The 68,486-nt window shown below is 40.7% G+C and overlaps 5 protein-coding genes across 5 annotated transcripts in view; 1 reads left to right on the top strand and 4 right to left on the bottom strand.

Moving 5' to 3' along the window:
- Window positions 1-8,262: 8,262 nt before the first annotated feature.
- On the bottom strand, window positions 8,263-26,793 carry n4bp1 (nedd4 binding protein 1). The gene is made up of 12 exons (XM_087797426.1): window positions 26,281-26,793; window positions 23,489-23,716; window positions 23,215-23,388; window positions 22,080-22,762; window positions 21,301-21,664; window positions 19,042-19,371; window positions 18,729-18,964; window positions 15,967-16,097; window positions 13,263-13,359; window positions 12,757-12,864; window positions 10,248-10,349; window positions 8,263-9,622 (listed from the first exon to the last, which is right to left on the bottom strand). The coding sequence occupies exons 1-12, from the start codon at window positions 26,590-26,592 to the stop codon at window positions 9,247-9,249; spliced, it is 3,141 nt and encodes a 1,046-aa protein (XP_087653552.1). The 5' UTR covers window positions 26,593-26,793; the 3' UTR covers window positions 8,263-9,246.
- Window positions 26,794-29,488: 2,695 nt separating this feature from the next.
- Window positions 29,489-38,264, bottom strand: LOC148074475 (protein FAM3C-like). The gene is made up of 8 exons (XM_087797952.1): window positions 38,007-38,264; window positions 34,599-34,679; window positions 33,188-33,368; window positions 32,464-32,522; window positions 32,353-32,403; window positions 32,198-32,282; window positions 31,160-31,286; window positions 29,489-31,089 (listed from the first exon to the last, which is right to left on the bottom strand). The coding sequence occupies exons 1-8, from the start codon at window positions 38,026-38,028 to the stop codon at window positions 31,003-31,005; spliced, it is 693 nt and encodes a 230-aa protein (XP_087654078.1). The 5' UTR covers window positions 38,029-38,264; the 3' UTR covers window positions 29,489-31,002.
- Window positions 38,265-41,632: 3,368 nt separating this feature from the next.
- Window positions 41,633-50,074, top strand: prr5l (proline rich 5 like). The gene is made up of 9 exons (XM_087798286.1): window positions 41,633-41,721; window positions 43,548-43,676; window positions 45,533-45,613; window positions 45,707-45,755; window positions 46,368-46,425; window positions 46,569-46,660; window positions 46,727-46,864; window positions 48,732-48,840; window positions 49,854-50,074. Exons 2-9 carry the CDS (start codon window positions 43,558-43,560, stop codon window positions 50,072-50,074), a joined length of 867 nt encoding a protein of 288 aa, XP_087654412.1. The 5' UTR covers window positions 41,633-41,721; window positions 43,548-43,557.
- Window positions 50,075-51,470: 1,396 nt separating this feature from the next.
- Window positions 51,471-64,724, bottom strand: nup160 (nucleoporin 160). The gene is made up of 34 exons (XM_087797861.1): window positions 64,612-64,724; window positions 63,707-63,812; window positions 63,343-63,553; window positions 62,978-63,200; window positions 62,723-62,913; window positions 62,426-62,662; window positions 62,232-62,329; window positions 62,072-62,156; window positions 61,666-61,734; window positions 61,455-61,535; window positions 61,204-61,374; window positions 61,036-61,135; window positions 59,776-59,941; window positions 59,429-59,562; window positions 58,358-58,500; window positions 58,166-58,293; window positions 57,989-58,059; window positions 57,753-57,906; window positions 56,955-57,024; window positions 56,783-56,881; window positions 56,199-56,318; window positions 56,014-56,106; window positions 55,830-55,924; window positions 55,650-55,746; window positions 55,475-55,580; window positions 54,611-54,771; window positions 54,477-54,537; window positions 53,959-54,069; window positions 53,762-53,885; window positions 53,582-53,683; window positions 53,352-53,493; window positions 51,886-52,011; window positions 51,719-51,820; window positions 51,471-51,644 (listed from the first exon to the last, which is right to left on the bottom strand). Exons 1-34 carry the CDS (start codon window positions 64,706-64,708, stop codon window positions 51,561-51,563), a joined length of 4,158 nt encoding a protein of 1,385 aa, XP_087653987.1. The 5' UTR covers window positions 64,709-64,724; the 3' UTR covers window positions 51,471-51,560.
- A 1,943-nt stretch (window positions 64,725-66,667) lies between these two features.
- The window catches only part of lamb1a (laminin, beta 1a), a 21,652-nt gene continuing 19,833 nt past the window's right edge, over window positions 66,668-68,486 (bottom strand). The window contains exons 29-33 of the mRNA XM_087796768.1: window positions 68,476-68,486; window positions 68,271-68,412; window positions 68,023-68,199; window positions 66,924-67,083; window positions 66,668-66,846 (exon numbers count right to left, since the gene is read on the bottom strand). The exon at window positions 68,476-68,486 is cut by the window's right edge and continues 197 nt beyond it. Of these exons, the coding sequence (XP_087652894.1) occupies window positions 66,707-66,846; window positions 66,924-67,083; window positions 68,023-68,199; window positions 68,271-68,412; window positions 68,476-68,486 (630 nt within the window). The 3' untranslated portion in view covers window positions 66,668-66,706. The remainder of the gene's footprint in view (window positions 66,847-66,923; window positions 67,084-68,022; window positions 68,200-68,270; window positions 68,413-68,475) is intronic.

Raw genomic sequence — 68,486 nt, 5'->3', positions numbered from 1 at the left:
CACAAACACCCCCCCACCAACCCCCCCCCCCCCCACACAACACCCACACCCCCCACAACAAACAACAAAAACAACACAAAATCTTTCCTCACAAAATACTCTTCTTTCTTCACAAAATACTCTTCTTTCCTCACAAAATAATCTTTCCTCACAAAATACTCTTCTTTTTTTCTCAAAATACTCTTCTTTCCTCACAAAATAATCTTCTTTCTTCACAAAATAATCTTCTTTCCTCACAAAATACTCTTCTTTCCTCACAAAATACTCTTCTTTCTTCACAAAATACTCTTCTTTCCTCACAAAATACTCTTCTTTCCTCACAAAATAATACTCTTCTTTCTCACAAAATATCTTCTTCTCACAAAATAATCTTCTTTCTCACAAAATAATCTTCTTTCTTCACAAAATAATCTTCTTTCTTCACAAAATACTCTTCTTTCTTCACAAAATAATCTTCTTTTCTTCACAAAATACTCTTCTTTCTTCACAAAATACTCTTCTTTCCTCACAAAATAATCTTCTTTCCTCACAAAATAATCTTCTTTCTTCACAAAATAATCTTCTTTCTTCACAAAATAATCTTCTTTCCTCACAAAATAATCTTCTTTCTTCACAAAATAATCTTCTTTCTTCACAAAATAATCTTCTTTCTTCACAAAATAATATTCTTTCTTCACAAAATAATCTTCTTTTCTCACAAAATAATCTTCTTTCTTCAAAAATAATCTTCTTTCTTCACAAAATACTCTTCTTTCCTCACAAAATACTCTTCTTTCTTCACAAAATACTCTTCTTTCTTCACAAAATAATCTTCTTTCCTCACAAAATAATCTTCTTTCCTCACAAAATACTCTTCTTTCCTCACAAAATAATCTTCTTTCTTCACAAAATAATCTTCTTTCTTCACAAAATAATCTTCTTTCCTCACAAAATAATCTTCTTTCCTCACAAAATACTCTTCTTTTTTTCTCAAAATACTCTTCTTTCCTCACAAAATAATCTTCTTTCTTCACAAAATAATCTTCTTTCCTCACAAAATACTCTTCTTTCCTCACAAAATACTCTTCTTTCTTCACAAAATACTCTTCTTTCCTAACAAAATACTCTTCTTCCTTCAGGTCGGTGAAGCTGCTCGTCCTGCAGTGTGTTGTGAACTCACTCGCCGTCACTGCTTTGCAAGTCTGTCATTTGAAACCCAAACATTATCATCACAGTCAGGTGTGAGGAGCACGTGGCTTATGTAACCTCCTCACCTGGCAGGTGAGTCCAGGCGTGTGGAGACTCCAGGGAAGATGATGTAATGATAAGACTTCACTGTCACTGAGCCACTGACAAACACTGAAATAAACTCGACACAAAATGGTTCATCGACTGCAGGAGGAGCCAGAAGTCCAGGTGAGTCTCTGAAGGACGATCACGTCTGTTGATCATATCAACCTCAGGCGACGTTTGTTGTGTTGCTTGTCAAGGAACAGAACATTTTTGAGACGCAGAGAAACAAACGACAAGACTGTAAACGAGATTAAAATGTATTGATCCTCCTGTGAGGATGTTTATCATTAAGGAACTTTAAGTAAGTGGGAAGAATGTAAGTGTCTCTTGAATGTTCAGTTCATGGACTCATGACATGTACGACGACAGCTTCATACTATCATCACAATAGTACACAATAAGATACTACATTAAAGAAACTATATGGTTCCGTGTCTTGAGTTCTTTTGGTTCTGATTGACTCGACTGAGTCGACCCATTAGTTAGAAGTTAAATCTAAGTGATTGTTCAGTGATGTGAACTCACCACAGTCTTAACAAATATAAAGCTGTGAGGAACATGATTGAAATATTTACATATTAATATAATGAATATAAGACATTAGAAGCAGAATTTAATGATCAACTTTTGACAGAAGTTAATAAAGTTTGTGTGATTGATGATCATAAAGTTTCATGCAGTTCATAAAAGCTGCTACTTTCCTCTGCAGCAGAGTTCATTCATTCATTAATTAATCGATCTATCCATTCATTCATTTATCCATCCATCCATCCATCCATTCATTCATTCATTTATCCATCCATCCATCCATCCATCCATCCATTCATTCATTTATCCATCCATCCATCCATCCATCCATCCATCCATCCATCCATCCATCCATCCATCCATCCATTCATTCATTTATCCATTCATCCATCCATCCATCCATCCATCCATCCATCCATCCATCCATCCATCCATCCATCCATCCATCCATCCATCCATTCATTCATTTATCCATTTATCCATCCATCCATCCATCCATCCATCCATCCATCCATCCATCCATCCATCTATCCATCCATCCATCCATCCATCCATTCTTTCATTCATTTTTTCATTCATTCATTCATTTTCTATCGCTTTATCCCTTATGGGGGGTCGCGGGGAGACTGGAGTCTATCCCAGTATCATAGGGCGAGAGGCAGGGGACACCCTGGACAGGACGCCAGTCTGTCTCAGGACACACAAAGACACACAACCATTCACACACACACTCATACTTACAGACAATTTCCTCAAGTTCTCGATCAACCTCTGTATGTTTTTGGACTGTGGGAGGAAACCGGAGTGTCCGGAGTAAACCCACACAACACGGGGAGAACATACCAACTACACACAGAAAGAGTTGTGGTTCTGAATTAGTTTTTTTGATCAGACGAACTCGTCCATAGAACATCTCCACCAGGTCGACACAAATCCTAGTATTCCAGCGTGGAATCTGGCGCAGACGAGGCTGTGTCTTCACAGTGAGCTCGACCACAGCGACACGAACAGAAGAAAATAAAACCACAAAACACCGAATGAAGACTTTTTCCAGCTGCTGTCGGTGAATCGTTCACTCGCTGCATCTTATTCAAGTATTTATCCAACTTGTTTATCATCTTTTGTTTTTAATTGACACACGTCACCTTGTAACTTCTAAATGAAGAACCTGTTTGACAATTAAATCCATCTACTCATGGTCAGACCTTCATGATCTGATCCAGACTTACACCCCAGCTCGGGCTCTGAGGTCTGTGGATCAGAATCTACTGATGGTTCCTGAACTTCAGGACCAGAGGAGAGAAATCCTTCCAGACTGTTGCTCCTAAGCTTTGGAACCATCTCTGTGTTTGATGATCTACTGACTCCTTCAAGAAACATGTGTGTTTGATGATCTACTGACTCCTTCAAGAAACATCTGTGTTTGATGATCTACTGACTCCTTCAAGAAACATCTGTGTTTGATGATCTACTGACTCCTTCAAGAAACATCTCTGTGTTTGATGATCTACTGACTCCTTCAAGAAACATCTGTGTTTGATGATCTACTGACTCCTTCAAGAAACATCTGTGTTTGATGATCTACTGACTCCTTCAAGAAACATCTGTGTTTGATGATCTACTGACTCCTTCAAGAAACATCTGTGTTTGATGATCTACTGACTCCTTCAAGAAAAATCTGTGTTTGATGATCTACTGACTCCTTCAAGAAACATCTGTGTTTGATGATCTACTGACTCCTTCAAGAAACATCTGTGTTTGATGATCTACTGACTCCTTCAAGAAACATCTGTGTTTGATGATCTACTGACTCCTTCAAGAAACATCTCTGTGTTTGATGATCTACTGACTCCTTCAAGAAACATCTGTGTTTGATGATCTACTGACTCCTTCAAGAAACATCTGTGTTTGACGATCTACTGACTCCTTCAAGAAACATCTGTGTTTGATGATCTACTGACTCCTTCAAGAAACATGTGTGTTTGATGATCTACTGACTCCTTCAAGAAACATCTGTGTTTGATGATCTACTGACTCCTTCAAGAAACATGTGTGTTTGATGATCTACTGACTCCTTCAAGAAACATCTGTGTTTGATGATCTACTGACTCCTTCAAGAAAAATCTGTGTTTGATGATCTACTGACTCCTTCAAGAAACATCTGTGTTTGATGATCTACTGACTCCTTCAAGAAACATCTGTGTTTGATGATCTACTGACTCCTTCTAGAAACATCTGTGTTTGATGATCTACTGACTCCTTCAAGAAACATCTGTGTTTGATGATCTACTGACTCCTTCAAGAAACATGTGTGTTTGATGATCTACTGACTCCTTCAAGAAACATCTCAAAACACTTTTATTTTAGCTTTTCCTTGATTCTCTGAGACTCTTGTGTTATCAGTGTTATCTTGATCTTTTATATATATATTTTATTGAATATTGTCTTGTTTGTTAAAGTTCTTTGTGACCCTGGTCTAGAAAAGCTCTACAAACATTACTTACTTACTTAATGTCCTAAAAGAGAAGCTGAAAAAGAATCTTATTTAAACCTACATCTTCTCGACAACACGATAACATTAAACTGTTGTACGTTCCCTTGTGATGTTTTAAATTAAACTCCGCCCTTAAAATATAAACCATCTCTGTTTAAAAAAACAATCTCTGAATGTTTTCAGGCAGTAGATTGTTTGTTACTTTTTACATGGTTTGTGCTATTTTTTAGTGAACCAGGTCCATGAATCTGAAGGTTTGATTTTAAGAATAATGAATGTGTTTACATCCATATTTACATATCTCTAGAACCAGAATGATGTTGTTTTCGTACGGCTCTGTACTGCAGTATTGATAGTGATTGTGTTGTACATTTGTAACTATTTCCCAGACATTAAACTACGTTATTAAAGACTATTTGTGTTGTTTTATACAGTTAATATCTAATGTAGTAACTAACTTGACAACATTCTGGTGACTTCTTTACTGACATATCGGTTCTGGAATTAACCAGATTCAAGACAAATAAAGAAATATTGATATAAACGCAAGTTCTGCGCAGATGTTTGTTAGACTATAGCGCCCTCTAGCGTTCGTCTCTTCTTTCATTTAAACTTTTTTTTTTTACATATCATAAACAGTTTATAAAATGACACAAGAACAAAAAATGTTATTTCCGTACACAGTACATTCCTCTGGTGCAGAGACAGACTGTGACCACTAAGACAATCAGAAAGTGGACAGCAGCTGTGGAGGACGCCATCAGAGACTGCTTTGAAACAACAGACTGGGATGTGCTGCTGAGGTCTCATGGTGAGGACATCGAGGGTCAGACACACTGTCTAACAGATTATTTAAATTTCTGCTTGGACGTTGTCGCCTCTACTAAGACTGTCCGCTGTTACCCTAATAATAAACCATGGGTAACCAAGGAGGTCAAGGATGTCCTTAACAGGAAGAAAGTGTCTTTCAGGAGCAGAGACAGGGACGCCATGAGGTCAGCTCAGCAGGAGGTGAAGCGATGCTTGAAGGAGGCAAAGGACACCTACAGGAGGAGGTTGGAGGAGAAGCTGAGCCGAGAAGAAATAAGAGAGTCTGGGATGGTGTTAAAACCATCACTGGACTCAAGACCAAGGCCTCTCTGACTGCAGTGGACACGCTGGAGGAGGCAAATGGACTGAACAACTTTTTCAACAGGTTTGAGCAGGTCACCTCACCCTCACTGCTGCCCGCCTCAGGACCTGCCCCACCTTCTTGTGCCCCCTCAGCTCCACACAACCTCTTCCCAGCTTCACCTCACTCCAGGTACAGGATGTACTTCGGAGGATTCGTCCAGGGAAGGCTGCTGGTCCTGATAAGGTGTCTGCTCGACTGCTAAAGACCTGCGCTGCTGAACTAGCTGAGCCACTCCAGCATGTCTTCAACCTCAGTCTACGGCTGGGGAAAGTACCAACTCTGTGGAAGACTTCCTGTATCGTTCCAGTCCCTAAAAAGATCCGACCAAGTGTGCTGAATGATTACAGACCGGTGGCACTGACTTCGCAGCTGATGAAGACACTGGAGCGGCTGGTCCTCAAACATCTCAGGCCACAAGTCCAGCACGCGCAAGACCCCCTGCAGTTTGCCTACCAGCGAGCAGTTGGTGTGGAAGATGCCATCCTTCACCTCCTGCATCGGACCTACTCCCACTTGGATAAAGGAAGCGGTTCAGTGAGAATCCTGTTCCTGGACTTTTCTAGTGCCTTCAACACTATCCAACCCACTCTGCTGCAGGACAAACTGACTAAGATGCATGTGGACCCTGGTCTGGTCTCCTGGATTACGGACTATCTTACTGATCGACCACAGTATGTCAGGCTGAAGGATATCAAGTCTGCCACTGTGGTGTGCAGTACAGGAGCACCTCAGGGGACAGTACTGGCCCCTCTCCTCTTCACCATCTACACTACAGACTTCTGCTACAACTCAGAGCTGAGTCTGGTCCAGAAGTTGCTGACGACACTGACATTGTTGGATGCATCAGGGACAACAGCGAAGACGAGTACAGAGTCTGATACGTGACTTTGTGGACTGGAGTGAGAGGAACCACTTGCAGCTGAACACCTCAAAGACCAAGGAGCTGGTCTTGGATTTCGGGAGGTCCAGGACAAAACCACGTCCAGTGTCCATCAGAGGCGACGAGGTGGAGATAGTGGACAACTATAAGTACCTCGGTGTGTGGAGGGACAGTAAACTGGTCCTGAAACACAGACCATGTATATAAAAAGGTTCAGAGTAGAAGTACTTTCTGAGGAGGCTTCGATCATTTAACATCTGCAAGAAGCTCCTCTGCATGTTCTACCAGTCTGTGGTGGCCAGTGTTCTATGCTGTGGTGTGTTGGGGTGGAAATGTGTCCAAGAGGAGGTCAACAGGTCAACAGGTCAACAGGTCAACAGGTTGATCAGGAGGTCTGGTTCTGTGGTTGGAATGAAGCTGGACTCACTGGTGACAGTTGCTGAGATCATTGAACAAACTACTGTCCATCATGATGACATCATCCTCTGAACACTGTCATCAGTGAGCAGAGAAGCAGATGAAGCACAAATGCTCCTACCAGGTGCAACACTAATAGACTCAGGGACTCATTCATTCCTCGGGCTATTAAATTGTACAATTCTGAGTTCGGGGGCAGGAGTGGAGTGAGAGTATCTGGATGTTCTATGTTAGTCTTTGTATCCTTTGTCTTTGTTGTTTTTCTTTGATCTATGTTCTTTATCTTTATCTTTAGACTTAGATTGTGTCATCTTGTTCTTCCTCTTTATGTTCTTCTTCTTATTTTATTTTTTATGTATTATTTTTTATTGTTTATGAAAAATTGCTGGCTATTGGTAAAAAACAATTTCCCAAAGGAGACCTCCTGAGGGATCAATAAAGTTTTACCTTACCTTACCTTACAGTTTGTGGAATAAAAATATGAAAACTATTAACCTGGAAATTAAAGTATTACACGTATTAATAGCTTCCGTTTACGAAATAAGTTTAAATTTATCAATACATACTTTTGTAAAATTAAAATAATTGGGGAAGTAATAAGAATGTTGCTTGTTATTTATATCTTAAATACATACTATAAAACTACGTCCAAATATTCTTCTTCAGTGATTTTTCAACCATTTACATATATACATAGACATATATAAAAAGACATATATACATAGACATATATAAAAAGACATATATATACATAGACATATAAACATCGACTGCTGCCACTAGAGGTGTGTATACAGGGCGGCCATCTTGGTACAGTGTCACTCGCTCCTACAGTGAATTTTGTCTATAGATGAATGATGTGTTTACATTATAAAAGTCATAAATCGCACATTTGTTAAGCTTTTTTCACGGGGGTTTTATTTTCAAACCAGACCAGATAGACAGACATTATAAGTTAAATTAAATATTCTATTGATAAAACATAATAAAATTAGGATTAGTATCAATGTAATAAGATGAACGTTCACATGACAGTTGATTGTTGATATTACCTCAGTCATAGATTTTTAAATAAAACCCTCTTAGAAATTAAACTAATTTGACAGAAGTTACTTCTGATACAACTGGACTTGAATAGATTTGCAAAATCAATTTATTACAGAAGAGATAAACATTAGTTCAAAGATTAATGTCAAGGATTCAACAATAACTATTTACAACCTTACAAAACGTACTAAACTAAAACCCCTTCAAGCTGACCACCTGTTGTGTCGTCCTATAGAGAAGAACCTCTTTCCCTGTAGTTAATGCTGCCTCTGATGACACTGTACCAAGATGGCGGCGCTTTTCTACAGTCGATGCGGCTCCTGTATATATATGTGTGTCTATGGTTCCACCAGCACCGCCTCCCAGGTCTCTACTGCCCACTGCTGGTACAAATCGTCTGGTGTACTACAACAAAAAAAAGTCGGACGAAAAGTGTATAAACTGCGGGAAGAATTTCAATGTATTTATTTAGTCTTCACACCCATGTGTATGTGCAATGTAGCCAAAAAACGCAGTGCTACTTACAAAAGAGTCACCCATATACACACAAGTTTCTTGTTTTTTTTACAACAAAACCTCCTTCAGTAACCTTTACAAGGCCAAGAGTTCAGACCAAACAACTCTCTGACACTTTTTTAAACTTCTTGACAAGCAACCCTGATTATATCTGCGTAAAAAACGATGGAACTGGTCGTTGACCTCGAGAGGATAATAATCACACGCCGCTCGTGATGCTGAAAAGGATTAAATACACACATATATATACGTATCGATGTATACATATACACATATAAATGTACACATCGATACATATATACACATGTATACATACATATATATACACATGTAAATGTATCACATATATATATAAATACATGTTTTCACACATTTTATTTTCCAAAGTAGCCAAAAATAATGCTGTAATCTTACACAGTATCTTAACAGTAAACGCCACAGAAAAGAAAAACCAATTGCGATCTTCAACCAAATGTCTTCAGGGTATACTTGGAGTGGTTCTGGCACGAGTAGAATGTTGTGCAAAGCATCACTGTAGCCATATATTCACACTAAATAAATATGTGAAGTATGAAAATAAAGTACTGCCATTTCAAAATATTCGCAGTCCCATTACATTTATTTGTCAGCATTTAAATATTTCACTCTGATTTATAGCAACAAAATCAAAGTTTAAATTGAACTCAAGGCGTGTGTAGAAACCCAATGAAAATGTTGCGTCGCAGATTGTGTTGGATTTGTGTACATTTAGTTTTTTTGGTTCTGATGCTCAAAGTAATTTAAATAAAAATTGGAAATACACCATTTCAAATAGCAGCTTCTTTTGACTTCACTTTGCAGGATGATTCAAACATGGCGATGCGAGTCGTGTCTGTGAGGAGGGGGGGACGGGGGGGACGGGGGGGACGGGGGGTCGCTTCAAGACCCCAGCAGTAGCCCCGAGAGAGCGTTCAGGTCCCTCATGTAGGGATTATCTTTGAGGATGCAGTCGATGCGCTGCTTCTGGTCCGGGAAGATGTCGTAGAGTTTTCTCTTCAGCTCGGTGGTCTCCAGCGGCGAGCGCTGGGGGGGCGGCGAGGGCGACGGGGACGGCGACCTGCGGGGCGGGTGCCACTCGGGGGGTCCGGGGTGGGACGGCCAGTGTGCGGAGGTGTGAGGCAGCATGGGTGCGGGGGGCTGTGGTGGCGTGGACGCCGGGGTGCGAGGAGCAGAATAAAGGGCCTTGACGTAGAGCGGCTGCGAGGTGGGCCGCAAGTCTGGAGGTCTGGGCGGAGGCGGGTTCAGAGGAGGCGGCCTGAGGAACACAAACGAGTCATTAGCGTATTTTCCGGACTATAAGTGTCTCCGGAGCACAAGTCGCTCCAGACATAAAATGCATAATAAAGAAGGAACAAACATATATAAGTCGCACTGGAGTATAAGTCGCATTTTTGGGGGAAATTGATTTGATAAAATCCAAGAACAGACATGTGATCTTGAAAGACAAGTTAAAATAAAACTAGAGGCAACAACAGAATAATGTTACGTTACATGAAGTGAGAACCTGGTATGTTAACATAACATATGAAGAGTTATTCAGAGAACTATAGCATCAATAACTAACTAGTTTACCAAACCATCCGTGTAACTCCAAATAACTCTTCATCCTCGTGTCACTTTTAAACAACTAACTAACTCCGGAGGTAGAAGATGCTTCCTCTTCTACGTGGAAATGATCAACACAGGCCTAGAGCGCCCTCTGGTGGTTTAGTGTGAGAATAACATGTGAAATGATATACCGCTAATAATGTGGTAATAATTTCACACATAAATCGCTCCAGAGTATAATCTCACCCCCGGACAAACTATGAAGAAAACTGCGACTTATAGTCCGGAAAATACGGTAACTTTATTTTAACACAACAACAGGGCTGACGTACATGCTTCTTTTCCTCAGAAAAGTCTCCAGATGAGGACCTTTCTTCCCCAGAGGATCGTCAGGAATCATGAACAGGTCTGCCACGAACGTAAACTGCAGTAGCCTGTGAAAGGTCAAGAGGTCATGCATGTTAATTGTCAAATTATAAGACATGGCAACGTATCTTCAAAGTGAACAAACAAACCGAGCAACACCTCAAGTACATTAATGTCAAGTAGGGCTGCACGATACTGGAAATATGTACAATATTTGATATTGGTGTCTTGAAGTGCGATATCGATATTAATGCGATATTTTTTTCTGTCACCTAAAAATGTATCCATGTGCAGGGAGATAAACTGTAGTGTAGGTCCGGGGTTTATAGAAGGAAAACGATGAGATATTTCCCTTTCATTTATTTCTGCGCTTTGGTGTCGACATGATGGTAGAAAAATATCTCTTCTAACGCTCAGTCTCGCGGGACTTGCATCGGTTTCCTGCCAAAACTGAGCGACATCAGAGAGGAGCCGCCGGCGCGTCGTGATATCACCAAATCAATAATAAATCCTTGTACACGCACACATAACACTTTATAAATGACGCTAACAACTTAGCTCGTTAGCATACGGTGAAGACGCACACATAACACTTTATAAATGACGCCAACAACTTAGCTCGTTAGCATACGGTGAAGACGCACACATAACACTTTATAAATGACGCTAACAACTTAGCTCGTTAGCATACGGTGAAGACGCACACATAACACTTTATAAATGACGCTAACAACTTAGCTCGTTAGCATACGGTGAAGACGCACACATAACACTTTATAAATGATGCTAACAACTTAGCTCGTTAGCATACGGTGAAGACGCACACATAACACTTTATAAATGACGCTAACAACTTAGCTCGTTAGCATACGGTGAAGACGCACACATAACACTTTATAAATGATGCTAACAACTTAGCTCGTTAGCATACGGTGAAGACGGACAGGTTTGTTTGGAAGTTCATGATCTTATAAGAAAACAACTGAGACGAGATGAAAAGTTCTTACAATATGTTGTTTTAACAAAGGAGGTTGAAAGAGACGAGTGACTGGATCACTAGTGTTTGACTAGATCATAAGTTAGTATTACTTCACTGGATCACTAGTGTTTGACTAGATCATAAGTTAGTATTACTTCACTGGATCACTAGTGTTTGACTAGATCATAAGTTAGTATTACTTCACTGGATCACTAGTGTTTGACTAGATCATAAGTTAGTATTACTTCACTGGATCACTAGTGTTTGACTAGATCATAAGTTAGTATTACTTCACTGGATCACTAGTGTTTGACTAGATCATAAGTTAGTATTACTTCACTGGATCACTAGTGTTTGACTAGATCATAAGTTAGTATTACTTCACTGGATCACTAGTGTTTGACTAGATCATAAGTTAGTATTACTTCACTGGATCACTAGTGTTTGACTAGATCATAAGCTAGTATTACTTCACTGGATCACTAGTGTTTGACTAGATCATAAGCTAGTATTACTTCACTGGATCACTAGTGTTTGACTAGATCATAAGTTAGTATTACTTCACTGGATCACTAGTGTTTGACTAGATCATAAGTTAGTATTACTTCACTGGATCACTAGTGTTTGACTAGATCACAAGTTAGTATTACTTCACTGGATCACTAGTGTTTGACTAGATCATAAGTTAGTATTACTTCACTGGATCACTAGTGTTTGACTAGATCATAAGTTAGTATTACTTCACTGGATCACTAGTGTTTGACTAGATCATAAGTTAGTATTACTTCACTGGATCACTAGTGTTTGACTAGATCATAAGTTAGTATTACTTCACTGGATCACTAGTGTTTGACTAGATCACAAGTTAGTATTACTTCACTGGATCACTAGTGTTTGACTAGATCACAAGTTAGTATTACTTCACTGGATCACTAGTGTTTGACTAGATCATAAGTTAGTATTACTTCCGTGAATATACTGAGCCAAGATGCGTCGTCATAGCAACCGAGCCTAACAAGCTGCGCCGCACAGTTCACAGACAGACGGAGACGTAAACAACAACGAGACATAGAAGTACAAATTGACAACTTTACAGAACGTGACACTGATTGGTCGAAGCGCACATTTAAGAAATGCTTGTTTTATACAATAAAAAATCACATGTTTTCGATGCATATCCCAGGTGCCAATATCTCGATATTGATATATCGTGCAGCCCTAATGTCAATGTATTCTCATAGTTTATAACAATCATAAAAGGAGTGAAATAAAATAACCGTGTTGTCTGACATGACAGATTCTACAGTTGCAGGATCACAATAACAGCAGTGTCCACTAGGAGGCGTCGTTACACATCAATTCAAGATAGTTTCTGATGCATCATTGAGGAAATATATTTGACTAAACAAACAGAGGATCATTCATTGAGAACATGAGGAAATGCGTCTGGTGACGTTTCATAAGTGGGTCACAGAAGCCATTTACACACGACTCACCTTTCCTGGATGATCCTGAGCCAGGTGTCCGAGGTGTGGACAAAGTCTTTCAGGTTGTCGTTGGTCACGATGACGCCGTCGGTCTTTTCGGCGAGATGGAGCAGGAACCTGGAGGCGACAGACGTAAGAGACGGGTTTTCCAAAGGGCAGGAGTTACAGGAGAAGGAGGGAAAACACAGAGGTTCCCGTAAATCAAGTGAAATAAAGTCATCGGATCGTATCAATGATCATGACGCACAAGGAAAGAGTTGAGAAGATGGTGATGTTCAGCAGAAGAGAAGCATCAGCCTGTGAGAAGGTCTCAGGATATCGAACTGATACATTATTCAACGTTTCCTCTCAAGAGCCTAAACACTCCAGATGTTGAAGGGAACTTTGGATCGGATCACAACAGCTGGTGGGTCGGCAGAGAACACGCTCATGACGGTGGTTGAAGAACAGAGTAAACATCTGAAGAGGAAGTCGTAACAAACGGGTTCATTCAAATGAAAGTCCACGAATCGCACCTGTCGTCATGCGACGCGATCCTCTGTCCACAGACTTCTCGAGAAGGTGTGAAGGACAGGAGGCGCAGGTCCTCCAGCTGGTTGAGGAAATGTTGTTCTGTGGGAAACAGAAGAAACTTGTTGATGTTGTGTATAAAGATGTTACAGTTACACAACAGACAATCTTCCTAAACTGAGACGACCTGACCTTGATTTGAGGTCATAATTATAGCTCAACCGTTATTGAAACAAATATAATTGCGATTATTTTCCGAAATATTGTGATAGCAATTATTTGTTCAATGTCCTTTTTTATGCATTTTTTAAAATCTAATACAATAAATGATTAACTTTACATTCAAATGTTTTTCTCTTTGATTCTCAAGATAAAGTTATGAAGTATTTTTTAAGATAAAGTCAAATGAAGCAAATCTTAAAATAAAGGTTTATTTAGTTCCTCTAATGACACTTGTAAACAAACATATTCACTGCAAACACTAAAAACTAGTGTAAAAACTAAAAGTGTGACGTAAACATATTTATGAGTCAATAATAAATCATACAAACTTCAGAGTAAAGAAAAGTGAAAACACTAGTCAGTCATTCTTTTTCTTACTGAAGATTTTTGTTTCTCCTGTGTTTGAGTTCCTGTCGTACACAATAATATCATTTACACAATTTGAATTGTGTGATTGCATAACTTTTATGTCTTTTACGTCTGCAGACACACAGATTCCAATGAACGATGTCAGGATGTAAAGTTGAAAACACTGTAGTTTGTTTCTTCTGCTGCTCTTTAGCTTCTCTAGACGCCACTGATCAACAGGTTCAAGCTTCTCTCTCCTCTTGCTCTCAGCGCCGCTCGCAACTCATTCTGACGACTCGACAATTAAATCAACATTCAATAAAATCAACCTCTGCGATATAATAATTGAATTTTTGAATATCACGATTATATCACAAATGCCATTCATCGTTCAGCTCTAGTCCTAACGGTGTCTGTAGTAGGAAGAACTAACAATATAACCATGTAAGGCAAAGATACTTCAACATCTTTTCATGGTTTGAATTATACACAGTGGTCTTACTCTCTGGAGCGGGATTGTGCAAATATTTGTAATAGTGGTGCAATTTATCTGGGCAACACCCAGATTGGCTGTTAAATAGTTGAATGTTTATAATATTACATGTTTATTTTGTATATAATTGACCAGCTAGTTTTAGAATAGTAAGTAAGTAAGTAATTTTTATTTATAGAGCGCTTTTCCAGACCAGGGTCACAAAGTGCTTAAACAATCAAAACAATATTCAATAAAGTATATACTTTAAAGATCAAGATAAAACTGATAACACAACAGGAGTTCCAGAAAATCAAGGAAAAGCCTGAACAAATAAAAACGTCTTTAGATGTTTCTTCAGTAGATATGGACTCAATATCAAGCTTCAGGAGTAACTTTTAGGCTGTTGTCACGAGTTTGACGTCCGTTGGAAATTTTTTTAGTCGGTAATCTTGTTGTTTTTTTCTTCTTATGTTTTACTACTGTATTTAATATTGAACTTGTCATTGTTTTAATGTCTAATTGTGTTTTACTTACGAGGTCTTCTTTTGTAAAACAGATTTTAATCTCAATGAGACTAACATGGGTAAATAAAGCATAACTAAAAATGTAAATAGATATGACGGGGAGTTAAAAGATAAAATAAAGAGCGTGTGAACCAGCACATCTTAAGTTAAACATATAAGTAAATAAGTCATTTATATTTGTAGAGCTTTTCCAGAGCAGGGTCACAAAGAACTTAAACAACTAAAATGATCCTGAAAGAAACTGTCAGCCAGTGAAGAGTTTGAAGGAGAAATGTGAGTTCTTCTACTAGAGCAGCCAGTGAAGAGTTTGAAGGAGAAATGTGAGTTCTTCTACTAGAGCAGCTCAGAATTCTGGCTGCAGAGTTTAGTATGAACTGCAGGTGAGACACATCCTTCTGGTTTAGACACTAAATAAACTGTTACAATAGTGTAAACGACACAAACACATGGATTATAAGATCCAGATCATGTTGTGACATCATTTAAGTTATAGATTTTTCTCACTTGAAACAGTTTGTATCAGTTTAGTTCAGTGTTGAACTCGAGACATTTATCAAACACCAGGTTTCTCAGTTTGACAGACTGACATAAGTCACTCAAGTACTGACTCAACCCTGGAACCTTATCATCAACAATAACCAAATTTGATACGGATGATCAAGATGCGGTTTGGAAACACAACGGCCGACCTGTACTGAGGAAACAAGGAAGTGGTTTATGTATCGTGACACTTTCGGGAAACACCAGGATGAACGTGGCAGCGGGACAACGATAACAAACACAGACGCTCCACGGACCTCAATCCAACAGAGACTCTGTCGAGGGAGTTGAAAGTCTGTGTTGCCGAGAGACGGAACCAAAACATCGCAGTCTCTTGAGAAGATCTGGAAAAATACCTGCTACAGTGTATACAGCAGACCTGGTGAGAACTGGTTCAGTTCAACCAGGGTTAGAATATCTAGGTGAGCTTTTGTTGTTGATCAAATACAACTATATCTGTCATATCAGACCTCGCTCTTCCATTTTAAAGTATCTGAAACTATCTGAAAAATGTTTTTTTGCCCCGGGGTAACAGAGAAATCCTTCCCTGCTCGACTTGTTGGACGCAGCTGAACAAATAGTCACGAGTGGCTCTGATACCTGTTGTGAATCTGTCCCTCTTCTGCCGCCACTGTGGGACAAACACTGTGATTTCTCGATGGCCTCGCCTCCAGAACATCTCCACTGCCAGAGCGATGCCTCGACAGGAGAAGAAGCGGTGCAGCCCGTGACTGAAAAGTAAAAGCAACATTAGTGTTAAACAAACGGATGTAAAAAAAAAAAAAAAGCACATTTGGAAAGTTCAAGAACACATTGTTTACTCTATGTTTGTACATCTAGTTGCCAGTCACGTGACGCACACGCACGTAATCACAGGTACACTTACAAACCAAAACTCCCCCAAAACAAAACAGGTGGTTGGTTGTGAAACTCCGTGAGAGCAGCAGAGCAGGAAGCTGCCGCTGATAAAAGCCACAAACCCAAACCATTGATAGAAACAACCCAAAGTTCATCGTTGGTTTTAGGGTTAGAACGTGCGCATCAATTTCCTTCTATACGTAATAAAACCCCAGTGTTTTCATTTGCCAGCCACATTGTTATTGACACTGCAGTCGCTCCTCCTCGACCCGATTAAATCACGACGAGCGGAGCTTGTGTTGCTCGGATCAGACGTTTACGTTGAAATATCTGTGTTATTGTGAAAGTGAAGCAAGAGATACGACTTGTGTGTTGTGGGAGGAAACTTGTGAAACGCAAGCTTTTCCAAAACTGCCTCAGAGCTCAATGATTAAAAAAAACAAACAGTCGTCATTTCTGGTCAGAGACGCACAAAAGAAAGTCGTCTACGGTCACACAGTCAAGTGTGAATTTCCAACAACTATATTTAGTTTGATACCAGCTTCGACAAACTCATGACACGAGGACCTTAAAGACCACATTTATCATTTCCAGTTTTCTATTACAAATAGTGATTACCATTCTGAACGGACACACCCAACAGTTTCCTCAAACTACTCTTCTGACGGGAAGTTCGGTTCGAAGTGATCAATCAAGAGACGGCACTTCCTGATGAGCAAAACTACCGGAGCAGAAACACTATTCACTTTTAACAATGACTTGAGTCTTACCGGCCAACAAAATGATTGACATAACAAATGAAAGAAAAGTCATGTGTGAAGAGCTTTAAACGACACATTAGTGAACTTGAAAGTGTTGAAAAATGACCAAACACACTGTTAAGAGTCAACAGTAAGTTATGAATGAATGAACTCAGAAGAAGGTCCAGATGATACAACAGGAAGATACTGGAAAACATGATCGAAACTTCGAGTGAGACACTCGCCTACAGTAAAGGGGTCTCGTGCACGGCTTCTCTGCTTCAGTGATCCGGCACAGCGTGGGTTTGACTGATGTCACTCACACAACTGTGTTGACAGACATTTTCTCAGCATCATGAAGCAAACTGCTCAAAGTTCGGGGATCGACGCCACCCTTAGTGCCTGCAACCATCAGTTTCATGTAAGGTCTACGGAAGTATCCTAAGTTGAACCTCAAGATGGTGTAATGTCATTAAAAAATGAGGAATTAAATATATATCTTTTTAAAGGGATGGACATTTTTCTCTGATATCTGGGTCTAAACTGTACTTTTCAAAACATGCCAGTGTTTCATTGGTGCCTGAAATAGTTCTGAAGGAATGAAAAACTAAAATCTTTTTAGCCATTTTTTCCCCTTTTTTAAAATAAAAGTGATTCTATTCTGAGGCTACATCGTGTGTGTGAGATGTTGAGAAAGAGGAGCTTTGTGAGGCATGTTCATATAGAGAGGGGCGACTGCTGAGAGTCTGAAATTAACTTTTAAAATAAAAGATAATGTTGAAATGTCTCCATTTTTTAAACTTTAGAGACTTTTTTTTTTTTAATCGGGAACATTAAACCAAAACTGAAATGATGCTTCGAAATAAAACAAGGCCCTGCGTCACACTTTAACACAAGATAAAAAAATATATATCGCGTACGTGTGTCTTTTTGTTGCGGAACAAAGGTATCTCCTAAATACACACACGTGTCATTAGTTACATACTGGCAACTTCCTGTACTACCTGTAAAATAACTTTTAAATAACCATTAACTAGGTGGAACAAAAGAGTGAGAAATCCATCCACTATTTTGGAGCCAAGACAGTGAACAGCCATGACTTCTAACCACTAAACCAATGTTTAATCAAATAAAAATATATATTTCTCCTACATTGGGGTAAGACTAAGAATACATTCAATGACAGTGTTCGACCAACAACACGATCCACCAACTCTGTGATCACTTTGACGGTAGACGCAGAAAACCATTTCGTTAAACCTCAGCTGAGCATTTGACTCTTTTGATCGTCACGTCAATTAGTTATTCATTCATTCAGTCATTCATTCATTTTCTACCGCTTTATCCCTTCATGGGATAGACTGGAGTCTATCCCAGTATCATAGGGCGAGAGGCAGGGGACACCCTGGACAGGATGCCAGTCTGTCGCAGGGACAGACAACCATTCACACACACACTCATACCTACGGACAATTTCCCCAAGTTCTTAATCAACTTCTGTATGTTTTTGGACTGTGGGAGGAAACCGGAGTGTCCGGAGTAAACCCACACAACACGGGGAGAACATACTAACTACACACAGAAAGGTTGGCCTGGAAGCGAACCAGCAACCTTGTTGCTGTGCGCCCAGACGTCATGAAGTCAATTATTAAAGTAGGAAAGTACATTTTTAGGTCAGACTTCATCCATTCATCCATTCATCCATTCATCCATTCATCCATTCATCCATTCATCCATTCATCCATTCATCGTGGATAAACTCACGCCATCGCCACGTTGCTGCCGTCGATGACCACGTGTCGGAGGTCGGGGCGCCCCGGCTCGTTGGGCAGCTTCAGGGTGTAAGACGTCTTGAGTGATTGTTGAAAACGAGCCAGTCCGGTCACCTGACCCACGTGCGGGTCTTTCTCGGGAGGAGGGCGCCCACTGTTGCTGTGCGGCCCCACGTGTCCGATGGTCTGGTAGGAGGAGGTCGAGGGCCGGGGGGCGACCTGGGCCGACTGGAGTGGGAAACGAGAGGTTTTGGTTAGAACGAGGCTTTTGGATCAAGTCTCAGAAGGACTGAGAGACGACCTACAGTGAGAGCAGAGGTGGAGGCGGAGGTGGAGGCCGCCAGCCACTGTGGGGTGCTGCGCAGCGGCATCACACTCTCCACCTTCGTCGACCCCCCTAAAGTCTGGGTCCCCCCTCTGGACAGGTAGTCTCTCTGGGAGGCGCCTCCCCTCGACAAATAGTCCGTCTTGGACGCACACTGCGTGTCCATGTGCGTCACTTGAGGCGTCCGGCCTTCGCTGGATTTGTTGGCGACGAGGATGACGTCGTCTTCGTCGTCGTCGTCGTCGATGGTGATGACGTCGTAACTTCCTGCGCCGCCTTGAGCGCTCGAACTCCTCTTGATGGTGATGGCCTGGAGCGTGAAGAAACATAGTTATCGTCATGGAGACGTAGGAAACACCATTTTTTCTGCATCTCCTTTCATAAACCCCTTTTCCTTTCAATCTTTGCTCATTTTCTACTCGCCCTCAAGACGAGTTAGGGATTATTTTCAGAGTAATCTGTTCTTTTTGGAGGCAGAAATGCATGATCGGAGCTCAAACTATCTTCGTCCAAAAAGACACAAAACAAAAACATCCAAATACATTCAAACTGCTCGTCTTTATTTTAAGCTTCTTCGAGGCGGAACCTCACAATTTGAGTGTAAATCCCACCGAGAGTCTCGGTTTAGCCTGAAACACTCGGAGTTTCTGCCACAAATAAATGTAAAAAATATAAACTTATTGAATTCATTTCTAGAAGACCGAGAGTTTGGGACCCGATACAAGATGGACGTTACAGACGAGCAGTAAGTATCGAGTTCATTTTTAAGTGCGTCTGTAGATGAAGACGAAGACAACGGAGCTCCAGTCGCTACATTAAAATGAACAAACATTTTTGTCTATAACTCTAAAAAGGAACGGACGACGGTAAATAATTCTAATCCTTCGACATGAGGGCGAGTAGAAAATGAATGAAGTTTGAACAATCTTGCCCACAATTATCTCCATCAAATGACAGTTAAAGCTTCACTTCAACTACTACTATTGGTATATTGGTAAGAATCAGGCGACACGCATAACGATAAATGTGTGACGACACCATATATTGCGATAAATTGCAAAAGTACTTGTAGCAAAGTGTTTCTCAAATATTAACAAAACACCTGAACTTGCATAAATAAGGCACCAGGAAGTACATTAATAGTCTCAAACCTGCTGAAGCAACAATGTAATTGCATGTAATTATATTTAAATGTCGTCATCGAGCAACTTGAAGTTTGTGGAATTTAATTTAGCAGAGTGTACGCTGACGTCACACACAACCTGTCAGCCTTTATTCAACCAGTACTGAACACATTCTATATCGAGTCAGATTCCAATGATGACGTCAACATTAAGAACGTTTGTTGATTTTCATGCTTCGACTCAAGTTTCTCTCGTCTCTACAGAACAGCAAAGTTAACTTCTTTGTTTTGTTTCGTCTTTCTTGTTTCTCCGATTCTTTGTTGTGATGTTTCTTTAGATCTTAAATAAAGTTGGTTGAATCTCGTAGCGTGATTTCTCCGCACACGTGAAGTCAGCAAATCAAGTTTTTTAATATCGATACAGTGCTATTCAATATTGATTATCGAGTATCAGGAATAAAAATATGGCAATATATCAATATTTTCTTACAACCCTATCATTAACGCATTCTCATCCTCCCTTAGTTCGTTCTCAGTCCCGTTCTTCAGCATCAAACCCTCCTCACTTACTTCGTCATCATAGATGTTTATTCCTTCTTCTTCCTTAAGCTTCTTTCTACCTTCTTCACCTCCTTCTCGTCCCCTTCCATTGCCACGTTTCCTTTTCATTGCCCTCTCCATGAGCCCGACACGAGGACCTGAAGCTAAAGCTCTGTCAGGACGTGACACCAGCTTATATAACCCGGTCGCTGCCTCGGCATCTCAAGGTTTTCTTGTTTAACATTCAGTGGAACTGAGCGACTCCCTCTGGATTCGTCACAGTTGTGTCTTCGAAAAACACCGTCTTTGGTGGGAAACGAGTTTCCACAACTTTATCATTTCACGCAAAAACTGCAGTTTTTAGTTTCCGATTTGTTCACTTCCATCACTTTACCAAAGATATTAATAAGAACTTCTCATAATAAATATTTTTATGAATTAAATATCTTCCACGTCACAATTTTACATTTCACTATTTACGACTTCTAGAAAGTCAAGGGTGTTGTTTTAATGGACAAACTACCTACAGTGGACGAGTGTTACCATGTGACCATCGACAAAAACAACGCGCCTCACCTGTTGTGTGCTGGTCGCACTGCCGCTACACTGCCTCCGGTGGCCCAGGCCATTACTGCTGCTTTTGCCCGGGTTTGGTTTAGAATCCTTTTTGGTTTTGTTCGAGTCCGTCGACGATCGGCTCGGATCCTTTTCTCGAGGGACGGTCAGAGATGTGGACGAGGAAGAAGAGGAGGCGGAGGAAGACGTGGGAATATCTGATGAGCTCACAGAGTTCAGTCTGGGTTCTTTATCTCGTTTCTTCGAGCCGTGTTCACAGGGCTTCGTTTCGGCGACGATCCTCTCCAGGATTAGAAAAGTGTCCTCGGTCTGACCGGTCTCCTTGACCACGCGCTCCACCAGGTCCTGTTCGTACCCCATGGTCCTGAGAGAGATGGAAGGAGACACGGTTTGATTTGCAGTTTGACGTTATTGAGGAGCGTAAAATGTGTTTGATTTGATTTTTAACGCTTCCTTGAGTCGAACATCATTAACCCTTCGAGAAGCTAGTGTTTGAATTTTCTACACAAGTTTGAGGTTAGAATTCATGATAAACGCAGCGACAGAATGGTAAACAATGGGTTAGGGGTCAGTTATGATCATCATTACGCATATGTAGATTATTGTCATTATTACACTTAGTAATCATTGTTTTCACCTGGACACCAGAACCAATAACCAATCATTATTTTGAGTGGAAAATGAATAGGAATATTTCAATCCAAATTCATATTAGACAAAAAACATTTAGCCCTTAAAATTGCACTTGATTTTGCAAAGTATAATATGTACATTTTTACCTGAAAAAATTGACCAAACAGCGGAGGTTGGTCTCCGGACTGACCGCTTCTCCTTCTTCGGACCCGTTTTCACTGGATTCAAGCATTTTTTTGTCGATCATGTTGGAACTGTCGTGGGTGAGCGGGATCGAAGAGGGCGGGATTTTGGATCTACAGCTGCTGCGAGCGTCTCTGTCCGTCACCCTCTCTCTGTCCGTCACCCTCTCTCTGTCCGTCAGCCTCTCTCTCTCCGTCAGCCTCTCTCTGTCCGTCACCCTCTCTCTGTCCGTCACCCTCTCTCTGTCCGTCAGCCTCTCTCTCTCCGTCAGCCTCTCTCTCTCCGTCAGCCTCTCTCTGTCCGTCATCCGATCTCTGTCCCGAACCCCATCCAGCGACTCGTCTCTCTTTTCTAGAGAGTATTGTCTTTTCGTGTCTCGAGTCTCGCTTTCCGACGAGCGCCGCTTGTGTGAGGGACGGGCGCCGTTCAGCAGGACGGCCTCGGGACCCAATCCGATGCCTCCGCCCGCCGCCGCCGCCACTGCCGACGACTTCCCGTTCCTGTTTTCAGTTGCTACTGTGACCTTGTCCTCGAAGCTGGTGCCCAGGATCCGGTTGGAGAGGTCGGTGACGGGAGTGCTGCTCTGAGACCGGTCCGGGTCGCTCTCTGCCACGGTGGGATTCATCTGGAGAGTTTTGTGCTGGTGCTGAAAAAAAAAAAATTCAATTAGAAAAAGATGTTAAATAAAGGTTTTAGAATAAATATATGCCATATGACCTTCTTTTTAAAATAAAATATTAGGTTAGGTAGAACTTTATTGATCCCTCAGGAGGTCTCCTTTCGGGGATTTTTTTTGTTCCCAATTAGACACAGCAATACAGCAATTATTTATATATTTATATATATATATATTTTCTTCACTGTATATATATACAGTATATACGCACATAATGGTAAAAAAGTGTGTGTCAGTCACATTTTGCTGATACTTTTTGCACAAATATTTAATACTGATTTCTATATTACTAGCATGACTTGACTTCTAATGATAAAGTGATCATATCTCCACCTAAAATAAAGGTTTCATTCACTCTTCCGTCTCCAGGTCAATGTGGGCCCCTAAGAAAAGATCACCTAAAACCTCTGTTCTATACTCACCGAGGCAGACGTGCTGGTACTAGCAGGGCTGTGAGCCAGACCCAGGAGCTCTTCCTTCAGGCCACTGGGCAGCAGGAGCAGCTCCATAGTGTACTTGTCATCTCTCTCCTCTACGAAGGATTTGAAAGCTCGTTTCACCGCCGTCTCTCTTTCCGCGGGAAGACTTCGCTTCTCCTGTGGAACACCTAACATTACTACCCATGAACTAGATCTGGATCTTCTTCACAACTGTTGCACCGGTAACGAAGGACTGAGAGAAAACATTGAGTCTTGCCTGGAAAAGTGCAACAAACTGTTGGACCCTGCTCTGGGCCATGACCACCGGTTCGGCTCGACCCAACAACCGCAGGCACCCCGGTTCCAGGACCAGGACTTCGGCGCTGGTGTCTCGGATGAGTCGGTCCAGGAAGAGTCCTCGAGCACCGGCGAAGATGCAGTGCATGTCCACGGGGTACTGTTCTTGTTCCTGCAGCTCCGGGTCACACAGACCCCTCAAGTACTCCTGCGGGACCAGAAGGACAAGATGATGATGATGATCCTCGTTTGTTGTGTCAGTTACACTTGTAAGTAAGTAAGTAAGTAAGTAATTTGTATTTATATAGATATTTTCCAGACCAGGGTCACAAAGCGCTTAAACAATCAAAACAATATTCAATAAAGTATATACTTTAAAGGTCAAGATAAAACTGAGAACACAACAGGAGTTCCAGAAAATCAAGGAAAAGCCTGAACAAATAAAAACCTCTTAAGAGGGGTTTACTGTCTGCAAAGGTCAGCACTTTAACATATTAACACGCAAACTTTTCTTTAAGCAACAGAGTTGAAATCTTGAATTAGGAGATTCTCTGGTTGAAACATAGGTTCTGAAAGATAAATAATTATCAATTCATCCTTCGAACCCGACTTGAAACATGTGAATGACTGATGAACTGACAATCAAAACAATAGTACAAGTTTTTTTTTTTCAATGGAAATCTTCGAGACAATCATTCCTTCTTTGCAAAACACTCTTGTTTTCGTGCTCATCACAATGGTGTTTTCCTGTGCAGCCATTTTCCTGACTCGTAAACAGGAAGTCAAGTGCTGCATTGGGACAGGCAGCAGGAATTGGATGGTTTAACGTGCTTGATGATTCCAGGCTGTAGTAGTAGTTAAAGTTTTTGAACTTGCGACACTCTGCGACCGAGCAGGTTCATCTTAATATATCAGGAAACAACCAGACATTGTGAAACCTGTTAGAATCTTCTGCTCGACTTCCCATCAACATGTTCTGAATTCTACAGCGACGGACAGTTTAGGGAATCTTCAGAGTTCTAGTAAAGCTGATGAATCAGCTGATGAATCAGCTGCGGCGCCGTAATTGACACTCTTGTCACATTTGTGTTCTGTAAGGTCGCCTTGAATGACTCACAAACGACTGAAGGAACTCGTATCATAACTCGCTGTGTGGTTCTCATAAATAACCGCATAAATAACGATTGGATAATATCAGGAAACCGAGACGTTGATTGACTCAAAGCCAGAGGTCGAACTTCACATCAAGGAATGCATATGATACATTATTTAGTTATGTTTTTATGGAGGGTATTATTACTGTATATACCCTGTAGGTATTAATATCTTATTATTAAGATGTTTCCGTTGTAAGTAAGTAATATTTATAGAGAGCTTTTCTAGACCAGGGTCACAAAGGCTGTTGTCATGAGTTTGTCCGTTGTAAATGTTTTTAGTAAGTAATCTTGTTTTTTTTTTCCTTCTTATGTTTTACTACTGTATTTAATATTGAACTTGTAATTGTTTTAATGTGTAATTGGGCTGTGCTGGTGAGGTCTTCTTTTTCAAAACAGATTTTAATCTCAATGAGACTAACATGGGTAAATAAACTAAAAATGTAAATAGATATGACGGGGAGTTAAAAGATAAAATACAGAGTGTGTCAACCAGCACATCTTAAGTTAAACATATAAGCATATAAGTATGCAAGTAATTTATATTTGTAGAACTTTTCTAGACCAGGTTCACAAAGCGCTTAAACAATCAAAACAATACTCAATAAAATATATACTTTAAAGATCAAGATAACACTGAGACAAACACAAGAGTCTCAGAGAATCAAGGAAAAGCTCAAATCAAAGTGTCTTGAGATGTTTCTTGAAGGAGTCAGTAGATCATCAAACACAGATGTTTCTTGACATCTGTGTTTGATGATCTACTGACTCCTTCAAGAAACATCTGTGTTTGATGATCTACTGACTCCTTCAAGAAACATCTGTGTTTGATGATCTACTGACTCCTTCAAGAAACATCTGTGTTTGATGATCTACTGACTCCTTCAAGAAACATCTGTGTGTTTGATGATCTACTGACTCCTTTAAGAAACATCTGTGTTTGATGATCTACTGACTCCTTCAAGAAACATCTGTGTTTGATGATCTACTGACTCCTTCAAGAAACATCTGTGTTTGATGATCTACTGACTCCTTCAAGAAACATCTGTGTTTGATGATCTACTGACTCCTTCAAGAAACATCTGTGTTTGATGATCTACTGACTCCTTCAAGAAACATCTGTGTTTGATGATCTACTGACTCCTTCAAGAAACATCTGTGTTTGATGATCTACTGACTCCTTCAAGAAACATCTGTGTTTGATGATCTACTGACTCCTTCAAGAAACATCAGTGTTTGATGATCTACTGACTCCTTCAAGAAACATCTGTGTTTGATGATCTACTGACTCCTTCAAGAAACATCTGAAGAGGTTTTTATTTGTTCAGGCTTTTCCTCGGTTTTCTGGAACTCCTGTGTGTTTATCTTGAAGTATTACTTTATTGATTGTATGATTGTTTAAGCGCTTTGTGACCCTGGTCTGGAAAAGCGCTCTATAAATACAAATGACTTACTTATAACATCCAGATCATTCTTCAGCTGTCATGTGACCAGAAGCATCACAACAACAACATGTTGCAGGTTCAATAACATCAGTCGCTACATTGAAAACACGCTTTTGGTTTCGGGTTGAGTTCAAGGTTCAAGGGTCACGGTTGTAAAAGAGTGAGACACCAACCTTCGCCTTCGACACGTCCTCTCTCGCGCCCCGGAGCTGCAGCCAGATCTGCCGCGCGCTCCTGCTCCCGTGCGCGGCGCCCGTGTGGTCCAGCAGCCCGATGATGGTGAACGCGACGTGGAAGACGTGCTCCACCCTGTGTCGGGCGCACTTCAGCTCGTCTTCTTTCTCCTCCAGAACCGCGAACTCGTCCACGGTGGGCGAGTCCGGCGCGTCCTCGGCGGCCGGCGAGGGTCGCCCGTCGCCCGGACGCTCTGCTAACGCGAGCCCGAGGACTCTGTTCCTCCCGAGCGGAGGCCGCGTTGTTGACATCCCGCGTCGCGTCGCTTCTCAGCGTCTGCTCGCCGTCGACGAAAAGCCTAATAATCCGAACCCGCGGCGTCGTTCTGTCGGGTCGCCATCGCCCCTCCTGGTGTGTTGGCCACGGCGCTGCGGAACGTTTATAACGTCCAACGACATGAACACAGCAAAGCTAGGATCTCGGAAGCCCCGAGTGACGTATCCGGAAAGTCCCTTTGGTGACGTCATCAAAGCACGACAGTGGATGCTTATCTGCGGGTGTCACAACAAACTGTGGACAAACAACAACAACACGAAGGACGTGCGACACGAAGACACAACAACGCACTTAAAGTTGAACTTGCGTGGAGGATTAAAAAAAAAAAAGGGTCAGACTTGCAGAAATATTAAGTTTAGTGAGATGACAGGAAGGTCTTGATAAAATTAATATAATATAATAACATAATATATGTAAAATTATGAGCAAAACTAATAATTAAACAATTTAGTAATATCTGCATTTGAGTTCGAATATATTTTTAATGTTAGAACGAAATATCATTTAAATAATAATCCACCAACATGTCCCGCAGATTCGTCAATTTTTTTTTTTAAAGTGTCAGACTAGCAGCAAGATTAAGTTTAGTAAGATGACAAGAAGGTCTTGGTCAAATAATTGTAGAATATTATAACATAATATATGTGACGTTAAATTATGAGCAAAACTAATTATTAAAAAAATGAGTAATATCTGCATTTGGGTTCGAATATGTTTTTAATGTTAGAATGAAATATAACTTAATAATCCACCAACATGTCCCGCAGATTCGTCAATTAAAAAAAAAAGAAGTGTCAGACTAGCAGCAATATTAAGTTTAGTAAAATGACAAGAAGGTCTTGATAAAATTTATTGTATAATATAATAACATAATAAATGTGACGTTAAATTATGAGCAAAACTAATAATTAAATAATTTAGTATTATCTGCATTTGGGTTCGAATATATTTTTAATGCTATGTAACCGGCTGGTTATTTTTAGTTGGTTATTGAGATGCTTGTTTACGTTCTCTTGGTTACAGCACGCCCTCTCATTGGCTAATTGGCCTCACCTGCGTATGGAGTGGAGACTATAAAGGTATGCGTCACTCAGTCTCTCCTGTGTCGTGACGGTCAGCGTTCTTGGACGTGTGTGGTCCTGTTTGGTATGGTATTCATTGACTCAAAGTCCAGCACAGCGACTTAAATTAGTTATTGTTTTCTCTTCACAATTGGGTTCTTTCTTTTGTTTTAGGGATGTGCAGATACTATGCCCTGCATTGCCTCTTTGTGTTTAGTTTGGGTTAGTTATTCTGTTCGCTATACAGTTATTTAGGTTTGGTTTGGTTCAACTTTGAGACTTGTATATGGTGTTAATGTGTTTATTTCCTGTGGTTCTTTTGTTTAGGTTTAGCACTTTGTTTTAGTTTTTCGGAGTAGCGATAATGTCTTCAACTGAAGTAGTGTTTATAATTGTCATTTCTGTCCAGTCAATGTGTGGTTTTTGTTGAGTACTAATGTGTTTTTGGTTTCCCTTTATTTCTGTTATAATTACTGTTTTTCAATTATGATTATTTGGGGACTACGTCAGTTGTAAGGCATTCGCTGCACTGTCTGGCTAAGCAATAACTTATATTTTCTGGTCCTTGTGTTTGTGCCTGTATTCATTTGCTGGAGGTTTCTACGCGCAGGGTCGTGGGTTTATAACTTTAGGTGCAAGACCTAAAGTGCCGTTGTTGGGTACGGATTAACACCAGCCCACCGTTACTCCCGGGGCCAGTGTTTAGAATCCGTTACAGTTGGAACGAAATATAACTTAAATAATAATCCACCAACATGTCCCGCAGATTTGTCCATTTTTAAAAAAAAGTGTCAGACTAGCAGCAATATTAAGTTTAGTAAAATGACAAGAAGGTCTTGATAAAATTAAGTGTAGAATATAATAACATAATATATGTGACGTTAAATTATGAGCAAAACTAATTATTAAATAATTTAGTAATATCTGCGTTTGAGTTCGAATATGTTTTTAATGTTGGAACGAACTATAACTTAATATATTTAACAACATGTCCTGCAGATTCGTCAATTAAAAAAAGAAAAAGTGTCAGACTAGCAGCAATACTTAGTTTAGTAAAATGACAAGAAGTTCTAATTGTGGAATATAATGACATAATAAATGTGACGTAAAATTATGAACAAAACTAATAATTAAATCATTTAGTAATAGCTGCATTTGGGCTCGAATATATTTTTAATGTTAGAACGAAATATAACTTAAATAATTCGCCAACATGATCCGCAGATTCGTCAAATAACAAAAGTGTTGGGTATTAGGTAGAACTTTATTGATTGTTTTTTTCCAAATTATCCACAGAATATAATGCAATTTTTCATAAAGAATCTAAATAAAATGCAGAGAAAGAACAAGATGATACAATCTAAGTCTAAAGATAAAGAACATGGATCAAAGAAATGATCATGTATCAAGATTAAAATGTTTGGATCTATTTACTTTGGTTAAATCCAGCAAGATTAGTTTGGGAGGATGAATTATTATTGATATTGCATTAAATATTATCGAGAAAACCTTAGTTGACCAATTAATAACATTACTAAATGAAACAGAAAATAAATTAAATTAGCTTCCATAAACATTGTCGTCTGTAGGAATTAGTTTTGTTATTCTTCAACCTTCCACAAGTTTTAACAGTTCAAATGTATCATGTTTATTATTTGCTGTATATTTTCATAAGTAATTGTAATCATCTTGCATTTTGAAAGACAGTAGTGTTACAGTAATTAAACGATCGTAGAGACATTCAATATAATGTGAAAGATAACAAATAACAATGTTGGCCATTTAGTAAAAAAGACAACATTAATTGTTGATAAAAACATTTTTTATTACGTCTAGATAAGATCACAAAACCATTTAAACATACAGTAACCATGTTCTCTCATAATGCAAAACACTGTATTTGACATTTTCCTGGAAAGAGAAACAACATATATGGTCCCACAGTTAATAAAACATTGACCAACAATTGAGTCACAGTTAATGATTTGTTCAAACCTCTCACATCAAGTAACTTTCAAGGACATCACGGATAGAAGCGACCACTCCCCGAAAACTAGATTTAGTTTTGTGTAAATCTCTTGGATTGAAAATAATTATGATTTAAAATCATATGTTATTTTATATTTAGGTGAGAATGTTTTCATCTTCTCTGCAATATATGTTTTGCTTTTGTGCAGGATTACAAAAATCATTATCATCCAATCACAGACAAAACAATTGTAAAAAGAAAGTTTCTTTATACATTTCTTGAATTAGTCTTGCACTGCTAGAGGAGAACAACATGTATTATTATAAATCAAAGATGTAACCTGTATTTTCCTTCAAATGTATTTGGCTGTTGTAAGGTTTGTTCCTTCAGAAATAAACCAAGACTTTCCTGAAAACTCCTTCTGATCTTCCATCAGGGGAATAACAAGCTGCTCCCTTGTCATAGTGACACGATCAGTTCTACTACTTTGAGTCTCTAAGGTAAGGTAAGGTAAAACTTTATTGATCCCTCAGCAGAGTCTCTACCACCTGAGTGAATAAACACACCCTTCACTTAAGCTGCTTGTATATTTGATGGCTACAGTTGAGGTAGAAGAGTGGAAATACTCGGCTCCTTCTTTATGGCGTTTAATTTGTGTCTATTTGTTGAGCGTGTGAACAAGCTTTCTCCGGCCTCTGTGATTGGTCGGTTCATTGGCACGAATGAAGCTCTGAGTAGAAGTTGATGGTAAAGATGGAGTCGATCACTATTACAGCAGTCGAAGCTACACAAAGTGAGATTTATTGAACGTGAAATGGATTTTTGTTTGTTTAAAGCACTTTCTTTTTTGCTGGAGTAAAAATGAAAAATCAAACTGTCACTTACATGCAAAACATATTCTCAGGAGCTCAACGTTTATAACTACACGCTCGACAAATACACAAATAAAACACCATACATCCTTCACCTCGACAGTGGAAGACATGTCTGTCCATCTGAAACTCCTAAGATATCGTAAGATACTTCCATTGGTCTCATGTAAATATTAACAGTGGCAACTTTCTATCTGTTATTTTACTGATATGCTGAAGTTTATTTTTTAATTCTCAAAATGTCTTCTTCCTTGTTCTTTATAATTCAAGAGGACAATTCAATTGTTTAATTGGGTCATACTTGAAAAAAATGTGGATTCTGATGTCCACTGGATGTAAATCAATATTTAAGCAGTATATAATAAACACGTTTTTAAAATATCTACATTCTTCTTTCAACCCCATTAAATCAAAGTCCATCTCCTCACAGGCCCACATGAAAATATACATTATCAAAACATTTCAAAAACAGACAAAGCCTCATTAAAGGTATTTGGGGAAACATCCGTCCATCTCGATGAGCTCGGGCCACCGGTGGTACTTGTTGACGTTATTGTCGTTCTTGATGTGCTGCGTGAACAGAAACACAATCGTCGTTAGGAAGTCGAATCATTTGTGTTCCATATTCAAGGATCCCCACCTTCTCGAAGAGGCTCTTTCTCACGGCTCCCTTCCCCCCCACGAATATCCAGTTGTCTCGAAACTTCAGGGAATTGATGTGTGAACTTCCCATGTCGCTGAACAGCTTCCTCGCCTCATCGGTTAGTCTGTAGTGAACATGTGTGTCGTGTAAGGATTGATTGACAGCTGCAGTCCATGATAAAGGTTAACAAGCACACACTGGAGAGAGAAACATGGCTCAGTGATAAAGTCAATGTTTATCATAGTATACATGGTTAAAGAGCAGCTAATGTATTGATTTAAGCGTCTCTCTCTCTCTCTCTGTTTGAGTTTAAGCCCCGCCCACTTAAATCACTTGATTCTGGAGATGAAATCTTGTTGACCAAAACCACCCATACTCTGCCGTTTTAATTGTACTATTCATTAGGGTCGTGGTTGTTAAACAAAAATCAGTCGTATGCACATGAGATGCATTTGTTTCGCCTGCTTAACCAATCACTGCCGTAGACTGATGTTTGACCCGCCCACTTAATGACAAAATGTGTATTCATGCGTAAAATAGCTCCATTCTTTGACAAAAATTTAATCAGGAGTCATTTATTTATCTTGACATTATATATATACACAGTATATATACATCTCCACACATTTATTTATTCAATTTTGTTACGTATTTGTACATTTATTTACAAATAAGTCTTTATCGTCCTTCATAGTTTCATCCATGATTTTTACTCAAACTATATATAAAACGACAATTTGCTTGAGTGAGTGAATCAGGAAAAGATGACATTAGTTTAAAAAAAAGTTCATTAATAACCCTAAGTTACATCTTCTGTCCTCGAAAGACACAAAACAATGAGCTAGTAGGCCGGTGGACACGGGTAAGTTAGTAACAACACAATATAGCCAGTAAAACACAACATAACGGGCTGATAGCAAACCGTTTTCATCAGAGGACAAAACAATGTTAGTAGGACAGAAAAGATAGACAAAGAGAATGTAGTGGGTTATTTGCATGCAATGATAACAGATAAAGTTCTCAAAATGCACTGACTTGGTGGACGGGTCGTCGAAGGACGCGATCAGAACCGCAGATCCTTGCTCCAGCTTCTTCAGCAGCTTGATCAGCGGGTTCACATCTGCACACACACACAGTTGGTCACGACCTTGTCTGACCTTGCATCAGTGACCTCGTGACCTCAGACGTACCACCGCTGTACATGTTGAAGTGATCCGTCGTGATCAGCCGCCCGTCGCGTCCTGTCAACGACTCCATCATGTCACAACTTTATTGAAAAATAAACGTTGGCTCAGACTCACCGTTGAGAACCACTATATTGATTCCTGGGCCGGCGTTGTTCAGACTCCCGCCCAGAACCCTGAAGCGATGTCAAAGTATGATCTCGTATAAATGGTTCAAATGCTTTAACAAATGTATTTTGTATTTATTATTAATTTACATTTACACTTCCCTCCTTTTTGTGTATATATTAATCCCTCAAAACATTTTTTTTTAAGTTATATGAAGAAATGTTTTGAAAAAAACTGATCTATACAAGAATAAAAGTTCAGTCTCATGGACATGAGATGCATTGATTGCTTTAGTTTGTTTCGCCTGTTTAACCAATCACTGCCTTAGACTGATGTTCGACCCGCCCACTTCATTTGCATACGTACAATGAAATGTCCGAAAGTATCAATGACAAAATGTGTATTTATGCGTAAAATAGCTCCATTCTTTGACAAAAGTTGAATCAGAAGTCATTTATTTATTTTGATATATATATTTTTTACTCAAACTAAATAAAACGACAATTTGCTGGAGTGAGTGAATCAGGAAAAGTATTTTGTATTTATTATTAATTTACATTTTCACACATTTCCCTCCTTTTTGTGTCATTTTTTTGTGAATATATTAATCCCTCAAAACATTTTTTTGAAGTTAATTATTTTAGGGATTTTTTGTCTTTTCTTGACGGCCCCTAACAACAGTCACAGAATCTAATGTGGCCCTTGATAAATTCTAATTGCTCTACTTTCTTACAGTTGGTTGTCGACGCAGATCTTCGGCGGGACAGCGTTAGCGGCGCCGCTGCGGATAAAGAAACCCAGATGATGCTCCGGACAGACCGGCCTCAGACCACAAGGACCTGCTGCCTGGTCTGGTTTGGTTCCGTTGCTGCGCTTCCTGACCAGCGGCATGAGAAGATCTTCTGGCCTCAGCTCTATGGAACACGTCAACGGGTCAAGAACGTGTCAAAGGGTCAAGAACGTGTCAACGGGTCAAGAACGTGTCAATGGGTCAAGAACGTGTCAACGGGTCAAGAACGTGTCAACGGGTCAAGAACGTGTCAACGGGTCAAGAACGTTTCAACGGGTCAAGAACGGGTCAAGAACGTGTGAACGGGTCGAGAACGTTTCAACGGGTCGAGAACGTTTCAACGGGTCGAGAACGTTTCAACGGGTCGAGAACGAGTCAACGGGTCGAGAACGAGTCAACGGGTCGAGAACGAGTCAACGGGTCGAGAACGAGTCAACGGGTCGAGAACGTGTCAACGGGTCAAGAACGTGTCAAGAACCTGTCAACGGGTCAAGAACGTTTCAACGGGTCAAGAACGAGTCAACGGGTCAAGAACGTGTCCACGGGTCAAGAACGTGTCAACGGGTCAAGAACGGGTCAACGGGTCAAGAACGGGTCAAGAACGTGTCAACGGGTCAAGAACGAGTCAACGGGTCAAGAACGGGTCAAGAACGGGTCAAGAACGTTTCAACGGGTCAAGAACGTGTCAACGGGTCAAGAACGTTTCAACGGGTCAAGAACGTGTCAACGGGTCAAGAACGTGTCAACGGGTCAAGAACGTGTCAACGGGTCAAGAACGTTTCAACGGGTCGAGAACGTTTCAACGGGTCGAGAACGAGTCAACGGGTCGAGAACGAGTCAACGGGTCGAGAACGAGTCAACGGGTCGAGAACGAGTCAACGGGTCGAGAACGAGTCAACGGGTCGAGAACGTGTCAACGGGTCAAGAACGTGTCAACGGGTCAAGAACGTGTCAAGAACCTGTCAACGGGTCAAGAACGTTTCAACGGGTCAAGAACGAGTCAACGGGTCAAGAACGTGTCCACGGGTCAAGAACGTGTCAACGGGTCAAGAACGGGTCAACGGGTCAAGAACGGGTCAAGAACGTGTCAACGGGTCAAGAACGAGTCAACGGGTCAAGAACGAGTCAACGGGTCAAGAACGGGTCAAGAACGTTTCAACGGGTCAAGAACGTGTCAACGGGTCAAGAACGTTTCAACGGGTCAAGAACGTGTCAACGGGTCAAGAACGTGTCAACGGGTCAAGAACGTTTCAACGGGTCAAGAACGTGTCAACGGGTCAAGAACGAGTCAACGGGTCAAGAACGTGTCAACGGGTCAAGAACGTGTCGTCCACTCAAGGTTTCGGCTTCGTACCTCTAATGTTGTCCAGTTTGTCCAGGATGAGCAGGACGGCGACCACCAGGCACGCGAATATCAAACACCAGAGCGAGAGTTCTGCAGAGATAAATGTTTTTTTCCTTCATGAAACATTATCTGAGTGACGCTGATGAGTTGCAGTTTTGTTTGTGAGTCAAAACGGTCAGAACAGGAGTCCGTTCCGGTCGCTCCAACACGCCGTCACTTCCGGGTCTTGATACTTCGCTTCGTGGAGAGAAAAGGTCACTGCAGAGTGTCACGGGTCGTTTATTCGCCGCTTCAAGTCAAACAAAATACAAGCTTTACGATCGATCGGTCGCGCTTTCTGCCCGACTTTACAATTCAATAGTCCCGGGAGAAACGGTCTCGAAACTGTAGAAACATCGCGATATTTAAGGCAAATTTCCGGGCCGAGAGGTTCTCCCCTTATCATCCTTCAAGCTTCCTGTGCCACGATCCCCTGTGGAGATTCCTTCCTAATTTGCTTCCTTTTCTAATCATTCAAATGTTCTTGGGTGGGGGTTCCTGTCTCCTAGCCCCCCCCCCCCTCACAGATGTGTCCCGCTTCGTTCTTTTGATCTACGACCCAAGGTGTGAAAGTGCAGACAAACAGACGTTTAAATATATATAATTTTTTATCTAACAGAGTGAACAACAACAACGAAGTAGATTCCAACCCTTTATTTTATGGAATGTGACATTTAAAATGTCGCTATTTAAGAATGTTGCTGAAAAGTCAAGGTAATTATAGCGTAAAAGTTTAACATGTGACCTGAACTGGTTCAGTGAGAGTGTCGGTCGATCTCTGCTGTCGCTCTTAGTAACATATGTTCAAGATTGTGAGTTTCATGACTTAATTATGCAGAAATCTCACTTGTTCGTTAACACATTAACACTGTGGTAAACTGCAGCATGTCATGGGTCTGCCCCGGGGCATCCTCAGACTTGACCTGATGACCTCACAGGGCAGGCGTCCATTAGACACCTAGTTAGATGCCCTTGTAAGTAAATTAGTCAGTAATATTTGTAGAGCACTTTTCTAGACCAGGGTCAAGGACTTTACCAATCAAAACAAAAATGATTTCTCTCCTCTGGTCCAGAAGTTCAGGAACCATCAGTAGATTCTGATCCACAGACCTCAGAGCCCGAGCTGGGGTGTAAGTCTGGATCAGATCACTGATGGAAGGTCTGACCATGAATAGATCTGAAAGTAAGAACCAGAATTTAAAGATGATCCTGAAAGAAACTGTCAGCCAGTGAAGAGTTTGAAGGAGAAATGTGAGTTCTTCTACTAGAGCAGCCAGTGAAGAGTTTGAAGGAGAAATGTGAGTTCTTCTACTAGAGCGGCCAGTGAAGAGTTTGAAGGAGAAATGTGAGTTCTTCTACTAGAGCAGCCAGTGAAGAGTTTGAAGGAGAAATGTGAGTTCTTCTACTAGAGCAGCCAGTGAAGAGTTTGAAGGAGAAATGTGAGTTCTTCTACTAGAGCGGCCAGTGAAGAGTTTGAAGGAGAAATGTGAGTTCTTCTACTAGAGCAGCCAGTGAAGAGTTTGAAGGAGAAATGTGAGTTCTTCTACTAGAGCGGCCAGTGAAGAGTTTGAAGGAGAAATGTGAGTTCTTCTACTAGAGCAGCCAGTGAAGAGTTTGAAGGAGAAATGTGAGTTCTTCTACTAGAGCAGCCAGTGAAGAGTTTGAAGGAGAAATGTGAGTTCTTCTACTAGAGCAGCCAGTGAAGAGTTTGAAGGAGAAATGTGAGTTCTTCTACTAGAGCGGCTCAGAATTCTGGCTGCAGAGTTTAGTATGAACTGCAGGCGAGACACATCCTTCTGGTTTAGACACTAAATAAACTGATACAATAGTGTCAACGACACAAACGCATGGATTATAAGATCCAGATCATGTTAACTATTATGAACTGTTCAATTCAATTTTATTTAAAGTGTCTTATCAAAACAAAGTTATCTCAAGACACTTTACAGTTGAAGTAAGACGATAGTTAATAAGGAAAAACAGATCCCAGCAATTCACCCAAAATTAAACTTGTCTACCGTCTACACTAGAAGTGATATTTACCGAGAACTTTGCTTGTTATTCTTTAAACTTCTGCTACAAACAAGTTTAAAAATAGACCTCATGTCGAGGCTTCAATTAAAAACGTCCCAGACAAGCACCATTTGGATGTTTCCAAGAGTCTTATTGGACGAAGATAAAGAAAACCGAGCATCAGTCACTACATTAAAATGAACATACATTTTAGCCTAAAACTCGGGATTATTCTGAAAATAATTCCAACCCTTAGTCAACATGATGGCCAGTAGAAAATGAGTGAAGTTTGGGATATAAAACACCGTAAATCAAATAATTATTGTCATTATTATTACAGATATTTGGGAAGTAAACTACGGTGAAGTTGACACACAGAAGTAATACCAGTAGTAGGAGTTGAAGTAATACAAGTAGTAATTGATGAATACATATTAATAGTAGTCAAAGCACTAGTGAAAGGGGAAGTAAAAACACACTAGTAGTATCAGAAGTAGTAGTGGTAGTAGTACAATAAGTTGATTTTCAACTGAAAATGAAAAGACAAATCTTTATGCCAAATGTGTCGCTTTATGAATTATATTCTAATCAAAAACCTGAAAACATGTCTTGTCGCCTCAAACGACTCATAGACGAGCAGACGTTCTTTTCCTGGATGCTGAGCTTCTCACGCTCATGCAGTCCAGAGATAAGAGTCACCTGGAGCAGATATTACAAATCAACATGGTCTCAGACTCAGAAGAGCTGATCCTCATCCTGACGTTTGTCTGAAGACCCTTCCAGTCAAAATATGAAACTCATATCATATGACGTCACTATCGTTAAGTTGTTAGTCACTAGTTCTAGTTAAGATACATGGTATCGTTTTCATAGAAGAAACTGAAGGAAAAGTTAATGAGTGAAAAGTTGAAAGATATTTTTTATTAAGACTCTAGAAAATATTGCTGATTTTTAAAAGGTACTGTCAACAGAAGCTGTAGTTTTTAATTCATAGTAAGAAATAAGATTTTAAAAAAAAGACATTTTATATCTAAATGCAGAATTAGTTTTTAATATATCATTAATTAATTACTGCTCTGAATAATGTATTAGTGTCTTTTTAAACCGTCCATCTATAGACACTGGACCAGCTATTGGGAAATATTATGTTACGATGAAAGTGACAAAAACAGGAATCTTGACATATTGGACTCTTTAACCAGAACCTCAAGGTAAGTAAGTACATAAGTAAGTACATGAGTAAGTACATAAGTAAGTACATAAGTAAGTACATAAGTAAGTCATATTTGTACACAAACAAACAATGATTCGATCTTCACTAACAAACTATGTTTCAATGTCTCCAACAATAACTTAACAACTTACTTTGACACCTTGAACGTCTCATTCTGTCTCTTGAACGCGGACGAGCACGACCCTGATGACGTCACTGGACGTGTGTTCACTAAACAGCAGTGGTGACGTCAGAGGACGAACCTAAACGAGGCCATACGTTGTTACTCCCTCCAGAGAAGTTTCTCTCATGAAAGTGTCCAGACAGGCTCGGGTAGAACAGTCAGTGGAGGCAGGTGCAGGTGCAGGTGCGCAGGAGCAGGAAGCGAGACGCTCACCTGCGCCGCTCACCTGGCCCCGCTCACCTGGCCCCGCCCCCTTCCTAGATAATCCAGTTCGCTCAGTTCGCCTCAAGAATCTTGTCTGAAACAAGTTCCTCCAGGTTTTTTATAACCGCTTATTATTCACAATTTCAATGTCGACGGTTTTTATGAAACACAAGAGTCTGTGACTCAGACTTTAAACTTTTATTGAAAATAAACTTTAAAATGTGAATGTTTTTTCAACTATGTTGCACTTAACCTGTGACGCCTGATACCTGATACTTCTACTACTAATACTATTACTACTGCTGCTACTACTACTGCTAGTATTACTAATAATATTTCTACTGCTGCTACTACTACTACTAGTATTACTAATAATATTACTACTGCTGCTACTACTACTACTAGTATTACTAATAATATTACTACTGCTGCTACTACTACTGCTAGTATTACTAATAATATTACTACTGCTGCTACTACTACTACTAGTATTACTAATAATATTACTACTGCTGCTACTACTACTTCTGCTGCTACTACTACTACTACTAGTATTACTAGTATTACTACTACTACTGCTGCTAGTATTACTACTACTACTACTACTACTTCTGCTGCTACTACTACTACTAGTATTACTACTACTACTACTACTACTTCTGCTGCTACTGCTACTAGTATTACTAATACTACTGCTGCTACTACTACTACTAGTATTACCAATACTATTACTACTGCTGCTACTACTACTAGTAGTATTACTAATACTATTACTACTGCTGCTACTACTACTACTACTTCTACTATTACTACTGCATCTGCTGCTACTACTACTACTAGTATTAATACTACTATTACTACTACTACTTCTGCTGCTACTACTACTAGTATTACTAATACTATTACTACTGCTGCTACTATTACTACTAGTATTACTACTACTATTACTACTGCTTCTGCTGCTACTACTAGTATTACTAATACTACTTCTGCTGCTACTACTACTAGTATTACTAATACTATTACTACTGCTGCTACTGCTACTACTAGTACTACTAATACTATTACTACTGCTGCTACTGCTACTACTAGTATTACTACTACTACTTCTGCTGCTACTACTACTAGTATTACTAATACTATTACTACTGCTGCTACTATTACTACTAGTATTACTACTACTATTACTACTGCTTCTGCTGCTACTACTAGTATTACTACTACTACTTCTGCTGCTACTACTACTAGTATTACTAATACTATTACTACTGCTGCTACTGCTACTACTAGTATTACTAATACTATTACTACTGCTGCTACTGCTACTACTAGTATTACTAATACTATTACCACTGCTGCTACTACTACTACTAGTATTACTAATACTATTACTACTGCTGCTACTGCTACTACTAGTATTACTAATACTATTACTACTGCTGCTACTGCTACTACTAGTATTACTAATACTATTACTACTGCTGCTACTGCTACTACTAGTATTACTACTACTACTTCTGCTGCTACTACTACTAGTATTACTAATACTATTACTACTGCTTCTGCTGCTACTACTAGTATTACTAATACTATTACTACTGCTGCTACTATTACTACTAGTATTACTACTACTACTTCTGCTGCTACTACTACTAGTATTACTAATACTATTACTACTGCTGCTACTGCTACTACTAGTATTACTACTGCTACTACTACTTCTACTTCTACTACTACTACTACTATTACTACTGCTACTACTACTACTATTACTACTTATAATAATCATTATTATTATAATACTATTACTAGCAGTACTTCTTCTACTACTACTACTACTACTACTACTACTACTACAACTACTACTGCTGCTACTAGTATTACTACTATTACTACTATTACTACTACTACTGCTGCTGCTGCTACTATTACTACTTATAATAATAATAATAATTATAATACTATTACTAGCAGTACTACTGCGACTACTACTACTACCACCAGTCTGGTGTTTCAAAAAAACACGCTTGAACCTGTTTTTATTATTATTATACTTCAAATTAAAGGCCACCAATGGTTGTGTGAAGGTCACTGGATTTGAAGGTACTTATTGAGATACAAGTGAGAGGAGGTTCAGCTGCTGAGGGTCCATGAGACCATGAACCCCTTGAGCTTCTCTGCTGGATGTCAATGTGTTGCGAGGTCAACTGGGGTCAGATTCCATTCGGTATGTTTTTCCTGAAGCCTCGTCCAAGGAGCCGAGTCACACCAACTGGCATCTCAGATGAACAAGCTTCTCAATACTGTTGTATTGTAAGTTGTATCTTTATAAATACTATGTAGTACAGGTGGACACAGTAGCGGTAGCAGCACTAGCAGTTACAGTCTAAGTTATTATAGTTGTAGCAGAAGTAATACCAGTAGTAGGAGCTGAAGTAATATAAATAGTAGTTGATGAATACATATTAATAGTAGTCAAAGCACTTGTTAAAGGGGTAGTATAAACACACTAAGTAGTATCATCAGTAGCAGCAGCGGTAGTAGTACAATAATTTGTTTAATTGTGGTACTAGTTGCAGTAATAATACTAGTAGTAGTACAGAATAAACTGTATAGTAGTAGTATTGATAGTAGTAGCAGAAGAAATAATAGTGGTAGTAGTAGTAAGAGTATTAGCAAGTAGCAGTAGAATAAGTGACTGTATAAGTAGTATAAGAAGAAGTACTTGTAGTAGTAGCAGTAGCAGCAGTATAAGTAGGAGGAGTAGTTATAGTAAAAGCATAAGTAATAGTAGAAGTATCAGTAATAGTAGTACTAGTAGAAGAAGTGCTGGTAGTAATGGTATTATAATAATAACAATAGTTATTATTAAATGTAGGAGTAGCACTAGTAGTAGTAGCAGCAGCAGCAGCAGCAGTAGTAGCAGCATCAGTAGACGTATCAGTAATAGTAGTAGTAGTAGAAGAAGTACTGGTAGTAATATTAAATAATAACAATAGTTATTATTATTATTAAAAGTAAGTAAGTAATTAGGGTCAGTAGTAGTGCTAGTAGTAGTAGCAGCAGCAGAAGTATTAGTAATAGTAGTAGTAGTATAATAATGATTTATTATTATTATTATTATTAGTAGTAGTAGTATATGATACAAACTAAGAACAATTATATAAAGTATTTACATTTTAAACTTTAAACACAGATTTTAATGAATTCATAAAACCTGCTGCACTCAACAGTTTGACCACTAGAGAGCAGCATCGAGTCACTGATCTCCAACTACACGTTCTAATCCCACATAAGTACAATATTGTGTTTTTCTCAGTCAAGTGTGAACTCGAACAGTAGAGCCTCGGTGTGTGTTCTTGAGGCTCGAGGCTCGTCAGAACCACACGAGTCAGTGTTCAGCTTCACACATGTAGCGGAAGTTATTCTGACACTTGAGGAGACGCGTCAGGAACCGCTGCTGCGCTCCGTCATTTACGGTAAATTCACTCTCGTTTGCAGACCCGCAGTGAACCTGCGACACAGTACTTTGAATATATAGTAATATAGTGATGAGTATTTCTTGATTGACATGTGTCATGTTAACGGTTGTCAGGTCATCATGTGTCAATCATCGTTCAGCAGAAGTTCTGCTCGGTATCATCAGAACCTGTTCTGGTCAAGACTGGATCAGAACATGTTCTGGATCAGAACATTAACTCATGTTCTGTGACATTAATGAGCTTCTAAAGTTCTGTCACTGGTCACGTGGTGTCGTGTTCTGAGCGGGCTCTCAGATCTCAAGCGGTTGTCATGGTGACGAGATTTCAGATGTCAGTTTCAGGTCGATGACGTCAGAGAGGAATCTGTGGTTTGAACTTCATTGATGTCAACAGGAAGTGAAGAGAGTTTGAATGACATGAATGAAAGAATGTCACGTGACCTTCATACCTTCTTAGGTGGAGGCCATGATGGACCGTGAACCAGGACTTGGGAACATGTCATATCCTGTTTTCCTCCTTATGATGAATTAAATAAATGATATAAATGATATAAATGATATAAATGATATATATGATATACAGTGGTATGAAAAGTTTGGTCACCTCTGTACATTTTCACGATTTTCTTTATAAATCATTGGTTGTTTTTTGATAAAAAAATTCCAGTTAAATATATGTTATTAGGAGACAAACACAGTGATGTTCGAGAAGTGAAATAAAGTTTATATGATTTACAGAAAGTGTGCAAGAATTATTTAAACAAAATTAAGCATGTGCATAAATTTAAGCATCACAAAGAAAAATTACTCAATATTTTGTTCATCTTCTTCAGAAATAACTCTCTCTAAACGCTTCCTGTAGCTTCCAATTAGGGTCTGGATTCTGGTGGAAGGTACTTTGGACCTTCTTTACAGATCCTCTCCAGTTCAGTCGGGTTTCATGGTTTCATGGACGCTTTAAATCACACCATAAATGTTCAATAATACTCAGGTCTGGGGACTGAGATGATTCCAGAACGTTATACTTGTTCCTCTGGATGAAGGCCTTAGTAGATTTTGAGCAGTGTTCGGGATCCTTGTCTTGTTGAAAGATCCAGCCCCGGAGCAACTTCAACTTTGTTACGGATTCCTGGACATTGTTCTCCAGAATCTGCTGATATTGAGAGGAATCCATGCGCCCCTCAACTTGAACACTGGCCACACAGCCCCACAGCATGATGGAACCACCACCACATTTTACTGTAGGCAGCAAGTTATTTTCTTGGAATGCTGTGTTCTTTTTCAACCATGCATAACGCCCCTGGTTATGCCCAAATAACTCTATTTTAGTTTCATCAGTCCACAGCACCTTATTCCAAAATGAAGCTGGCTTGTCCAAATGTGCTTCAGCAAACCTCAAGCGACCCTGTATGTGGCGTGTGCAGAGAAAAGGCTTTTTCCGCATGACTCTTCCATAAAGCATCTCCTTGTGTGAAGTGAATAGTTGAACGATGCACAGTGACACCATCAAGTTGATGTTGCAGGTCTTTGGAGCTGGTCTGTGGGTCGACTGTGACTGTTCTCACCTGCGCCTCTGTTTACCTGAGATGTTCCTTGGTCTGTAAATTTGCACATGCCTAATTTTGTGTAATAATTCTTCCACACATTTATAAAAATTATATAAATTATATAAATTATACAAATTATATAAATAATATAAATAATATAAATGATATAAATGATATAAATGATATAAATGATATAAATAATATAAATGTAATATTGCTCGTAGTCCAGTCAGTGTCTTCTCCACTCTCGGGTCAAACTCATGATCTTCTTCTCCAGCTTCCTCACGATGGGATCTTTCCGTCGCGCCCGACCTCGTGTCATGAGTTCACCTGCTCTGGCCGACCTCGCCAGATTCCACGCCAGCTCACCTGCAGCTCAGATCTCCAACAGCAGCGTGTGGAGCAGGTGAGTGCAGGACGATCATAGCATGGACTGAAGCGAGATGTTCCTCAGCCAGATGAAGGAACTGTCTTCACTTGGTCTCCTCAAGGCTCTGCTGTCAATGCCCATTTAACTTTACTTGAAAATTACCTTTAAATAAATTCAACGTCCAAAATGAAAATAAATACTTTTTTGCCCAAATAGTTTAATCCAGGATCAACCGAAGTCCTGCATCAATGACCTGAGATCTGTGATCATTATCTTGGAGATAAAACCAGATCACGTTTGAAAACCACTGGTTTATACTGTTAGATTCAAATTAATACGTACGTATACGCCATACTTAAATTAATGCTAAAAGATAATCAAATATAAAGTATAAATTACTCGCTTGATCTAAGAGCGGGTCAGGACTACCGTTCCACATTCCACTCAGACTGATTCACTGGTTCAAGACAAGCTTGGATCAGAATTAGATACGACACCAGTTATTTAAAACATCTGTTTATCTGCAAATCACACCTTAAATCGTAGATCAAAGAATGAAGACACACCCGGGAAAGGGGGGATAAAAGACGGAAGAGAAGATAACCCCCGCTCGAGAACATTTGAATGATTAGATTACAAGAAAACAAAGTAGGATGTCTCTCTGCGGATGATCGGGACACAGGGAACTTGAAAGAACCATTTGGCCGGAAAGAGACAACCTCCTGGGTGGGAAATTTTCCTTAAATATAGCGATGTTTCTACAGATCGGGACCTTTTCTCCCGAGACTATTGACCTGTACAGTCGCCGGGAGAAAGTGTGTCCGGTGGATCGTAAAGCTTTTGTTTGACTTGAAGCAGCGAATTAACGACCCGTGACACACTCAGGATTGTTCTTCTTTCTCCACGAAGCGAAGTATAAGATCAGGGACGGAAGTGACGTCGTGTTGGAGCGACGGAAGCGACTCTGTGTTTTGATTGTTTTAATACACATTTAGTTTTACAAGAATGATTTTAAACAATTTTTCTATAAAATAGCCCCAAAAATGATCTATCCATCCATCCATCCATCAATTATCTATTCCAATTATCTATCCACACAATTATCTATTCCAATTATCCATCCATCCATCCATCCATTCATCCATTCATCCATCCATCCATTCATCCATTCATCCATTCATCCATTCATCCATTCATCCATTCATCCATTCGTTTATTCATTCATGCATCCATCCAACAATCCATCCATCCATCCATCCATCCATCCATCCATCCATCCATCCATCCATCCATCCATCCATCCATCCATCCATCCATCCATCCATCCATCCATCCATCCATCCATCCATCCATCCATCCATCCATCCATTCATCCATTCATCATCCATCCATCCATTTATCACTCCATCCATCCATCCATCCATCATCCATCCATCCATCCATCCATCCATCCATCCATCCATCCATCCATCCATCCATCCATCCATCCATCCATCCATCCATCATCCATCCATCCATCCATCCATCCATCCATCCATCCATCCATCCATCCATCCATTTATCACTCCATCCATCCATCCATCCATCATCCATCCATCCATCCATCCATCCATCCATCCATCCATCCATCCATCCATCCATCCATCCATCCATCCATCCACCCATCCATCCATCCATCCATCCATTTATCCATCCATCCATCCATCATCCATCCATCATCCATCCATCCATCCATCCATCCATCCATCCATCCATCCATCCATCCATCCATCCATCCATCCATCCATCCATCCATCCATCCATCCATCCATCCATCCATCTTTGTACTGATACTGATTTGTTGACATGACAGGAAGTGACATCATCAACTCTTCTTCTTCTTTCCTCTGTAGCGTCCACTCAGCTGTAGCCAAGATCTTCCAGGGCGGAGTCTTACAAGTGAATGAACTGTACACACTGAACGAGAGCGTCAGGTCAGCACTCACCCCCCCCCCCATCATCATCATCATCATCATCATCATCATCATCATCATCATCATCATCACTGACCTCAGGTCTGTTTCCAGGTTCCTCTTGAGGACAGAGATGGGTTCGTTCATCTGTGAATACTTCCAGGTACCTGCTGTGTGTGTCTGTGAGTGTGTAGATGTTTACTTGTGTGTCTGTGAGTGTGTATATGTTTACTTGTGTGTCTGTGAGTGTGTAGATGTTTACTTGTGTGTCTGTGAGTGTGTAGATGTTTACTTGTGTGTCTGTGAGTGTGTAGATGTTTACTTGTGTGTTTGTGCGTGAGTGAGTATATGTTTACTTGTGTGTTTGTGAGTGTGTAGATGTTTGCTTGTGTGTTTGTGCGTGGGTGTGTAGATGTTTACTTGTGTGTTTGTGAGTGTGTAGATGTTGACTTGTGTGTTTGTGAGTGTGTAGATGTTTATTTGTGTGTTTGTGAGTGTGTAGATGTTCACTTGTGTGTTTGTGAGTGAGTGTGTAGATGTTTACTTGTGTGTTTGTGAGTGTGTAGATGTTTATTTGTGTGTTTGTGAGTGTGTAGATGTTCACTTGTGTGTTTGTGAGTGAGTGTGTAGATGTTTACTTGTGTGTTTGTGAGTTTATAGATGTTTACTTGTGTGTTTGTGAGCGTGTAGATGTTAAGTTGTGTGTTTGTGAGTGTGTAGATGTTCACTTGTGTGTTTGTGAGTGTGTAGATGTTCACTTGTGTGTTTGTTGCAGAACCAAGTGCTGTCTCAAGGTCTGTCGCTGCTCCTGGATCAGATCTTCAGTCAGCCACGTGAGTCCTTCACTGCAAAACCTGATCCCTGATCCTGATCCTGATCCTGATCCTGATCCTGATCCTGATCCTGATCCTGATCCTGATCCTGATCCCTGATGGAGCAGGTTGCCGTGGTAACTAATGTGTTTCCATCCCTGCAGAGGAGAAGCAGCTGACTTGTCTGGAGGAAGTGTGGGAGAAGTTCTTCATGGAGACCCTCCCGACCCTGCAGGCCATCTTCTACCCGGTCCAGGTACGACCTTCACTCATGATGACACCTGAGTCACGTGGTCTCTCCGTCACTGACCCTCTCCTTCAGGGCCAGCAGACGTCCATCAGACACATCTGTCTCTTGTCCTTCAGGGACTTGGTCGTCCTGAAGCTCCCCCTAGAGGACCTTCTGAGTACTGCAGCTTCTGCCCCCCCTGGTGTCACTCAGATGCTGCTGGTCCTCCAGGTGAGTCTCACCTTCTCTCAGCAACGTTTGAAATCAGAACCAATTGAAGTCGCAAACCTTTTGAATACAATTTATTATTTACATTATATTGTTACATAATTGTATGTATAAAGTATTTCCATTATAAGTTTCAATGGATGTTTTCTCCAGCATTCATAATTTAAAATATATTTATATATATTTAAAAACAAAAAGATTCCTTTGTCATTATTTAGCGACACACGAGTGTGTGTTTAAAACTCAATGTCACACACATGACGTCTAAATATACTTTATACATGTTTTCTTCAGAGAATCTTCTCCGCATGTGTAACGACCACTTGTTACGCAGTCGTTCCTAGAGGACGATCGTTGTTCCTTTGTTCGCCTGAGGTTTGAATCCAGGTCCAGTTCCTGCAGTAGAACCTGGACCACAATGATGAGATCAAAGGAGCTGAGCCAGGATCAAACCCCCCGACTTCATCCACATATACACAGATACAGAACTCTGCAGCCAGAATCCTGAGCCGCTCTAGTAGAAGAACTCACATTTGTCCTTCAAACTCTTCACTGGCTGCTCTAGTAGAAGAACTCACATTTCTCCTTCAAACTCTTCACTGGCTGCTCTAGTAGAAGAACTCACATTTCTCCTTCAAACTCTTCACTGGCTGCTCTAGTAGAAGAACTCACATTTGTCCTTCAAACTCTTCACTGGCTGCTCTAGTAGAAGAACTCACATTTCTCCTTCAAACTCTTCACTGGCTGCTCTAGTAGAATAACTCACATTTCTCCTTCAAACTCTTCACTGGCTGCTCTAGTAGAAGAACTCACATTTCTCCTTCAAACTCTTCACTGGCTGCTCTAGTAGAAGAACTCACATTTCTCCTTCAAACTCTTCACTGGCCGCTCTAGTAGAAGAACTCACATTTCTCCTTCAAACTCTTCACTGGCTGCGCTAGTAGAAGAACTCACATTTCTCCTTCAAACTCTTCACTGGCTGCTCTAGTAGAAGAACTCACATTTCTCCTTCAAACTCTTCACTGGCTGCTCTAGTAGAAGAACTCACATTTCTCCTTCAAACTCTTCACTGGCTGCTCTAGTAGAAGAACTTACATTTCTCCTTCAAACTCTTCACTGGCTGCTCTAGTAGAAGAACTCACATTTCTCCTTCAAACTCTTCACTGGCTGCTCTAGTAGAAGAACTCACATTTCTCCTTCAAACTCTTCACTGGCTGCTCTAGTAGAAGAACTCACATTTCTCCTTCAAACTCTTCACTGGCTGCTCTAGTAGAAGAACTCACATTTCTCCTTCAAACTCTTCACTGGCTGCTCTAGTAGAAGAACTCACATTTCTCCTTCAAACTCTTCACTGGCTGCTCTAGTAGAAGAACTCACATTTCTCCTTCAAACTCTTCACTGGCTGCTCTAGTAGAAGAACTCACATTTCTCCTTCAAACTCTTCACTGGCTGCTCTAGTAGAAGAACTCACATTTCTCCTTCAAACTCTTCACTGGCTGCCAGTTTCTTTCAGGATCATTTTAAAATTCTGGTTCTTTCTTTCAAGACACTTTGATTTGAGCTTTTCCTTGATTCTCTGAGACTCTTTGTTTGTCTCGGTGTTATCTTGATCTTTTAAGTTTATATTTTATTAGGTATTGCTTTGTGACCCTGGACTATAAAAGCTCTACAATATTACTAACTTATTCTTCCTTCTGTCTTCTACGTCATCCAAGTGTCGCGGACGAAGCCGTCGCAAAAGCTTCTTGACTAATTAGCTCTTGTAGTTTTTACATAAAAAAAAGTGAGATCGAGGTGTTGATGGTTCGATCGAATGTAGTTTTAATTCCATTTGTTGGACCCTGATCGTACCTGATCCGACTCTCTGCAGGGGATCCACGACCCCACGGGTCCGACCCTCCGGTACCGACAGCTGGAGCGACTGCTGGAGTCCAACGTCTCGCCTTATCTGAGCAACACGGACGACAGGAGTCACTCGGGTCAGTGAGACGCACCAGCAAACGTTAAGTTGATAATCAGATCAGGCTCGTTGTCACGGCAACATCAAATCCTCCGGAGCTGCAGGACAAAGTTCCGAGTGAGACTCGAGGGTCCAGAGTTGGTTTGGAGAATTCCTGATCAAAGACCCCGAACACGACAAGAAAGACACACAGAGAGCGCAGACCTCTGTCATCTCACTACAGTTTTATGTTTTCCAAGTCAATCAGAAATTATGGGATGGTTATTTAGATAGAGGTTTATGGAATCAAGATTCTCAGTTTCAAGATAAAGATACAAAGTTACGGGACGAACTATTCCACCTCAGAATGAACTGATACCAAGAACTGTTCATTATTTATGACATTTTAGGATCATTTATCTTGTTTTTTCTATTGAATTTTATTCTTCTCTTTTTATTTCATTCTTTCGCCGCAAAAAGTTCCTGTTTTGTGTACAACACTGGAAATAGTCGTCTATGAGTAATTTTCCGAGTTATTTATGTTTTCATGTCCAGTGGAAATGCAACAGCATTGCAGCAGTTCTGGGTAGTTTTGTGTACCTTAGTATTTTTGTACTACAATAACTAGTGATGACTCGTCAACTTAAAACTAGTTAATGACTCGTATACTGTGACTTGAGGTGTTTTGTGTGATTTTTATTTTCACTGTAAAAGTTCTTGATGAACATGATACATATTTACTGGTTCCTTGATTCTCTGAGACTCGTGTTTTCTTGACCTTTTAAAGTATATATTTGAACTGAATATTGTTTTGATTGTTAAAGTTCTTTGTCACCCTGGTCTAGAAACATCTTTACTAATAACCTTTACTTACTTTACTAGTATAGACGCCACAGAAGAGCTGCCTCTGTGTTTTATTCTTTATTTCCTCCTTAATTCATTATTTTATTCTCTTCACTGACAACAAAAGTTTTGATTCTGATGATTATAATCAGATCCAGACTGAGGTTCAGAAGGTCCACGGATCAATATTGACTCGTTTCTCTTCTTCAGATTCTCACCAGATCAGGATTTCACGGCAGCTCCATGACGACCAGTCGAGACTCGGCGTCACGCCTCCTCGCGGCTTCGGACCCTCCACGTATCTGGCGCCCCTAGTGGAGCACGACAGCGGCGCATACGTGAACAAGTGTGGAGTTCGGAGGCACACGGTCGCCAACGCCGACACCGACGTCTACCAGCTTTCTATGAAGCTGCAGGCGGCGACGAAGTAGTCGGTCCTCCGTCACCACGACGAGGACGAATCCATGTGGTCCAGAGTATTATGGTCTGCCTCGGACAGACATGGTCGACTCTTCACTGGACACACATTTGAAAGCAGCTCGTCGTGTCATGTGTCGTTTTCAACTGACGGGTCTGAACGTGAAAGACAAGAGCTCTGCTCCTCATGACCTTCTTCCCATGACAGTCATTTCTGTTGAACTGTATTATGAACCTTTTCAAACTGTGGAAATTAAAACAAATACGATGGAAAACTCAGACGGACATTTGCAAATGTTCATCTTCTGATTTTACCGTAACACTGAAGAACCGATTCATTGTCCACATATTAGCTCCACTATTCCTTAAACTCGGCCCGAGTGTCACATTCTGGCGGATTTGGACCCGAGAATGTTTTCAACATGTTAACTAGTTTAGCAACCCACTAACCCAATTGCGGGATAATCCCACTAATCTCCCCATTTGAACTTTGTGCTCACAACGGTTGACGATCAGCGACCTGTGGATATTATTAGCTCTGATGCAGTTTAATGACTGTGTGGTGATTCAGTCGGATTTAATGTTAGGAACGATTGAAACAAATATAAATGTCATTATTTTTTTCAGTCTCATCTTTTTTATAGTTATAAATGAAGCAAACCTTAAAATAAAGGTTTATTTAGTAAGTAAGTAAGTAATATTTATTTATATAGCGCTTTTCGAGACCAGGGTCACAAAGCGCTTAGACAATCAAAAACAATACTCAAAAAAGTATATACTTTAAGGATCAAGATAATACTGAGAACAACACAGGAGTTCCAGAAATTCAAGGAAAAGCCTGAACAAATAGAAACGTCTTAAGATGTTTCTTGAAGGAGTCAGTAGATCATCAAACACAGATGTTTCTTGAAGGAGTCAGTAGATCATCAAACACAGATGTTTCTTGAAGGAGTCAGTAGATCATCAAACACAGATGTTTCTTGAAGGAGTCAGTAGATCATCAAACACAGATGTTTCTTGAAGGAGTCAGTAGATCATCAAACACAGATGTTTCTTGAAGGAGTCAGTAGATCATCAAACACAGATGTTTCTTGAAGGAGTCAGTAGATCATCAAACACAGATGTTTCTTGAAGGAGTCAGTAGATCATCAAACACAGATGTTTCTTGAAGGAGTCAGTAGATCATCAAACATAGAGATGTTTCTTGAAGGAGTCAGTAGATCATCAAACATAGAGATGTTTCTTGAAGGAGTCAGTAGATCCATCAAGAGCAAAGAGAGAGAAGATCGTTCCAAAGCTTAGGAGCAACAGCCTGAAAAGATTTCTCTCACACAAATCACAACTTCTGATACACACAGACACAAAACACAGACACACCAACAACTATGTGACAAAATCCTCAAACAAATGTCAAGAAAAGGCAGTTTTTTAATTATTTGAACAGTTTGGATTCCAATAACATTTACAAAAGTGACAAATATAAAAACAAACGGTGTGGTTTCAGCGGATGGCGAGTCTGCGGCGCGTCGTCTGGTCCAGGATCTTGTGATAGTGATCGAGTTTGTCCCGAATTCTGTGGTACATCTGAGAACGAGAGGATCCGTCACATCCTACACAAACCAGTTCAGAAGAACCAGGAGTACAGAAGCTGGACTCACCTCGGCTGAAGTCTCCGTCTCACTGAGCGCCTGCAGCAGCTGGTCGATGGACGTGTACGGCAGCCAGACGGCGGCGGCGGCAGCAGTGGCAGACAGAGGCCTCTGTGGACACATGAGTGGATCAGAACCGACGCTCGACTAGTCTCGTTGACCAGATGAACCATCACCTCGATCCCAAAGTACTGGTGTCCTTTTCCCAGCAGAGCGTCGACGTACTCCATCACCAGGTCGGCAGCAGCTTCCAAGAGGTCGTAGTTCAAGTAGAGTCGTAGCAATGCTGCGGCGTCAACGGCCTGTGAAGAGAAAGTATTTACAAGGTCAAGAGGTTATGTTGTTCCAAACTGTCTGAGGAGTCTTCAGGGCAGAGGTTTCTAAACTCACAAGTAAGGCTGCACGATGAATTGATAATAGATTGATTGATAAATTGAAATATCGCGCACTTCGACCAATCAGTGTCACGTTCTGTAAAGTTGTCAATTTGTACTTCTATGTCTGGTTGTTGTTTACGTCTCCGTCTGTCTGTGAACTGTGCGGCTTGTTAGGCTCGGTTGCTATGGCGACGCGTCTTGCCGGCGCACTGACTTAGCTCAGTATATCCACGGAAGTAATACTAACTTATGATCTAGTCAAACACTAGTGATCCAGTGAAGTAATACTAACTTATGATCTAGTCAAACACTAGTGATCCAGTGAAGTAATACTAACTTGTGATCTAGTCAAACACTAGTGATCCAGTGAAGTAATACTAACTTGTGATCTAGTCAAACACTAGTGATCCAGTGAAGTAATACTAACTTGTGATCTAGTCAAACACTAGTGATCCAGTGAAGTAATACTAACTTATGATCTAGTCAAACACTAGTGATCCAGTGAAGTAATACTAACTTGTGATCTAGTCAAACACTAGTGATCCAGTGAAGTAATACTAACTTGTGATCTAGTCAAACACTAGTGATCCAGTGAAGTAATACTAACTTATGATCTAGTCAAACACTAGTGATCCAGTGAAGTAATACTAACTTATGATCTAGTCAAACACTAGTGATCCAGTGAAGTAATACTAACTTATGATCTAGTCAAACACTAGTGATCCAGTCACTCGTGTCTTTCTACCTCCTTTGTTAAAGCAACATATTGTAAGAACTTTTCATCTCATCCCAGTTGTTTTCTTATAAGATCGTGAACTTCCAAACAAACCTGTCCGTCTTCACCGTATGCTAACAAGCTAAGTTGTTAGCGTCATTTATAAAGTGTTATGTGTGCGTCTTCACCGTATGCTAACGAGCTAAGTTGTTAGCATCATTTATAAAGTGTTATGTGTGTGTGTACAAGGATTTATTATTGATTTGGTGATATCACGACGCGCCGGCGGCTCCTCTCTGATGTCGCTCAGTTTCACTGGAAACCGATGTAAGTCCCGCGAGACTGAGCGTTAGAAGAGATATTTTTCTACCATCATGTCGACACCGAAGCGTGGCTACATTTTTAGGTGAAGGAAAAAATATTGCATTAATATCGATATCGCAATTAAAGACACCAATAAGGAATATCACACATATTTTTCCAATATCGTGCGGTTCTACTCACAAGCGTTTCCATTGAAAACTCCAGTGTTAAAGGTTAAAATACTAACCTTGTACGACTGGATCAGCCAGTCAGGGAGCGGGACACCATGTGACAACAGTTTGCGGACCACACAGCGGTGGTTACTGCCACTGGGGGAGGGGTATTTGTCCAGGTAGGAGGACAGCAGGCGCCAGGCCTCGTCAGTAGCACTGAGGGAACAAAACCACAGCATCATGTTTGTACTTCTGTGCGTCGAGGTGAACCTCGTGACCATAACAAGATCTAAGGTCATCTCACCTGGACTCTTTAGTGTTGACCACAGACGACAGCTGATTGGCAGCCAACCAGCTCCAGGCTTCATTCTGACACTTCTCGCCTCCGAACTGGAGCTTGATGCACCTGGACGAGCAGGAACAGCCACGTGTTTGAGCTTCTCTGGTTGAAATGTGGACGTTCAGTGAAAGACTTCACACTCACTTGAAAGCCAAACCCTCGAACACGGACTCCAGCGGCAGCTTGAAGGTTTGACAGAGACTCAGAGCGGAATCCAGGAGGCCCGTCTGGGTCAGCAACGCCACCATCTCCTCTGCAGAGGCGCCCCCTGGAGGACAGTAGGGAGTTAGTGCTGTACGTCACCATGATGACGCCGGCGACAGGGCTGGAGAGTCACGTACCAGCGATGGAGGCTGAGGGCGGGTGATGCTTTGCTAGAGTCAGGCGACTACGTGCTAGAACATACTCCTTCTCCAGGTCCTTGATTTCCAATATGTCCACCTGATGTTTAACTGAGGACAAGAGTCAAGAATGAAATGTATGAATGGCTTGTAGCACAAAAACATTATTTTGTTAACGTACATGTCACTCTGAAGTCACAAAAGAATTCATGCATCCAGGAGGATCATTAAAAGCCAAATATAGAAAACCTTGAGGCACCAATGCTAAAAGAATTATTTCCACACCATCAGTATACAAATATATAAACTATATTTTATTTTTAACCCGCTGTAATGTTTCCAGTTACATCCAAAAGAGATTTGATGAAGCTATTTTCTATTTGAGTATTAATTGAGGTCAGAAGCAACATGTTTAATTAGTTTAAGTCTTCCCTTCAATTCTAAAATTCATCCATTCAGTCATCCATGATCCCAGCTCAGGTAAGTCGCCTCCTACCCAGACACGACAACCGACTCACCTGGATCACAGGTGAACTCTCCATCTGCGTTTCTCTTGGGTGACATTCCTGGACGCTTGTACTGCACAAACAAAAGAAATGTATTGTGGGTCTTTCTCCGGGTGTGTGTGTGTGTGTGTGTGATCGTTGCATACCACGGCTCCAGAAGCAGGCTGGACGATCCAGGCGTACTCTGGCCTGATGAGTCGGAGGCAGTTGAGGGCGGCCAGGTAACAGTTCACCTGCTTCTGAAGGCCCTGGAGGGTCGGCACTTCCCGACCTAGACGCATCCCCAACTCAAACATCACCGTCCCGGCTGGACACACAAAGACAGGAATTAAGCAACATCATCAAGTAGTGTTGTGAGAAATATCGACGTCACACTTAAACGTCGCAATGTTTTTTTCACAATACTGTAATTATATTCAACAGCACTGTATAAAAAAATATTTACATTAGTTAGGGCTGAACGTGTTTTCAACAACTTTACATCCTGACATCGTTCATTTGAATCCAGACGTGTGTGTGTGTGTGTGTGTGTGTGTGTGTGTGCTGCTCTCGTCTCTGCGTGTGTGTGTGTGTGTGTGTCTGTGTTGCTCTCGTCTCTGCGTGTGTGTGTGTGTGTGTGTGTGTGTGTGTGTGTGTGTGTGTGTGTGTGCTGCTCTCGTCTCTGCCTGTGTGTCATCAAAGTTGTACAATCACACAATTCAACTTGTGTAAATGATATTATTGTGTACGACAGGAACTTAAACACAGGAGAAACAAAAATCTTCAGTAAGAAAAAGAAGAATGACTGACTGGTGTTTTTACTTTTTTTACTCTGAAGTTTGTACGATTTATTTCTGACTCATAAATATGTTTACGTCACAGTCAAGTACTCGACAATACTACAAATATATCCTTCCTCCTAGAGTACCGAAATATGTCACAATATATTGTATCGTTGCCCGTGTATGATACATAAGGTACTGCCACACTCAATAATCATCGTCAACAATACTTGTTCTTGGCGCACAAACCTTTCCTGTAGTTGTTTCTGTTGATGTGGAAAGCGTACAGCAGCTCGTAATAGTTGTGAGAGAGAAGGTCCAAACACCGGGCCCGAGATTCTATGATATTGACCACCTGACAAAAGACACAAACAGGTTTGGAAAAACTATATTTTTTAAAGTCGAGGATCATTTTTCCACCAACCTCATCATGGAGGTTAACATAGGAAAACTGGACCAGGTCTTGAAGCTGAGACCGCTCGCACAGAACCACCACCAGCTGACGGAGACAGTCCAGCTGCCTATTGAGACCATGAAGAGAACCCTCATCACTTCATCATCATCATCATTATTGTTGTTGTTGTGGGGTCAGGGTTGCACATACATGCTTGAGTCCGGGTTTTGGATCAGAGCTTCATAAGCTTGACTGTTGTGACCGAGGTCCAAGTGATGCTTGAATATTCGAGTCCAAAGTGCAGCCTGAGGAATGAACACCAATAGGAACAAGGCTCTAACTTTTCTGTTTCAGTACTGTTGTGGAAGTTTCTTCTCAATCCTGAGGCTTCTACCTGACTTCCTGTGTCCGTCGCCTCCGTCAACGCGAGAAAGGCGAGCTGGATCACCTGCTCTGGAAGACCCACGTCCTCCAACAACCTCAGGGTCTGCAGACAGAAGTGATGGGAAAAGTGGATCAGATGAGTCTGTAATTTAACTACTGGCCTCAAAGGTGGCAACAGCAGTTTTTAATAGTCACCTTGTTGTAGTACTGAAGTCGAGGGGTAGAGGGAGCTTCATCCTCCTCTCCACCTGTCAATTTCATCAAAAACTCTTCCTTCTCTACCTCAGAGGACGCCTCCTGGAAACACTGAACAGCCTGAAGAAAGGGAAAATCAAAAAAACAAGATGGTATCTTTAATGCAGTGGTTTGTTCCCCTAAACTTTCATTTGCCATATCTGAAGTTCATGCAGTAAAGTTGTGAGACATGCATTTTCTTGCAAATTGTGAGGTAACAACCATAATAATAGGGATCATAAAATGCAGTGCTTTATTTATATTTTAAAGAACTTTCAATTCTTCCTTCAAGAAACATCTTAAGACATTTTTATTTGTTCAGGCTTTTCCTTGATTTTCTGGAACTCCTGTGTTGTTCTCAGTATTATCTTGATCTTTAAAGTATATATTTTATTGAGTATCGTTTTGATTGTTTAAGCGCTTTGTGACCCTGGTCTGGAAAAGCGCTATATAAATACAAATTACTAAACTATTTTAAAAAAAATGTCCTACTTCTCTCTCACCCCCCAAAAACAGTTGCTATGATACAAGTTTTGTGTTTTTACCTTGTGACCCTCGCCGTTCGCCAGGTAACACTGACCCAGCATGAAGCGACAGGAGCCGATGTTGACTTGACACCAGGAGCTGGTACGTCTGACATAGTCCTGCACAGAGAAGAGACGTCGGCGCGTGAGAGTAGAAAAAAAAACCCTGCTGAGCGTGAGGCAAATTTCTCACCTGAAGCTGAATAAACTGACAATTCGCCATCAAACACTCTGGAAACTGGAAGCCAGCATTACTGGGCCACCGTCAGAGGAGTCAAGGAATGAAACGAAAATGGAGACAGAGCATTAAAGGTAAAAACATTAAATACAATAATAAGCAAAGAGATTGGGGATTTGATACGGCAGAAAGGTAAAGTGAGAAAATACAGGTAAAGATAACAAAGAAAAATAAACATGTACAACATTAAGGGTGGACAAGAAGGGATGTAAAAGAGCTAAATGTTGAATAGTTTGAAGCTAAAGGTGGCAACCTGAGGACTGAGGAAAGAAGTCGTGAAGGTGATGGTGTTCAAAAGAAAAATTGACCCTTCTGTGTGTAGTTAGTATGTTCTCCCCGTGTTGTGTGGGTTTACTCCGGACACTCCGGTTTCCTCCCAAAGTCCATAGAGGTTGATTGAGAACTTGGGGAAATTGTCTGTAGCTATGAGTGTGTGTGTGAATGGTTGTCTGTCTTTGTGTGTCCTGAGACAGACTGGCATCCTGTCCAGGGTGTCCCCTGCCTCTCGCCCAATGAAACTGGGATAGACTCCAGTCTTCCCGCGACCCCCATAAATAAATAAAGCGATAAAGCGATAGAAAATAAAATGATTGAAGTTGCCAAGATGTCATTAATAAAGCTGTTAATCGAGAAAACATAAGAGGCGGACAAAGAGGTGGGGATTAAAAGAGAAGACATGGGGGGAGAACAGAAATTAAGAGGGGTACAGCCAGTAAGAATGGTGGGCTGGGGATCTCGTTCTCATTAGGATACAGAAGCTGTGAGAGGAGGTTGACTGTGTTGGAGATCATGTGGGTCCAGTTGAGCAGATTGCTGCCTCCTGAGAGACTGTCTTGCTGTGACGAGACGATGATCTTCCTGGCGACGTTCAGATAAAAATGTTCCACCAAAGTCTGCGGACTGAGAGCTGCAAGAGAAAACACCCTCAGTTGAGCAAGCTTTGTAAAGTTCACGGCAGCTTGTCCTCATCGCGGACTCCTGGTTCTGACCTGAGGGGGCGCTGTTGATGCTTGGAGAGTCTGACAGCTGCAGAACTGACAGGTGCTGCAGGTTTGCATCTCTGTTAAGACACAGGAGAGGGAACTTAATGTTTAACCGACGAAAAGTTAAAGGTCATGATGACGACCAAACTTGTCTTGAGCTTCTTCAGCCAGTTGAATACTTACATAGCATCCACGGCAACTGCCGTTGTCATACTTTGACTGACGTGTTTAAGGAGGTGGTAAGATGAGAGCAGTTGTGAGGCACGAGGAACTAAGTCCTGCTGAAGCTGCACCCCGCCGCCCAAAAGCACCTAAAAACAGACTCATTAACCATGTATCAAGGTTGGTTGGGTGAATGAGAAGAAGCTTTCGTACATCGTCTTCAAGATGCATAGAGATCTTCAGCAGGATGAGAAGGTCTCTGCAGAGAAGCTCTCTGGTCATACTCATGTGACAAACAGTCTGAGCGATTATTGAGGCTGCCATGCCACTGCTGTACAGGTGGGGGATCGTTTGTCCTGCAAGAGATAGAGATTTAAAACGTGATCATTTACAATTGACGATTGCATCTTCAGACAGTTGAAGGTGTATTTAAAGTATGATTTTAGATCATTCATCTTTCATCAGGGCCAGTCGAAAATGTCTCAGGCATGATTCAGGGGAGCATTAAGGTAGTGGTCTCTCACTAGGGCTGAACGACTAATTGCATTAGCAATATATAATATATATCATCATTCAAACATGTCTGAATGTGCGCATGTGTGTGTGTGTGTGTGTGTGCATCACCGGCGTTTTTGTGTGTCATCAAAGTTATGCAATCATACTATTCAAACTGTGTAAATTATATTATTGTGTATCACTAGAAATTAAACACAGGAGAAACAAAAATATGCAGTAAGAAAAATAATGACTTTTCTTTACTCTGAAATAGTTTTGAGTGTTTGCAGTGAATATGTTTGTTTACAAGTGTAATTAGAGGAACTAAATAAACCTGTATTTTAAGGTTTGCTTCATTTGACTTTATCAAAAAAAGTTCTTAATAACATTATCTTGAGAATCAAAGAGAAATACATTTTAACGTAAAGCGAATCATTCATTGTATTAGATTTTAAAAATGCATAAAAAGAGGAAATTGAAAAAATAATTGCATAAATAATCTAAATATTTCGGAAAATAATCGTATTTATATTTTTTCAACAATCGTTCATCCCCAATTTACACAAAGAAACCAACAAGATTGTCACTAAATCAGCAGTTCAGAGATCTAGAATTTGTTATCAACACTTGCATCAGACCTAAACATGATCACATAGAAAGAAGAGGCAGATAAAGAAATTAATTGTCGATAATGACACCTGGGATTGAAGGCATATAAATATTTCTTCTAAACAGAATAGATTTGCTACCAGAAGGCTAGAGAAGAAACTCCAAAGACGGATCACCTACCAGAGACCACTGGTGTTTCTCCTCCAAGATCAGCCTCAGTCTCCAGGTCCAGCTCCCTCAATAAAACCATCATGGACGCGCCGAGGTTCTGGACAACTTGCAGCTTGTTCTTGATTTCTTCAATGACATTTTCACTGAAAGTAATAAAAATATTGATTTTAGCTCATCAATAAATATCTTCATGAATGAGTCCTGAATGCATGAAAATTGTTTGTATAATATATTACAGTCCCTGCAGAGACATTCTTACTCGTTTCATGTTATTATATCATTAGCGTGTAAATAATATATTTATATAGCAAATAGTTTTAATTTAGGTAAATGTAATCAACTTCTTCACAAGCTACCTGTCGTTTGAGATGATGTTCTCCAGGATCATGTCAGCCGTCTTCTCTGGTGAATCCACGTGTTCCAGGCAAATTTTCATCTCAAAAGCCATCTCACCAGAAACTGCACTGTTCACAAGACGCATGCACTGAACGAGGTGTAGGACATCTCGGTTCAGGTCAGAGTCTGTGGAGCAGGCGGCAGAAGTTAGGCAGAAGCCCCACAGGTAGAATGGTTAAAGCAGGAAGAACAAAACAGTGAGTTGAGACAAGTTGATTTGAAGAAAAACACAAAACATAGTTACAAAACTGTTCAAACCCTCCATGGACTCTTCTATTCTCTCACTGTATCCTCCCTCACTCACTCACTCTTCTCTCCTCTTCTCACTCACTGTATCCTCCCTCACTCTTCTCTCCTCTTTTCTATCACTGTATCCTCCCTCACTCTTCTCTCCTCTTTTCTCTCACTGTATCCTCCCTCACTCTTCTCTCCTCTATTCACTCACTGTATCCTCCCTCACTCTTCTCTCCTCTATTCACTCACTGTATCCTCTCTCACTCTTCTCTCTTCTTTTCTCTCACTGCATCCTCCCTCACTCACTCACTCTTCTCTCCTCCTTTCACTCACTGTATCCTCCCTCACTCTTCTCTCCTCTTTTCTATCAATGTATCCTCCCTCACTCTTCTCTCCTCTTTTCACTCACTGTATCCTCCCTCACTCTTCTCTCTTCTTTTCACTCACTGTATCCTCCCTCACTCTTCTCTCTTCTTTTCTCTCACTGTATCCTCCCTCACTCTTCTCTCCTCTTTTCTCTCACTGTATCCTCCCTCACTCTTCTCTCCTCTTTTCACTCACTGTATCCTCCCTAACTCTTCTCTCCTCTTTTCACTCACTGTATCCTCCCTCACTCTTCTCTCCTCTTTTCTCTCACTGTATCCTCCCTCACTCTTCTCTACATCCATCTTGAGATAACTTTGTTTTTGATAAGACACTTGAAATCAAATTGAATTCTATATCTAGCTGGAAATACATCAGCAGTTTTGTTTCATATTCCAGGACGGGTCAAGAAAGACTCTAAATAACAACCAACACACAGAATAGGTCAGCTTCGCATAATATGGGTCATTTTAAATCATAAACAATTTCACGAAGGAAACCTCCTGAGGGATCAATAAAGTTCTGTCTATCTATCTATCTATCTATCCATTTATACATGTTAAACCTGCAGAGCTTGCTCAAAGAAAAGAAGAAAGGAATGACAATAATAAAAACACACTGACCACCGGTCAGCATCATCTCCTCTTCAGAAGTCAGGTACTCATCACAGGAAAGGTAGAGGTGATCAACAGCAAAACACGGCAACAGGAAGGACACAAAGCCCTGGGAAAGAATAAATGTTGCTCTGTAAGTTCACACTATAATAACCAAGTAAAGAAATGATTACACACCTTTTTAAGCAGACAGGCCATTCCGTTGTGAGGGTTAACAGAGAGAGCCAGCGGTGTTGCCAGTGACTCCTGGTATTGTAGGCAGCAGGCATAGAACTTGGACCAGAACTCAACCTGCAGCTGTCGGTACTCCTCTTGAGAGAATTCAAACTCTGTCAGGCTGCTCTGAAGCTGCAACACAGTAAATGCTTTTACCAAATGCCCTCAAGAGGAATGAACGTTGTGACGTCTGAACCAATGTTTCTATCTACCTCATTCTCCACTGCGATGGTAACTTCCTTCTTCAGGTTCTCCCATGAGCTGTCGGTTACTTCGGACCCACGGCGGAATATCTATTTAAAAAATAATTTATGTTATTCATATTCAAAAAGGAAACAGTGTTCATTTTTGCTCTTTAGTTTAGTTTTAATTAAATGTTTTCCCTGTTAACCCGTAATAGGTTTTAACAGGAAGTGACATCACCTGAAGAGCTTTGACAATGGCAGCCATTGTGAAATTAAGCGGAGAGAAGAGCAGATCGAGGTACGTCTCCTGTAACACATTTTAACAAAGAGAAATCAATCCACACGTCAACTCATCTTATAATCCCCATCAACAAAGAACCCTTAAAAATGTTGTATCCTAATCATTCAACTAGAATCAGGGCAATAATGCAGGACATTCACATGTGACCATTCTTGTCTCATTAAGGCATATGTTTTACAGCATGATTGAGTGAACAACAGTCACTTTTCTGTTGGTGAAATAATTCTTCTTGGTCTGCCATGGCACTAAGGGAGGAGAGACGGTGGGAAGGCAGCCAAGCAGAATCTTAGCAAGGGATGAGATCCAGCATCCATTGGGAGTCAAAGCATCAAGTATGTCTTACTCTGGGGTCCTGGTCCACTCTGATAGGCACTTCTTCTTCAGGTGGTGGTTGAACAAACACTTGGCTCCATTGACCAGCAAGGTTGCTGGAATAAATGCAGAAAGATTACACGACATGGAAGGAAAAAGTGCCAAGAATTGGAAGGATTTAAGGGACCTACTGCTCAAAGTTGATGTACTTGACAATGGTGGTGTTGGCATCATCCAGCCAGAGAGCCCAGATGTCTGTTGAGGTTAGTGTGAAGTCTACAAGAGCCTCCTGGTCAGAGTCAAAAATAGGAAATGAATGAGTCACTTATCAAAACAAATAAATGGACAAACGACATCTGCGTGAGTGGAATTACAATCTTGTTACCTGAGTGCAGAACTGAGACGATATGGGGTCCAGGAAATATCTGTGGTTGTCAGTGATGCTCAGCTGCAGAATAATGAACTGGCCTCTCTGTGGCACAGCCAGGTACACGCCCACCAACAGCCCAATTGATGGAGAGTAAAGAAGGCGCAACTTGTGACCATGACCAGAGCCACGCTTCACCCCCTTACAAGCAGGCATGTGTTCCAACATGTCCGACTCCAGGAGACACGCTTGTTCCTACAAATACATGTCAGAATGCTGCATCTTTTGTGTGCATGTGTGTGTGAAAATTCTTACATTAAGTGACCACATGCGAAGTTTGTGATCCTGGCAGAGGGCAAAGATGAAGGAGTCGTCCTCGACCTCTCGGACAGCAATGTTGACGGCAATATCTGCTGAATTCTGTTCGCCTCGGATAGCGGTCGGCATCCAGCCAGAAAGGCGCTGCATCATCGAGCTGCGCTTCAGTTCCACTACTGAGACACCACCTGTGAAAACGAATTTACATCAAACAACAGCCGACACACAAATGACTTTCTACTGGTCCCTCACCTTGGGTGTTGGCTGTCGGTAAAGTTACAACCATGATCCCCCCGGTTGCCAACGCAAGGGCGAAGTGAGCCTGTCCTATGTCACCAAGCCATGCAGCAGCATTGCTGGGAACCCCAGTATGGGATACCATGTTGGGGATAACAAAGCTGTTCGATGGGTCATGCAGGCTAAGTTTCCCCACGTCAGTAAAGATGGACTGCATTTGCATCTCAGTCACCAACTCCTAAGACAAATAAACAAGCCACGATGAATATGTGACATCGACTAATGGTGTTCATTTATTAAATAAATGTTTGTGCTAAACATCAAGGAAATTATTTATTCAAATGACCAAGAGCTGTCATTAGACCAGAAGAAGTACTCACACTACGGTACATGCGCGCTGGATGAGGCAGCAGCAGGCGATGAACACTTTGGTTGGTGGCAACCAACACAATGATATTGTTGGGCGTTTCATGAATAGAAACTCCTCCTGGTAGCAGCATGCAGTGTGTAAAGTGCAGCTTCACAGAGTTATTGAGCAAGTTGGTGTCCAGCGACTTCTCCACGAGCTGCAGTATCTCACCAGAAGTAGACCTATGCAGGCAGAAACAAATCCCCTTTATCATAAATCCACTCAATTAGCCACACAAACTGTGTTTGTCACATTAGAAACGATATTGAAAACATTGACAGAACAATGACACTTAATAAATCCATGAATGATTTTAAATTGTGTTCCGTCCTCACCAGTGGATGAAGCGGTTGCTGGTGACCGAGGTCGGCTTCGCACTCTCCTTATAATGATAAGCTCCAGCATTGTCAGGAAACTTTAGTCCGCCAAGAGCCGTAAGACCTTCAGCGAGAACAGAGATAGATTCAGACCATTGTTTTGAAATGCATTATCAACAAAAAAATGTAAGATCTCATCAATAAACATTTAAGATGTTTTATAAATAACTTGAAGTGTAAGTTAGCAGTAGTTATTTGTAAAGATCTTTCTAGACCAGTGTCACATAGAACTTCACTCAGAAAGAAAACACAGTTAAAATATATACTATAAAAGATCAAGACACATAAGACAAACACAGGAGTCTCAGAAAATCAAAAGCACAAATAAGAATGTCTTGAGATGTTTCTTGAAGGAGTCAGTAGATCCATCCTTCAACTGACTACATGTTGAATGAATATAACGAATGAATTATTTGACCATCGTTATAAGAAAAATAAGCAATACAGTTTATTTATTTTTACAGATTTTAAAAGAAACATTTAAACAAGTTACTTGGGGTTTCACGATACTAAAGATTTCTTAAAGTTTAGAAAGTATTATCATGTGTTAATCATTGAGCTACAACAACCTCACTGTGATTTAAGAATGTGTATGTTTTGGTCAGTGGGATAGTGGTTGTCAGAGTTAGTTAAAAACACCCGAAACACACCAGATATGATATTTATAAACAAATTATCTAACTATGAGCAGTAACACTGTCAAAACAAAAACCGAAACGCGCAACAACACACACACAACGTCACGTTAGCATTAGCTAACATGCTAGCCGCTGTTATGAGGCTACCGTTAGCCTCGGCCGCTAACAGTAGCACAGTTTCACGAAGAATAAACCCTTGGATTTAAAGTCCGCCTGATTGTTTACCGAGATTCACAGTCACATCCCGGTACTGTGAACGCGGTGCAACCTCCCGCTCGAAGCCACATATTTCGAGGAAGCTTCGCTCCAGGGCCGCCGCCATCTTCTCCTCGTGTGAGCCGCTGAGGCGCGCGCCGTCATTCAAAAGTTTAAAGTGACAGGAGCGCTGAGCGAGACCACGCCCCCTTTCCGGGTGACCTGTCACTCACAGCACAAGACTTGAGAAAGTCTATTTATTTATTATGAATTAATTTAAAATCTCGTATTAGTATTATAAATAACCTTTTGTCAACCAGGTTTCATTTTTATAGAGCAGATACATTCATCCTTACCACCCTCACTTATCACTTACTTATCAGGCTCTAGTACAGGGGTAGGGAACCTGGTCCAGAAAGAGCCGCAGTGGGTGCAGGTTTTTGTTCCAACCGATCAAGCATGTACAGTTTAACCAATGAGGTTTCAGCTGAACAAGCAACACCAGACTGACAATCAACTGATTACACTCCTAAGACACCTGATTGGATAAAATGTGTCGTCTTGAATGGTTGGAACGAAAACCTGCACCCACTGCGGCTCTTTCTGGACCAGGTTCCCTACCCCTGCTCTAGTAGGAGAACTCACATTTCTCCAAAGAGACTGCGATGTTTTGGGTCCGTCTCTTGGCAACACAGACTTTCAACTCCCTCGACAGAGTCTCTGTTGGATTGAGGTCCGTGGAGCGTCTGTGTTTGTTATCGTTGTCCCGCTGCCACGTTCATCCTGGTGTTTCCTGAAAGTGTCACGATACATAAACCACTTTCCTTTTTCCTCAGTACAGGTCGGCCGTTGTGTTTCCAAACCGCATCTTGATCATCCGTATCAAATTTGGTTATTGTTGATGATAAGGTTCCAGGGTTGAGTCAGTAATTGGGTGATTTATGTCAGTCTGTCAAACTGAGAAACCTGGTGTTTGATAAATGTCTCGAGTTCAACACTGAACTAAACTGACACAAACTTTCAATCTATAAAGTTAAATGTTGTCACAACATGATTTGGATCTTATAATCCATGTGTTTGTGTTGTTTTCACTATTGTAACAGTTTATTTTGTGTCTAAACAAGAAGGATTTGTCTCGTCTGCAGTTCATACAAAACTCTGCAGCCAGAATTCTGAGCCGCTCTAGTAGAAGAACTCACATTTCTCCTTCAAACTCTTCACTGGCTGCCAGTTTCTTTCAGGATCATTTTAAAATTCTGGTTCTTACTTTCAGATCTATTCATGGTCAGACCTTCCATCAGTGATCTGATCCAGACTTACACCCCAGCTCGGGCTCTGTGTTTGATGATCTACTGACTCCTTCAAGAAACATCTGTGTTTGATGATCTACTGACTCCTTCAAGAAACATCAGTGTTTGATGATCTACTGACTCCTTCAAGAAACATCTGTGTTTGATGATCTACTGACTCCTTCAAGAAACATCTGTGTTTGATGATCTACTGACTCCTTCAAGAAACATCTCAAGAAACTTTGATTTGAGCTTTTCCTTGATTCTCTTAGACTCTTGTGTTTTTCTCATGTGTCTTTTATTGAGTATTGTTTTGATTTTTTAAGTGCTTTGTGACCCTGGTCTACAAAAGCTCTACAAATATACATTTCTTACTTACTTACCCAATAACGGAAAACATGCAATCCATTTGAGGCAGCCTGTCCAATGTTAATTTATTTAAAAAAGGTTTTATATCAGATCTCCTGAAAGAAAGATTATATAAAATACAATTAAATTATAACGTAATTAACTTCTTTTTTTTTTGCTCGAAGGCCCCCCAACAACAGCCACTGTATAAAATGCGGCCCCTTAAAGAAGACTTTTGTAGACTCTTATGTAACATGTAATTCACTCACAGCACCTCAAGAAATCCTTTATGGACCAGACACAAAAGTCATAGAAGGAGCCATTTTGTAGAGATAGTTGCTTATAACTTATATATTATATATATTATTGTATATCATTAATTATGTTAGTTGGAAAAACATGTGTGAAATAATACAGAGACAAAAAGAATGTATGGAGACAACTTTGCTTAAACTAGAAAAATTTTATTGAGGACGATAAAGAGTTTTTTATGAAAGGCAGGTGCTGTAGATGGTGACTTTGGTGCCGATCTGCTGGAGCAGCTCCTTCACCGAGGCCTCCAGCTGCACCAACAGTTCTGCCTTCGTCTCCAGCGATCGCTGGTTCTCCTCGTATGACTTCTCCAGACCTGGCATCGAAACGGTGACGTTAAAAACATGTCGTGGCTACACTGTATCATGGAGGGGGTCACGCTGATGGTATCACCTTTAAGCAGCTGTAGCTTCTCACTGGCTTGCATGAGCAGATCTTTGGCTTCCTGCTGGAGAGACGCTGCTCTCTTCTTGGCTCGGGCCACCCCGCCGGCCTTCTGGTCCACCAGCCCTTCTACAGTTTTGAATTTTTCTTTGAGACCTCCATCCATCTCCTGAGAAAACAGCGTGTTTTAGAACGTTCAGATATTTGTGTGAATGCTGGGAAGCGTTTATCGTGTGAATGCTGGGAAGCGTTCACACAATTGAGATTTTTCGTTTTCTTCTGACCTAAACTTTGTGCCGATTCTCCTCCCACAGATTTTATCCGATTTGAACCGTTTAAACTTTTATCAATTCAGCTTGTTTCCGAAATGCGAGCTATGTTCTAGCTCTCTTTTATCTCTTCCACTTTTTCTTTTATTCTTCTTTTTCTACCCCATTCATTTCAATGGGGAAAATCTTCAACTCCTGTTTCAACTCCTTCCACTTTGACCTACTACTTCCAATTGTACTACTAATTCCACTACTACTTCTACTACTAAGACTACTATTACTTCTACATCTACTACTAGTACTATTACTTTTCTACTATTTCAATTTTTGTACTACTAATTCCACTAATACTTCTACTACTACTACTACTTCTACATTTACTACTAGTTCTACTACTACTTTTACTTTTCTACTAATTCCACTAATACTAATACTTCTACTACTACGACTTCTACATTTAGTACTAGTTCTACTACTTACATTTTTGTACTACTAATTCGACTACTACTGCTACTACTACTACTAATTTTAATTTTCTACTACTTCTACTTTTACTACTAATTCCAATTCCTCTACTTTAACTACTAATTCCATGAATACTTACACTACTCCTTCTACTAGTAATACTACTACCAGATCTACTTTTACTACTAATTCTACTACTAATTTTAATTTTCTACTACTTCTAATTTTACTACTGATTCCACTTCTTCTACTTTAACTACTAATTCCACAACTACTTCCACAGCACAGCAAGGTCAGAGTTCACACTGCATTTTCTCTCCTAGAAATGCACTCTTTCTAGTTTCTCATCGATCTTAGAGGTGGAAACGCTTCACCTTCTGCATCTCTGCCGCCATCTCCTTGACATCCACTGCCGTCTGGTGGGTCTGTTGGCTGCTCTGAGTGATGTTCTCGCTCTTGTTCCGCAGCATCGTCATGTCTTCTTGCAGCCGCTGCAGCCTCTGGGTGGCGTTCTTCAGCAGCACCTCGGCATCCGAAGTGTTGGACTGCACCTGAACGCGACACGGACCCGTTAACACGCTCGAGGTGTGGAGTGACAGGCACCCGTCCGAGGTCGACTCACGGATGTCAGCAGCTGGTTGGTGGCGAGGATGTGAGCCGAGGCCTCCTTGATCAGGCTGCTGGTGGACGTCTGGACTCGCTGGACTTCTTCTAACACTTGCTTGACCGTGTCGGCCGAGTCTTTGACCGCGGTGGCCTCCACGCTGAGAGATGACACGGGTCAGACGGTTCTGGAATGACTCTCAGAACCTTCACTGTGACCTCACCTGGCCTCGCG

The sequence above is a fragment of the Callionymus lyra genome, chromosome 8 (genome assembly GCF_982586985.1).
Source record: "Callionymus lyra chromosome 8, fCalLyr1.hap1.1, whole genome shotgun sequence".
In the NCBI taxonomy this organism is placed as follows: Eukaryota; Metazoa; Chordata; class Actinopteri; order Syngnathiformes; family Callionymidae; genus Callionymus; species Callionymus lyra.
This window is presented reverse-complemented; position numbering and strand designations above follow the sequence as displayed.

What these genes read in the sequence shown, in the direction of transcription:
- n4bp1 (XM_087797426.1), bottom strand. Translation starts at nt 26,592, where the DNA reads ATGTCAACAACGCGGCCTCCGCTCGGGAGGAACAGAGTCCTCGGGCTC. An exon ending in ATCGCGTCGCATGACGACAG is followed by an intron (nt 12,865 to 13,262) that starts GTGCGATTCGTG and finishes TGTCGCCTCCAG; the next exon opens with GTTCCTGCTCCATCTCGCCG. An exon ending in TTTCTGAGGAAAAGAAGCAT is followed by an intron (nt 9,623 to 10,247) that starts GTACGTCAGCCC and finishes TGTGTTCCTCAG; the next exon opens with GCCGCCTCCTCTGAACCCGC.
- LOC148074475 (XM_087797952.1), bottom strand. Translation starts at nt 38,028, where the DNA reads ATGAGACGTTCAAGGTGTCAAA. An exon ending in GAGACGTTCAAGGTGTCAAA is followed by an intron (nt 34,680 to 38,006) that starts GTAAGTTGTTAA and finishes TTATCTCTGCAG; the next exon opens with AACTCTCGCTCTGGTGTTTG. An exon ending in CTTCAACATGTACAGCGGTG is followed by an intron (nt 32,283 to 32,352) that starts GTACGTCTGAGG and finishes GTGTGTGTGCAG; the next exon opens with ATGTGAACCCGCTGATCAAG.
- prr5l (XM_087798286.1), top strand. Translation starts at nt 43,558, where the DNA reads ATGGGATCTTTCCGTCGCGCCCGACCTCGTGTCATGAGTTCACCTGCT. An exon ending in TCAGATCTTCAGTCAGCCAC is followed by an intron (nt 46,426 to 46,568) that starts GTGAGTCCTTCA and finishes CCATCCCTGCAG; the next exon opens with AGGAGAAGCAGCTGACTTGT. An exon ending in GGACGACAGGAGTCACTCGG is followed by an intron (nt 48,841 to 49,853) that starts GTCAGTGAGACG and finishes TCTCTTCTTCAG; the next exon opens with ATTCTCACCAGATCAGGATT.
- nup160 (XM_087797861.1), bottom strand. Translation starts at nt 64,708, where the DNA reads ATGGCGGCGGCCCTGGAGCGAAGCTTCCTCGAAATATGTGGCTTCGAG. An exon ending in AAGTACATCAACTTTGAGCA is followed by an intron (nt 62,157 to 62,231) that starts GTAGGTCCCTTA and finishes CATTTATTCCAG; the next exon opens with CAACCTTGCTGGTCAATGGA. An exon ending in CAGAAACAACTACAGGAAAG is followed by an intron (nt 54,772 to 55,474) that starts GTTTGTGCGCCA and finishes TTGTGTGTCCAG; the next exon opens with CCGGGACGGTGATGTTTGAG.